This window comes from Magnolia sinica, chromosome 7, assembly GCF_029962835.1.
Source record: "Magnolia sinica isolate HGM2019 chromosome 7, MsV1, whole genome shotgun sequence".
Taxonomy (NCBI): domain Eukaryota; kingdom Viridiplantae; phylum Streptophyta; class Magnoliopsida; order Magnoliales; family Magnoliaceae; genus Magnolia; species Magnolia sinica.
This window is the reverse complement of record NC_080579.1, coordinates 19,558,729-19,630,817: the sequence shown is the minus strand read 5'-3', so window position 1 is coordinate 19,630,817 and position 72,089 is coordinate 19,558,729. Positions and strand designations below refer to the sequence as shown.

General features: G+C 40.3%; 2 protein-coding genes across 4 annotated transcripts; one reads left to right on the top strand and one right to left on the bottom strand.

The window, feature by feature from the left end:
• Positions 1-23,441: 23,441 nt before the first annotated feature.
• LOC131251177 (transcription factor Pur-alpha 1-like) lies at positions 23,442-66,031 on the bottom strand. Of its 2 annotated transcripts, none has more exons than XM_058251744.1 (5): positions 65,561-66,031; positions 65,344-65,391; positions 26,777-26,917; positions 26,444-26,686; positions 23,442-23,874 (listed from the first exon to the last, which is right to left on the bottom strand). In XM_058251744.1, exons 1-5 carry the CDS (start codon positions 65,831-65,833, stop codon positions 23,722-23,724), a joined length of 858 nt encoding a protein of 285 aa, XP_058107727.1. In that variant the 5' UTR covers positions 65,834-66,031; the 3' UTR covers positions 23,442-23,721. The 2 variants fall into 2 exon arrangements, with proteins under 2 accessions (XP_058107727.1, XP_058107728.1); XM_058251745.1 differs by having other exon boundaries at positions 26,444-26,683; positions 65,561-66,026.
• On the top strand, positions 35,669-37,154 carry LOC131251178 (uncharacterized). Of its 2 annotated transcripts, XM_058251747.1 has the most exons (3): positions 35,669-36,066; positions 36,145-36,275; positions 36,359-37,154. In XM_058251747.1, exons 1-3 carry the CDS (start codon positions 35,826-35,828, stop codon positions 36,446-36,448), a joined length of 462 nt encoding a protein of 153 aa, XP_058107730.1. In that variant the 5' UTR covers positions 35,669-35,825; the 3' UTR covers positions 36,449-37,154. The 2 variants fall into 2 exon arrangements, with proteins under 2 accessions (XP_058107730.1, XP_058107729.1); XM_058251746.1 differs by having other exon boundaries at positions 36,145-37,154.
• Positions 66,032-72,089: the final 6,058 nt, after the last annotated feature.

The following is a 72,089-nucleotide window of genomic DNA, read 5'->3' as shown; positions in this document are numbered from 1 at the left end:
CTAGACATTTCCACATAGCTTCAGAACTCTGTACTTTCTTTTAATCTATTATATAGAGTTCCTTGCGTACAAAACCTTCATGAGATTAGCATAAATTTCGTTTAGTCTACAACTTAGGCCCATGGGAACGATCTTATGGGGATTTTTTAGTTTAGTTTTTATGTGCAAAACTATGTATAGTACTCTTGAACAGTTTAGATTTGGTTATGTGCATGCTTCTTGTTTGAGCTTGTCATTGGGATGGTCTTACTTAAACAACTACGAGTGTTTATATCAGAAAAGTCAAAATTTCCAGACCACTTTAAATAGGCCATAACCTTTAAAAATGAAAAAACCACTTGGACGGATGATCAAAATAGAAAGCAACAAGTGACCTGCAATTCAACCACTATATGTCCTTCACTAACTGGCTCAGTTGTCAAATCAATCAGATGTCAACTCTACCCTGAGAGCACTTAGATGGGATTTATATATTTGTCAGTGCATGTTGTAATGATAACTTGGTGCATGCTTGTGTACGTATATATGTATATTATTTGTGAGTGGGTTTTTTTCTAAAAGAGGTTGACGAGTCCACTTAAGTTTTGGAATGAACTGAAATTTAGTATGACCCCTCACCAAGTGGGACACAAACAATAGATGAGCTAAACCACATCTCCGCAAGCCCTATAAATAATCGAGCAGGTTTCATTGGGTGGGCATCCACTCTCATGTTGTTTGAAGTGTAGCCCATGTAAGTCATGAAATGGTCTGATTTCATCTTATTGATGTTGTGGATGTCCGACACACATCATGGTGGGGCCCCGGCCCACAGAGCTGGACCTCATGAGAAGTCCAATTACTAGGAGAAAATTTAGGGGGGAGGTGTGTGTAGAGGAGAGGAGATGCTCACAAATAACTAGTTCCCATGAGGGGGTGGGGGGGGGGGGGGGGGATGATATTTGTATGACATCTCATCCATCCAACATGTTTGCCTCCACCATGAAAATGGGATGCCTCAAAAATCAGGTCTATACAACAACGAAAATAGGATGGCCCATGTTAATGTAGAGTTTTTTGGATAGTTGTTCATGACTTTTTATGGTGTGCCCTACCTGATAGTCGGATCAACCTGACTTTTGGGGGCACTGGCACTCCATTTTCATGGCACAACCTTGCCAGATGGGTGAGATGTCATGGAAATTCCATGGTGGTCCCACATTCCAACTAGTTGGATGCACCTACTAGTTGTATGAGCATTTCTCGTCGATCTCTTGGGGCCCCACCGTGTCAGACATTCACATCGAGCATTTGGTTGGTCCCCTCTAGATTACGAGATGTCTTAAAAATATGTTGTATTCAACACTTAGGTGGGCTACACTATCTAAAACCATGTGAAATCATGTCTAATGCATCTACAAGCACTTGGTGTGGCCCAACTTAGATTGGCCTGAAATTCAGTGTGATCTGCCATCCATGTGGAACACACAATGGATAGATCTGGATGTTTGAACCTCTTCTTAGTGGCCCTGTAAATAATAAGGAAAGTTTCAATGGGTGGGCATCCACTCTCAATTGTTTTCCATGATGCGGCTCTCCCAAGTCATGAATTAGCCTCAATTTTAGGCCCATGGCCTACCATGGAAGGTTACATCTAATTAATGGGTTGGATGTATGATGCACATCTTGGTGGGGCTCACAGAACTTAACTTCATAGGAAAGTATTTATTTATTTAGGGAAAAGATCCTACAAGGCCCACCTGATGGGAGCTCTCATGCCCCAAAAAATCAACCCAATCAGTGATTTAGGTGAGCCACACCATAGAGTGGATGCCCACTAATTAAAACCGTCCCAATTGTTTATAGGGTTTATTGAGAGGTGGTTTAGACATCCAGTCCATCCATTGTGTGTCCCACTTAAACGAGGGCTCCGACCAAATTTTAAGTCATACCAAACGTTAGGTGGGCCTCACTAAGTGCTTTTAGATGTTTTAGGCATGATTTCACATGGTTTCAAATGGTATGGCCAAATTGAGTTTTGGATACAGCTATTTTTTATGATATCCTATAACCTAGCGGGATCCCACTAAAGGCATGGTGTTGATGTCTGACCTACTCATAACTGTCACACAAACCTTGATGAAAAGAAAACACAAATTTTAGCTTGATCCAAAACTTTAGTGCCCAAAGGAAGTTTTTAGTGCCCACAGGAAGTTTTCATCGGTAAGTGCTCAATACTCATTGTGGAGTCTACTCGAGCCCTGTTTGGCACCATAGATTTGGGGGGATTTGAGGGGATTTCAAATCCCCTAGTTGTTTGGCACGATATGAGACTTGGAATTTCATCATTTTCAGGCAAAACATATATTTCAGTGGGCCTATTTCAACCATTGTGTTAAACATTACATACATTCACTAATTAGATATATTAAAGTTGATTTAGTAATTAAATTCAAGCCCCCTAAATATACCACGCATAGCTACTTTTGGATTAAAGTTGATTCTCAATCAGGGTGCCAAACACAATAATAAGAGGGTTCTAAATCCACGCTCACAAACGGGCCCTTAGATATGCCTTATTTTTAGACTCACTTACAAAATTATATGTAAAAATAGATATCATATAAATGAATTAGATAAACCACGCTCACAAACAGGCCCTTAGATATGCCTTATTTTTAGACTCACTTACAAAATTATATGTAAAAATGGATATCATATAAATGAATTAGATAAACTCTCTCTCTCTCTCTCTCTCTCTCTCTCTCTCTCTCTCTCTCTCTCTCTCTCTCTCTCTCTCTATATATATATATATATATATATATATATATATATATATTAGTATTTTTATAATATTTTTTTTCTTTTATTATTATCTTTATAATATTATTTTTCCTTTCCTTTATTTATTATTAATAATAACATTAATTAATCACCGTTAGCTGAAATGGTCTCTGTGTTAGGAATTTTTACGGAGGTAATTCTAGAATGATGAAATGTCTAGTGGCCGTTTCGAAGAGGCATCAAAATCACGATTTAAGAGCCGAAACCCTCGTTATCATTTGAAACCTCGGTTTTGTATTCGAATTCCATCCGCAATCGTCGGTGTGGGACCACATCACATGACAATTTAGATCACGATTTGACGAGATTTCACGAACCGACGTCACAGTACCTTCTATGGTCCGTTCAAACCGCCGCTTATAAATTAAAATTAATGTATGCCACGTGTACAACTTTAAAAGGACGCGGATGTTCCGCCGAAAACTTTCACCGAAAGTTTCTGCCTGTAAAGCTAGTTGGGACCACCGTAACGTTTGGGAGAAATCTAATCCGCCCATCCGCTTTTTGGGTTCATTTCAGGGCTTGATACCAAAAATGAGCAGAAGACTTGAGTGGAAATTCTCACTGTTGAAACCTCCTGCGGTCGACAGTGATGTTTACATTCCATCCATACCGTTCGTAACGTCATTTTTACTGAGATGAATTGGAAACAGAAATATTAGCCTGATTCAAAACTTTTGTAGCCCGGTGAATATTTCAACTGTGTACGTTCAATTCTCACGTTTTAGGCCTACTTGAGTATCGGATGCTTCTCATTTTCTATCTCAAGTCTTAAAATGAGCTCACAAAAACAGATGAACGAGATAGATTTCTCACAAACATCAAGGTGGACCCTAGTTTGAACCAGGTTTATCATGGCAGATTCGTACCCAACATGAATTAAAAAAAAAAAAAAAAAAAAGGGTCCAAGCTAGAGCTGGGCATAATTCGACGCAATCCGACGAATCCGACCCGATCCGATCTGAACCGAAGGCCATGATCGGGTCGGATCAAGTAGGCTCAGTCAGATCCGACCGTATACGAGTCGAGTTCGGATCAGTGGTCAATCCGGACCGATCCGATCCAGGATCCGATTCGTTTGGATCCGATCCGGTCGGGTACCTACATAATATATTTTTACAATTTTATTTTCACTTTTTTACCTGCCCTCACTCGAACGAAGCCTTAATCTCCTCTCTTTCTCTACTCAAACGAGCAGCGCCGCACGACCTATACCCACCCATCTCAATCCGGCCACTCAGCAGCCCGGGACCCATCATCACTGTTCATCTTCTCCATTGATCAAGTAGGTACCGTAGGTTCTATTTTATTTTATTATTATTATTTATTTATTTTTTTGTATTTTGCAGCAGTAGCCCGCCTTGGCTCGCTGGTAGTCCGCCGACCATGGCTCGTTGTTGGATTGGTCCACCGGCCATGGCTCGCTAGTGGTCCGCCTGCCCTGGCTTGCTGGTGGACCGCATTGGCTCGCTAGTGGACCGCACTGGCGCACTAGCTTGCTGGTGGTCCACCCCCCTGGCTCGCTGGTGGACCGCACAAAAATCCTATCCATCCTTTTATCTTCCACTTTCCATACAGACCGTTAACCATTTTCATTTTGTTCCATCTAGTTGAGAGCCAGCGCTTGGATGGTTAAGATCATCCGATCAACGTTTATTTTTAACCATCTATCATCCATGGTAGGGATAACTAAATGGACGGTCCCAAATGGTAGATCGTCTTATCACTTGTACTGTGGAGCAGTTCTACCATATCATCTAAGCAAGATGGAATTTAAGTGCACGGATTGGAGTAGAAACAGTCTAGATTACAAATCCATGGGCCCCAATAGTACAAATTCATTGTACAAATCCAATGGGAGTAGATGCAGAAATTACTTCATCTTCGATATGCTACATACCTAACCTGAGTCGTGGGTGTGTATGTGACATGTGAACGGTCCATCATGTCTGTCCAATCATTTTTTGGCCCCCAAAGTTCCAAGTCATCTAATCATCGGGTAAGCCACACCATGGTGAACAATAGAGGGAACCCACCATGGAAAAGCCCTAGATTCAGTTTGGAAGAACCTAATGAAATGTGTGAATGTTGTCCAACCCATGCATCATGTGTGCCCCACTATGACGATGTGACTCATGAGAAATGAGCCCAATCTAACAATCAGGTAGTTGGAGACTGCTATGGTAGTTTAACCATGGATGAATGTTTGGATGTCAGTAATACCATGTAAATCAATGAAAACGAAAATGGAAAAGGTTTTCCAATTCCTAATCCTAAACCCTAAACCCACTAACCCTAAACCTAAACCTTGAATTACCATTTACATTGCTTTTTGGTATTATCATTTACATTACTTATTTCTTATTTCTTACTGCATAACATGTTTGTATAATTGTATATGTATTACATTGCTTATCGCTTATTGGCTATTGCTTACTGCTTGATATGTTTGTATAATTTGCAATTAGTAATTAATTTGTTGGAATTACCATTTACATTACTTTTTGGTATTACCATTTATATTGCTTAATGCAATTAGCAAATTATTGTGACTTGTGATTATGATTTGTGAATTAGATAATTAGTTGTCCATTTGATGATTTCTATGTGGTCATACATAGATATAATGTGTTTTTTATGGCATAGAAACCGCTCAAATTGTCCGATTTTAAATAGTTCATGGTTAGATGAATAGTATGCTTTCATATAACCTATTTAAATGTTCATGTCTGATCTGCGGTTCATCTCCTTATTTCTCTCTAGATATGTTTCTTCTGTTTCATTTCAAATGACAAATATCTTCATATTACTTAGATATTGGGCATCAAAATGTAACGGAAGATCAACTTATCTGGAAAGGTATAAGAGATGCTGTCGGATTTTTGGCGTGGATGTTTAAATGAGAATTTAAAAGTATTATAATCTATTCAACCTTAGATGAGTAACTATTTTGGGATTTAGTATAACTCTTTTAATATTAGATTACTAATGCTAATATGATTTAGTATCTTTCAACTATTAGATGGAAAGTAAGGGTTTTTCCAATACCCCAGGTGGTTTGTCAGTTACATCACCGATGATCTTTTAAGATGAAAGATTAGGTCTAGAAGATGAAGAGGTGTTCATTGATACTAGTACCTCACAGTCACATATTGGGGGAAAAATGAAAAAAAAAAAAAAAAAAAAAAGATCGGTAGTGTGGGACAATTTTGAAGAAGTAACCCTAAAGAACGGCACCGTCAAATACAATGTAAGTAATGCAAGACTCAATATACTAAGAAAGCAGATGAGTTATAACACCTCGGTTCACGGAACCCAAGTACACTACTCATTTTCCAAAAACCCGAGTGTTAACCTTTAAAATATCCTGAATTTCACGTACATTTTTTTCTTTTATCAAAGTTAACAATTTTAGCAAAATAAAAACAAATCAAATATAAGAGAGAGTCTAAATTTACATAACCAAGATTTCAAGTGGTTACCCAAAAACTTATACAAACCAATGTTTCATAACTAAAGTTTAAGTAACAAAATAATAAAAGTAGTCTAGAAATTTGAGCCGCTTAGCCATCGATCTCTCCACCCGATACACCAGAGTTAACTCATACAACATCCACGTATCATGCACACTGAGTATAGTTTGATAGTGTCAATGGCTATCCCAGTGAGGTATAACTCCCAAGATTTATCACATTATCAAGATAATTAAGCATACTTATTAGAGACAGTGTATAACAAATATCACACAATGATTATCATGGAAATCAGTTAAGGTTCATAGATACACGTTCATCAAATAAAGCATTTTAGATAATCTTGTTTAAATGCATGGATGCATGCACATCCTCACAGACATAGGGATGCACATCCAGCTGGTAAAAAGTCGCCCAAGGAGAAGTAGTCGCCCGAAAAAGTACTCAAAGGTACGCCTAAGAAGAACTAGCCACCGGAAAAAACTATACAACGAGGTCGCCCAAGGAGAACTAGCCACCCCAAAAAGACCATGCAACGAGGTCACCCAAGGAGAACTAGTTACTCAGAAAAGACCATGCAATAAGGTCGCCTAAGGAGAAGTAGCCGCACGGAAAAGTACTCAAAGGTACGCCCAAGGAGAACTAGCCACTCGAAAAAGACCATACAACGAGGTCGCCTAAGGAGAACTAGTCACCCGGAAAAGTACTTAAAGATATGCCCAAGGATAAGTAACCACCCGGAAAAGACCATATGCCATGAAAATACATGATTAGCCCAACTATTTTTATTCCAATTTCAAATAATATTTTAAGAAAGTTTAAATGTCACTACGGGGGGTTTGTCACCCAACATAGGCCGACAACTCAGGCATACTGTCTTATTCCACCATCCCTCGCTCATGAGACTAATAAATAGGACGTTTAAAGGTAACCTACACAACCAGTGGCCAGTACTAATTAAACAAGTGGAATTTAACATCATGAGGTTGTAAGAAAATCATTCATAAAATCCACTCAAGGAAATTATTCCATCAAACCGCCAGGAGCAAATATACAATTAAAGCCACAAGGGTAACTAAACAATCGAAGCCACATAGGGCAAATAGTCCATCCAGGATGCGATGAAAGGGATTAACTCTAAAAGCCATAAAGGCACAACAATTCCTTAGATGGTAGGTCCACAATAAACTTTGATTTAATTTATTAGATAGAATGGCCACTAGTTCGAGGACCTCCAAATGACCCATAAAGTAATCACAAGTGGTCAAACAAGCCACAAACAATATCAATGACACTTACACATATAAGATATTCATTATAAGACAAGATAGGGATATTTAAAATTCATAGCATGTTCAGATATATGAATTTAAATCAAATTCATCAATTGATTATAAGTAATCAAAATCTACAAGAGTAATGAACTGCATTAAGCAATAAAAAGATTAATGAATAAATTATAAACTAACTATCGTGATGTAGAAAAAGCTTGAAGGTAATCCTCACCTTTAAATTAGATGATCGCAACATGAACACTCCAATGCATGAATCCAACTCGAACAGGTTGGATCTAAGTTTCACACACCATCTATGATTAAGATTTTAATCTCCAATCTAGATTTAAGGTTAGCCATTTTGGAAATTCTCAAATCTTAGTTGCGCAATGGATAAAATTTTATAGTAGAGGTTATAATTAATAATGATAATAATAACACTAGATCATATAACAATAATATCAGTTTATACCATCAATTATAATCTTAGCCAATAATAATAAAACGATGTTATCCACTAACATTAAACAAAGCAGTAACGATATTAATAGTAATAAAGGTACTTAATGACGAATCTGATTTGTAAAAAGAATTAAATACAACTCACCTACGTTGACTTCGTTGAGTCAACTCGAATCACCGTCACATCTTCTCCCTAGCATCTCCCTTCTTCTTTCCTTTTCTTTTTCTCCTTTCTCCTTTTGTTATTTTCTTCTTTTAGATTGTCCAAATCTAGACATCAAGAAAAATTGGTCAAACTCGGGTAGAACAACCGAATTGACTCACCAGCATTCTAAAGTTGGTTTTAGCTCAGCCAAGTTAACTCGACGAGTCAAAGCTCCACAGTTTCTTCTCCTTCTTCTTCTTCTTCCTCTGCTTCTCTTTTCTTCTCTTTCTTTCTTTCTATTAGGATGACTTAGATACGAGACTTAGCCCTGACTCAGTGTGACCTGAATCGATTTAAATGGCCTAGTACAGCAATCAGATGGACGTCTCTCTCCTTCACCTTCTATCTTCTTTCTCTTTTTCTTCTTCTTCTCCTTACTGCTTCACTCCCTCTCATAGTTCTAACCTAGTTAGACAGACCTGGTGAAAACCCGGGACTCGGCCTGACCTAACAGCGGCTCGGTTCGGTTCGAGCTGGTGCGACCACGCATCCACCCTCTCACTCTCTTTCTTCTTTCTTTCTTTCTTCTCTTATCTTTCTCCTTCTGCTTCCCTCCTCCTCCTTTTTCACTCTCCTCACAACTAGAGGAGTTTGGACTCAGACTTCACCGTGCAGCTCGAAATGCTTAAACCGATGAAGAAGATTGGCGAGGAAGAAGGCAGCCATTAATGACGTCTTCACTATCACCGTCTCACTCGTCAATCTGACTCTTTCAGTCAATCCGTAGGGACTCTAGAAGCTTAGAGGACTGAAGGAATAAAGCTTGGATGCCATTTGAATGGTGGGTTCGAGCTTGGAGGAAGACGGCTCAATTTTGGAAAAATGGGAAGAAATATTGTAAATGCAGTTTCTCTCTTGAGAACTAGGGTTTTTGGAATTTTTGCATATAAAATATCTCCTCTCGGACGATCTAGATTGATTTAAATGGGCTTTTAAAAATTCTTAAACGGTTCTGATCGTGCTAATGAATCTATGATCTCGCACGCACGCACATGCATAGAAACGTGCAAAATGGGTATGGTTTTGGTCAGTCTCACGTGCTCTTCAAGATGAATGATTCAGATCATCCATCTGATCTTAACAGGGTCCACCTGATCAAACGGACGCACAACGCCTGATTAAACTAAGCGCACCTCTGTGTTCTCGCACACATGCTCTCACATGTGAAATTTACAGGGTTTTGATTTGCCACATGTCTGGAGCACGATGGATGGTTTGGATTTGGCCAAGAGTCCATGATGGTGGGCCACAATGATCTCAAATAGACGTTGTCTGTTTAAATAGTGGGCGGCGGAAAAATCAGGAGGAAACTTCCTCTTGCGATAACACACACACACACACACACACACACACACACACACACACACACAATACTTATTTTAATTCGAATTGACACTTTTATTTTTTTTTTTTTTTTTTATTTTAAAAAAAATAAGTGGTAAGTCGGGACTTCTTCTTCTGAAGGTTAATAACGTAGGTTATTTATATCGTCACACACAGATGTTAATCGAGTGTGTAATAGTAACATTCAAGTATGCAAAAGTACGAGGTGTTACATGGGTCGACCACAACACTAAAGAAATATAGTTTGAAGTGTCATAAGAAAGTGAGAACTCAAACCTCAGGACAACAGACACTTTCATTTACCCAATCTTTAGTGCGTCTGTCACTGGATACATTGTCCATCTACAAGTATAATAAAGAGCTGGTGAATGAATTGACAGTCAAATTAATTATTACCGATGAAAGACCATTTCAAATGGTAGAGAGTCTTGCTTTTGTGAAATTAGCCAGAAGCCTTAACCCAAAATACAAGAAGGTCTCTCGCACAACAATAAAGAGAGTGTGTATGAAGATATATAAAAGCGATAAGCTTAAGTTGAAAGGACAGTTGGAATCAATTTCTCGAATTATCCTGACATCATATTTGTGGACAACATCCAATTAATGAAAGAGATATTATCACTAACTGCTCACTACGTTGATGCCGAATAGAGGCTCTGCAAGAGAATTATAAACTTTCGTTATCTTGCATCTTATCACAATGGATTGATGATTTCAGACTGCATGTACAAATGTCTTGTGGAGTGGAGAATTGAGAAAAAAACCTCCTCAATAATTCTAGACAATACATCTGTAAATGATAGCGTGATAACCAAGTTGCGGAACTAGTTTAGGACCACCGGTGACTTGTATTTTGGTGGAAAGATATTTCATGGTAGGTGTTATGCCCACATCCTAAACTTGATTATACAAGTTGACCTTAAAACAATTGAGTCAACGATCGAGAATATAAGAAAGAGTGTAAAGTACATACGGGGGTCACCTTCACGATTACATATATGGAATGATATCGTGAAGCGGTTAAATTTGTCAACTCAAAGAACGATGAAGCTGGACGTCATGACATGTTGGAATTCAAATTTGAAATGTTAGATTCAGTGATAGCCTTCAGACATGTATTCTCTCACTATGCGGAGCATGATAGTACGTATCTTTGGTTGCCTTCTGAAGATGATTGGTCAAGAAATGAATTAGTTCACAAGTTCCTTTCGATTTTTTACAACAGTGCAAAAAAAATTTCAAGAAGCAAATATTCAACAACAAATATATTTCTGTCAAAACTTTAGAAGGTAAAAGATGCCTTGCGCAAAAGTAGTAGTGAACTAGACTTTTTACAATTAATGACCATGGGTATGCAGGTAAAGTTTGATAAGTATTGGTCAGAGAGTATTCTTGTAATAGCTGTTGTAGTCATTCTTGATCCTCGATATAAGATGCTCATTGTTAAATTCATGTGTAGTAAGTTGCATGGTGCGATGAGTGCCCTTGAGGTCGATAAGATTCGTGATGTAGTCAATGAATTGTAAAATTTCTATGTGTGCGCCGCAAAAGATAAATCTCCTTGGGTGGGTTCTAGTTCTACTGTTGATGAACCATTAGAAAAAACGGTAAATGATTTCATGTCTTTCGTGACACAACGGTATGAGACTCAAATGCAAACACTTGTATCAGAACTTGAAAACTATTTCAAGAAGACACTTGTAAAATTCAAAGGTGATGAATTTAATGTTTTGGACTAGTGGAAGACGAAATCTCATGATTCACAATACCTTATGATCTTGTTAATGGCATGAGACATATTATTAATTCCAATTTCAACTGTGGCTTCAGAATCTTCTTTTAGTATGGGGAGTAGAATCGAGAACAAGTATCAAAGCTCACTTACACCTAAATCGGTTGAAGTGCTCATTTGTACACAGAATTGGTTGCGTCTGATATGGAGGAAGGGGAACTCTGTTAATGTAGAGTTCGTGGAAGAGGAGAGTGACAAGCCAGATGAGACAGTACCTGCAGCTAAAGGATAAGACACTGTATTCTATTTCTCTTGTGTTTTCTTATAAGTTATATCAGAATATTTGTAATTATTTTTTTATGGCTTAAATTGTAATATTTTATGGGTGAATGGATATTTATCTCTTTTCATTTGTACTATTCAATTAGTTAATGTTGCTTAAATCTCATATTATATTGTTAGGTAATTGCGTTCATTCATTATTATAACTTTTTTATTGCCTTAACCTAACCAGATATACACCTGTAGACATGTCATCAGAAGATGATGTATCGACAGATATTTAGGATTATGGAGTCCAAGTCTACTCTCAAGATGGAAAGATAAAGTTACAATATAAGTTGTGTGGAAAGCAATTTATAAACAAAACAAATCGGCTGAAATTATATTTGGCTTGTTGAGGAGGAGACGCCACACCATGTAGCAAAGCTCCTCAGGAAGTCCGGGATTTATTTCAAGTCATTCTTGACTCAAATACTAAGACTTTTTACACCCCCCATAAAACTACAACTAATATAATCAGTCACATAATATATAGAAGTAGGCTTATTATTAATGAAGAAGGGTTAAGCAAAGGAACTGCCTCCGGTTTCAAGCCTTCCACAGTTAGTAGAGAAGAAGAACAAGAGAAAATTTTAAAGGAACAAGAAAAACACGATTATAAAGATGTCATAAAAGAAAGCTTGAAAATGGCATTCAGATCAAAGAGTACCAGACAACAACATCCACATCCAAGACAACATGATGCTGAAGCAGGCACGAGTAAACGATCAAAGTTTCTTAAAAGTCTCACAGCATTTTATAGGCAATTGGGAATCCCGTACAAATCGGATCATAAAAAGCGACTGAAAAACTTGTTGCATCTATGAATGAGGATGATAGGAAGACATCTCTACTATCCGATTCAGCAGAGGTGAACGACCATCTATTGGACACCTCCAGCTCGGAGTCGGCCCAGAGTTCTCCTACAGTTGAAGCTGTAAAAAGAGAAGCAAATGATGATTTTGATGACGAAGGTAGAGGTAGAGGAGGGGGTTACTATTACAATTATGGATAAGGTTCATCTGGTTTCATGTCACAAAGGCCTTCATCATACAGAGGTTATTGAATGTATAAAAGTTTTACCTAATCTGTATGTTAGTATGTACATGTTAGGTTTATTGACTTTTGATTTTGGACAGGGTTTATTTACTTTGTTCGTTTTATGGAGGTAGTTTATTTACTTCGGAAGTTGGATGTGTGATATTTTAAGTTTTTAACAGTTGAATCAGAATGACCTAGCTAAATGGTCTAACGTAATAATATAAACAAATATGTGATCATGGCATATGCGATCTGGTACAAATGTGATTGCATATGCGATGTATGGACTCTCTCTCTCTCTCTCTCTCTCTCTCTCTCTCTCTCTTATATTTCCACTCCAAGTGGTCTTAATCTCTCTTTTAATTGATTTTATTTCTCTCAAATATATTTTAAATATATGTAAAATTAGTTATTTAATCACTAGTTACCCTTAATTTCTTATTTTTTTACAATTTTTTAGATTTTTTTAATTAAAAAAAAAAAAGAAGGACCGATCCGAACCGTACCCAATCCGATCCAAACCAAGTTGGACACGGTTCGGATCAAGCCAGCAGTGCACCGGATTGGATCGAGTCAGATGACCCAGACTCGGTCCCAGATCGGCTCGAGTTCGGGTCAGTCCATGGAAATTTCAAACCAAGTCGAGTTGGACCCAGTCTAATTTGACTCGACTCGATGCCTAGCTCTAGTTGGACCCAATCCGGTTCGACTCAATTCGATGCCCAGCTCTAGTCAAAGCTAGACCTCAACCTGTTTAAGTTGGGTTGGGACTCAGGTCATGACCACCAAGTACTTGCGGGTCTGGGTATCCATAGTACACGGAAGCGGTGTACCACATAACACCAATTTAGCTGGTGTAGGTACGTGTTGTTAGAAGATGAGCGCTAACACGAGCGCAGATTTTCTTCGAAAGCCTTTCACGGGGAGTTCCTGCGCTGGGAACTCAGGTGGGGCTCATCCTGATGTTTTTCACAAATCTACTTCATCCATTCGTTTTTTGAGCTCATTTTAGGATATTAGCCAAAAGTGAGTAATATCCAAGACTTAAGTGCGCCGTATTAAAGGAAAAGGTGGTTAGAGAATTTCCTATTATTGAAACCTCCCTGGGCTCGATAGTGATGCGTACATGTCATCCATACCGTTAATAACGTCATTCCTACTTGGATGAACTAAAGACTCAAATATTGGCATGATTCAAAACTTCTGTGGCTCACTAATATCTCAACTGTGGACATTCAATTATCACGTTTTCAGCCCACTTGAGCATTGGATACGGTTTATTTTTGGCCTAATGTCCTAAAATCAACTCACAAAATGGATGGACGACGAGGATTTCTCACAAACATCACAGTGAGCCCCACGTGGGCATTTCCTACAAAAGGCTCACTGTGATGTTTGTGAGAAATCCTCCCCATCCATCCGAAGGAGATTAAAGTTACATGGGCCCATCATATATGCACACTGTTCATCCATTTAGTGAGATCATTTTACATCTTGATCCCAAAAACGAGTCATATACAAAGCTCAAGTGGACCACATCACAAATATTAGTGGGATAATGATTCTCAACTTTAAAACATTTATAAGCCCACCATAACATTTATTTTCCATCCAATCTGTTCATAAGGTCACACAGACCTGGATGAAGAGGAAAAACAAATATCATATTGATCCAAAACTTCTGTGACCCCAAAAGGATTTCAATGGTAGACATTCAATCCCCCTTATCTTTTTGAAGTGTGGTCCACTTGATCTTTGGATCTGTCTAATTTTTCGTCTCAGGCCTTCAGACAAGCTCGTCAAGTGGATGGACGGTTTGGATTTAACTCATACCTCAATATGGGACCCACGGAACTTGGTGACATCAACACATCAGCCCTGTCGTTGGTGTGTGGTACACCAGCCAATCCGTTTTCGCGGTGCACACTGGTGAAAGCAGGTGTGGATAACATCTAGTGACTGTGAGTGGTGGGCCACTATCGTCATCATCCGGTGTTAAAATCAGGTCAATTTAGTCAACATGTGAACAGCAAGGCACATGTACACGTTGTATCAGTAGGCAAGCAGGCCCCACTTAGGTGGCGGATTAGGTGGTATTGCCACTAGGGCTGAAAGTCGGGCCGGTTGGGTCGAGTTAGTGCTCAAACCTAGCCCAACCTAAGGTTACCATACTTCAACCTCAACTCTAACCCAACCTCGGGTTGGGAATATTCTCAACCCAAGCGGGCTTAGTCAATTGGTTGGGTAGATATATGCTAATATTTTCGTTATTACATTAGTCTATTATATTTACAATAAACATCTTACTTTTTGTACCGACAATTTTATTAATTATATATGTAATTATTTATTGTAAAGAAGTTCATTTTTTCTAAACAAACAAGCTAAAATATAGGACAACTACTCCTTTTAAAGTTGTATTGTGTACCACACAATCTATTTGGGAGAGATAAATCTGCCGTATCTTGTTAGCTTGAGTCATCAAAAATGATGTGGACCAATGAAACCCCATGGCATTAGAATTTCTTGTGCCTTCAACACGGACGATCCGTACCCAATTATAATTAATTTATAAGAAACTTATATATCGACCAGGTACACCCTAATCCATATCTCAATTGGTAGACTGAGTGGAGATACCTTGTTTCAACACTTGAGGTCTTGGTATTGATGGGGGTGGCTAACAGTGGGGGGTGTGTACTGACATGGGTGTGTACTAACAAGCTAACCCTATATATATATAGGGAAAAGGTTCTATATGGTCAAGCTCATGGGAACTCCCCATGAGGTCGAGCTGTGTGGGCCCCACCATGATGTGGTTCACAAATCCAGTCCATCCATTATGTGTGTCCCACTTGGATGAGAGGTCAAACCAAGTTTCAGATGCATCCAAATTTCAAGTGAGCCCCACTAAGTGCTTTTATATGTTTTACGCATGTCTTTCCATGAATTTAGATGGTATATATCGATTGGGTTCGAGTTGGGTTGGGCAACCCAAGACTTCAACCCAAGCCCAACCCAAGTTTTATCGGGTTGGTGTCTGTATGGCCCATGCCCGAAATCAAACCCGATACATTCTGCCCAAGCCCAACCCAATGTCAGGTCGGTCAGGTTTAGAACTGTACACGAGCAGAGTTAGCTCGGTTACTCGCTCAACTCGACTCGAAATTACTCGACTCGACTCGACTCAAAATGAGTTTGAGCCGAGCACGAGCTGATTTTTGGTACTCGAATTGATTTTGAGCAGAGTATGAGCTGGGCAATACTCGACTCGTACTCGACCAGGGGTATATATATACCCCAAAAAAAAAATACCCTAACTCCTCAGTCGCTTTCAACCCGCCCGTTCAAAAAAACTCTATACCCCTTCCTTCCCTCTCAGTCCTAGCGCCCGTTCAAAACCAAAAAACCCATCCCTCCCATCGGCGTCCAGCAGACTAGAGCTCTCACCCATTGGTCGTCCCCTCTCTGGTTCTCTCCCATTGGTCATCCGGCCCGTCTCTCTCTCTCTCTCTCTCTCTCTCTCTCTCTCTCTCTCTCTCTCTCGCCTGTCTGGTGCTAGTCCCTGTCCGGTACCGCAGCTTGCCCCTGTCCGGTACCGCAGCTCGTCCCTACAGCTCATCCCTGCCCTGCATGCACGGTGTCGGTCGTTCAACTCATTCCTGCCGCAGCTCGCCCGGTAATGTGGTGTTGATTTATTATTTTTTGGTATAAATTGTTAATATATGTCAGAAATTGATTTATTATTTATTTTTATATTGTGTAGTGTTGATTTATTTTTTTTTTGTATAAATTGTTAATATATGTTAGAAATTGTTAATATAGGTTGACCTGTGGTGTTGATTTATTATTATTTTTTTGTATAAATTGTTAATATATGTCAAAAATTGATATCATATATTGCTAATATATGTCAGAAATTGTTAATATAGGTTGACCTGTGGTGTTGATTTATTATTATTTTTTTGTATAAATTATTAATATATGTCAGAAATTGTTAATATAGGTTGACCTGTGGTGTTGATTTATTATTATTTTTTTGTATAAATTGTTAATATATGTCAGAAATTAATATCATATATTGCTAATATATGTTAGAAATTGATATCATATATTACTAATATATGTCAGAAATTGTTAATATAGGTTAACCTATAGTGTTGAACTCGAACTCGACTTGAAAACTCGGACTCAACTCGGCTCAATATCTGCTCGAACTCGACTCGGACGAGTGGAGCACGAGCTGGGCATCTGAGCTCGAAGCCTAAGCCGAGTTGAGTACGAGCTGAGAATCGGGCAGTGCGAACCGAGCACGAGCTGGGCAATACTCGGCTCGGCTCGACTTGTGTACAACTCTAGTTAGGTTGAACCCGCCCAACTTTCAACCCTAATTGCCACCACCCCCGTGGCAATATGTTGATGTGGTGGGCATTGTGGGGCCCAACGTGATGTATGTGTGTTATATCCACGCCGTTCATTTATTTTTTTAGATTATTTTAAGACATAAACCCAAAAATGAAGCAGATCCAAATCTCAAATAGATAACACTGTACAAAATAGTATGGATAATGACACCCACGGTTGAAACCTTTCCAAGGCTAACCGTAATGTAGATTGATAAGCTCGCTCAAACCAAGAAGGAATAACACAAATATCAGGGGCACTAAATCATTACTATTTCCTGGTGTGGTCTACTTAAGCTTTGGCTTCGATTTACTTCATTTTTAATTTCATGCCTTAAAATGAGAGGGAAAATTGGGTGTACGCGAGAAAATAAAATACATACATCACATTGCCCCACAATGCCAAACACATTCATGTCCCCTACCTAAACCATTCTTTTGTCGGTGTGCGTGTGAAGGAAATTTTCTAAATCGGGACCATTGAATATCTCCAAAGTCATCTCCAAAGTCAAGAGAGTATCATTGGACTAAGAATCACTTGGACTTTTGCTCTACATGATTCTAGAAATTTCTTGAATAATTTTTCTCACGTTTTTGCTATCTTCTCTTACAATGGAGTTGCTAATCTCTTTTGTAGACTCAAATCCACCATTCCAACGGTCAGATCTTGAGTACCCAAAGATAAAACTCTCCCTCATGGTTTGAAAACATGAATTGAAATTAGCCCTTTTATTTAAAGAATTATACCAAATAGTGCCTCAATAAAGGAATGTTCGGAGAACAGAGGAGAAATTCCATTAAAAGCCTCTTTTATCCCTTCTTTACAACAAAGTCAAAATTTTAGAATTGTGAAGCCCACATGATATGTGTTGAACATCCAATCCGTCCAAAAGATGCATACCAATATTATTATCAGACAAACCAAAAATATAGCCGATCCAAACCATAAAAAGTACCTCACATCCAATCCATCCATCCAATGATTTGATTGGCCTTATGTTTTATTTATGTTATTGCCATGGAAGCATGCGTATGTTGAACAGATTGAATGTTATAGACCCAAGAACTTTGATAACCAAATGAAGGTATTTTTTGTAATTTCATCCTCCAAAAAGCACCTCCAATCGTCTATGTAGTACTTCGTAAAATATAAATTCATCAGGGATTGTTCAGTAAAATTCATTTATTTAAAGCCTTAAAAATAATTTTACAAATAGATATTATATATAACATTGATAGTGTTAAAGCAGTTACAAACATATTGATTAGGAAATTGTGGTGGGGATTATGACAATTCATCCAATAATGTTCAGGTTGGCCCACCTGATGGGATGGCAGGACTTTTGTACTTCGATATCTGCTTATCAAGGCCCACCTACTGAAAGGTACAGTAGGACGGCTGTAGCTTAAGGTAACCTCAGAAGAGGCAGTGGACCACCTGACTGAAGTCTGGACCACTGGTCTAACAAAGGGGTGGGTGGATAGTGGATGAGGTTTCCATGTTCCAAAAAGCGTGAACGTGGCTAAAGTGCATCAAAAGGAGGGTGAGGCTTAAAAATGAAGCAGATCCAAATGTAAGGTGGACTATATCATAGGAAATAATTATCATTGAATGCTCACCATTAAAAACTTTGTAAGATCCACCGTAATGTTATTTTCCATCCAACCTATTCATAAGGTGATGGACACCTGGATGAAGGGAAAACATAAATATCAACTTGATCTAAAAATTTTGTGGCTCATGAAAGGTTTTTTTTAATGGTCAATCACCAATGTTTCCCGTGGTGTGGTCTATCGGTGATTTGGATCTGCTTCATTTTTTGCCTCATTCCCTAAAATGAGATGGCAAAACGGTTGGACCACATAAATATACAACAAATACATCGAGGTGGGCTCCTTTGTAAGGTCCCGATCTACCTGAATCACACCCCTCTCTGAGCCAGTGTGCTTAATGGTCCTCTGACTTGAACAATTTTGGGTATTACCAAACCTAGCCTAGCCTTCGTCAATCACACTAAAGCAGGGTACCCAGCAATGGTAAGGCCTCCTTAGTGGTTAGGTTAGTCAATCTGGCCCAAGACGTTCATTGACAAAACTGCCAGAAACTTTTCAATAGAGTCGAGGCGAACAGATCAATGATAAACAGCCCTACTTGCTACAAACAAATACACCACGACGAACTGCACTCATGCCTCTCCCGCATCAAGGTGACCGCTGCCACCTTCCTATCAATCATGTATGTAGGTATAGGACCCTCTATTCTAATTGGTAGATCATGAATAACAAAAAAAAAAAAAAAAAAATTGCAGCAGGCCGACTGCGCTTTCCCTTGCCCAAATGTTCGCCTTTATATTATTTTTTACTTTTATAAATAAGCTTGATCGACTATCTTAACCTTTAATTGTTCAAAGTTCAATGTGAGCCATTGAAAATTTTCTTGCTGTTTTGTATTCAGCCTAATTTCTTATATGACCTATTAGAGCATGGATTCTAAGATACGGATGGCTCAATCATCAAATCACATAGAACGACTCGTTTGGCTCTGCTGTGGGCCAGAGGATGTGTGAAGTTTGTGCAGTTGGAAATGTATACATAGAAGATCCAACACCCATGCCGAGAAGCTAATGGCTCAGCCCGCATTTTGGCTAATGAATAATGGATGGACCGTCCATCTTTCCTTTTGCTTCCTGTAGTAAAGATGGACAACTGATGTTGTGTACATATAATTGGGATTTTACCAAATAATGCCTTTGCCAACTCAAGTGCTAAAGAAGTGCTCCTTTGAGCTGTGGAATTATCATATTGTCATTTAATACTTCTTTTTTTTTCTTTTAATAAGTGGTAAAATAAAGAATTGTAATAACCACGTGATATTTATATGATATCCAATCTGACAATTAAATATAATTCACCCTGATGTTGAGAAGAAAAACAATATATAAGGTGGGTCACACCATAAAAACCAATATACACCACTAAAACAATCAAAATGCTTGCGTAGCTAATATGATGATTTGATCAAGAAGGTTTTTAGTCAATGTGATTATCATGATTAGATGCATAAGTTTGACAGGTTTGAAGTCATACACATATCAAATGGGCTGTAAAAATTTCTAACTTTATTATATTTTACAGAAAAACAAAATATAAGGTAGCTATTTGGTAAATATAGAATTTATGAGGATTTTTCAGTAAAAATCCTTATATAAATGGATCACTTCCTTTTGCTAGTTAAGTGTAAATGGATTTTTGGCCTCGATTTCCTGAAAATTTCAGATCTTACTAAATAGTGCCTAGACGAAGCAATGCACACAAGTAATGTTTTCCCAAAGAGAAATTACATTACTAGTCTCTTCTAGTGTTTTCTTTACAACAAAGTGGGGAATAAAAAGTTGTGGGGCTCGGGTGGTATATATCTCACATCCAACCCGGCCAATAGATGCACAACAACATTAATATTAGATAAACCAGAAATATGGTAGATAAGGTGCATGGATTTGTAGAAAAATAATATACACCATTCAAAATAACTTAATTCAAGTGTAGCCCATCTGATGATTTGATAGGCCTGATGTTTTGTTTGTATTATCGCCGTGGTGAGGTACATACATTGGACGGGTTGGATGTTATACACGTACCATGTGAACCTCATAAGTCTTGACTTTCACTACTTTTTAAAGAAAAATAAGGCATTTTTATAATTTCATCTTTCAAAAAGCAGCCATATGTAATTTCCAACAGGCATCAATTGGTAAAACATAGATTCCTAGAGAATTTTGCTGTAAAAGACCCTAATAAAAATGATAGTATTAGCTAAAAAGATGCAGGATCCCGCCTACCCACTTAACAAGGCAGGCCATACGTACACTGTCCATGTGGACCCATTCTGGCATAGGAGTGGCTCACTCAATAAGTAAATATTCTGCAGGTCCTGATCCAATATATTCGACTCTATGTAAGTTGTGGCAAAGAAGACCTTTGTGGGCCCCATTCTGAGATTTGGACGACATCTATCCCACCTACAATGTCTGCCACCTCAAAAATGAGCCCAATCAGTGAGACAGTTGGGTGGGCCACACCAAAAGGAAAAATATGAAAAATCATGACTAAAACCTTTGTATTCATTTGGTGTGGCCCACCTGAATTTTGTGATGGTTTGATTTTTGTGTTCATTCATCATGGGGAGGGGTGCACCTAATGGCATATACACATCAACATGGTGGACCCCACAAAATAGTTTGGGAGCTTTTTATTGTTTAGTAATTTTCTTCAAAAGTTACAGATGAGGCTGATTTTTGGGCCTATGGACTATCCAACTAATTTGTGGCCATCATATAGAAGAATAATAAAAGGAGTACAAATATTTGTGTCTTCAGCCTTCCAATATGGGAGAGTTTTGGGGCTCTCTCCATCCACGGTGTGACCCAACAGATGGATGGTCTGGATTACCGGATTACGGGCCCCACTTTTCACAATTGCCAGGATGATGGAACCCAGAAGCCATTATACCTATCGCTAGCATTTCTTTTTAACAATATAAAGAGGGGGGGAATTATTTGATAATCAGGCTGTGCATGACACTTGATACGCAGGCAATTAGAAATGGTTAAGTGTGCTGAATATCCACAATCCCAGCCTCTGATTCATGGACCATGGTGTTGCTTTAGTTGAAGGATAGAAATAGATCGGTTGAACAATCCCAGCCTTTGATTGGTGGACACTTGTATATGAATACAACCATCGGATGGCATTCATTTTCAACCGTTAAAAAATGTCCAGCGATCTGATAGTTCGACAACCAAATAAATGATTTTTTATTCATGAGACATGGTAACCAAATTTTGGACGGTCTATTTTGAAATTCTTATATGTCACGGGAGATTTCTTGGTAATTTCTATCTGCCTGCGTGTCATCCATACACTCCACCAGATTATTAAAAGTATTTCTCAGAGAGAAATTCTGGCCCATCTTTTTCTAATGAGGTTGTCCATCTTCCACGTTTCAATACCACGTCATGCATGGCGACAAAAGGTCAGGCGGCTAGAAGGTGTTTCAGGGTTACGTGTATGGTACAAAGAACGTCAGGAGAAATCATTGAGTGACACGCGTCGCAAAGCCAGTGGTTAGGAGGCACGTGTATGGTCCAATGACCATCAAGAGAATCTAGCACTTTGTTTATAGACCAGGGGCCCATTGAACCACTCCCCATATTTAAATGTTGTAAGAACTACGACAAGACATGAAAATGTGGACCACGTTTGAAGAAATAATTAGTTGGGCCCACCATGCAGTGATCTGACTTTGATTGGTGGACCTGATGAGTTTGGACCACTACCCATTGGAAGGCTAGAAGCGTCCCATCTTTGTGTGATCTTTGAGCTATGATCTCTCAGCAAGAAGACATATCAGATGAAGGGCCACCATCCTATCCACTCCTACCACGCTATACAACCATGGATCATTTAAAAACAAAAAGCAGAATACTAGAACCATACACGTGGCGAGCCTCATCATTGATGGCCCACCATAAGGAGTCCAATCTCTACAGATATCAGGTAGAGCTGTATGCGGGGCCATCGATCACATCAGGATGCAGACATTCCCTCTTCTCGAGCCTCTGTGGATGGGCCCCCATCAGCCCTCCAAGCATGTGGATATCAATCGTACCAGCTGCTGGGCTACCATCAACATTCCAAACCACATATATAAGTGGCCATTCCTTGTAGGGCATTTAATTAGTAAAAATCCATGGATGGCACCTTCAGGTTCTACGTCAGCAGTTTTATTTTTTTGGGTGTTTCCTACCTACCTTGTGATTTAAAAGCATTGTTGTTTGGCCAATCCAATCTGATTGGATTTCCAAAAAATCAGATCAAATCATTATGTTGGCCACACCATAGAAAAAACAAAAAAATGGACCTCAACATAAAAACATCCAAAATTGGATTAGTGTTACTTTTGGGGTGTCCCACTATTATGGTGGTGGGACCCTTTTAAATGGATTGGATTTCATGAAAAAACCCACTGGGCCCCACAAGCAACATTGTAGAATAAGCTTGCCCTACAAACATTGTAGAAGATCATTCCTCAAAGTGGAAATAGTCAAAATTGTGTTCTGATTGGCATTCATATTGGGAGAATGGGCTCCAAATCCCACTTATGTTTACTCCCAAGTCAGGACTCAAAAGAAACACAATGGCAATTTGGAGGGTGCTTTTGGCTTCTGTAATTCCCTCTTTATTTTTTCAAAATTAAAATCTTCACTATCCATTTCACTCGTTCATCCAAACACGACCTTTCATCCAGAAATTTGGGGGGGGGGGGGGTGGGGGCGGTGGTGTGGAATGAGCTTCGTCTACAGATCACAGGTAATTTGGGTGCCAATCTTTTTTATACCAACGGATGCAAGAATTACAGGATTTCTCTGTTCTTCGTTATTACTCAATCAGAAGAAAGCTTGGCAAACTTTCCCCCGACTTATCCGGTTATCGAATAGAGAGAAGAGATTATTTCTATCAGACGAGAAGAAAAATAACAGGATGACAACATGCTCTGCACAAAAGCACCCTCTACTCAAACGGGATACCTACAAATCTAGCAAATGCAAACGCTTGTTACTTACTAAAACACAATCCACTAAGTTCATCTCTGTGAGGGCTCCACTGTCCGGACGCTCACACCCGTCATTCCTTCAATTCGATCTTTCGTGATCTCCACGAAATGACCTACCATTTCATGGAACTGCTTCAGCCCAGACAGGGGAAGAATGATAGATGAGCGATCTGCCCCGGCCACCTGCAAAGCAATTCGCAAGAAATCAAATGAAAATTAGTGATGGTGGTGGTAACCATAGTTTAAAAACTAGACTCGACTTGATGTCTAGCTGGGGTGGGTTGACTCGAAGACTCGCCAGTGTCTTTGCACAATATTTAATAAATTAAATATATATTTTTTTACAAATATTTCTAAAAAGTTATGTATAGATAGGATATAAGAAGTAATGGAATGCAGACTCATGGGGTATGGCTTGTTGGTCAGTTGATGCTGCTCTTGCAGCTGTGGGACTTGGTTTCAAAACCCCCCTTCTTAGTTTCTTTTTAAATTAAAAAACGCAGCTCAAGCAAGTGACTTGCTTCAAGTTGTGTTGAGCTGAGTTGGCTCAATGAGTAGGGCTGAGTCAAGGCCGAATCAGGCTTATAGCTGAGTTTCCCAATGACTTGGCTCAAAATCTTGCCAAGTCGAGTCAATGTGGCTGAGTTTCGAGTTACCGAGTTTTAGAACTATGGTGGTGACTAATGGCAATGGCCTCTGCCTGTTTTGAATGATGAGGGCACAAGCCTAAGATGAATCCATGAAAACTCAAGGACTCCCACGAGTTAATTTTTCAAGCCTGAAAAGCTAGGCAGCACTAGTGCTTGTACCACCAAATCATGCTTCATGGTGCTTCCTAAGTGCAATTTGGAGGTTGGTGTTTGGAAGGGTGTCAAAAATGCAATTGACACTAAGAGGGCTAGCAATTGATAAAGAATAGATGGGTAAGATGGGTTTGGAATCAAAGCAAGTCAGGGGTATTCACAGTGAAATCATTCTATTCAGTTCTTCATGATTCCACTCTCCCATAGTACAAGGACACCATTCCACTCACTCATTTGGAGGTATCCTAGGCTGCCTCAGGTGGTGGCTTTACTTGATGTGTAGGAACAAGGTCCTCACCCAAGGAAAGGAAATATGATTCTTCCAACTAGATGCATTATGTGCTTGCAAAGCACAGAGACTAGACCAAGGGGTTCCATATCCATTACGATATGGCCATAACGGCCGCATATTGATAGCGGCCATGACCGTTATGCAATACAAGGGTGAAATGAGGCAGTTGGTTTTTTGGGACTTTATCAGCCGTTATGGGGACGGGGCGTAACGGCCGTTATCCCCATAACGGTTGAAAATGGCCACTTTTTTTTTATTTAAATTCATTTTTTTTTCTCATTTTTTCACTTTTCTCATTTCGAATACTTTCCTATATCATTCTATAACAGATTTTGACCACTCTTACAATAGTTTTTAGGATTAAACCCGTAGATTGAAGTGATTTGGGCAAAATAGAAGCTTAGATTCAAAACATCGAAAAAAGTAATTATTTATGCCCTTTTTTTCTAGTTCTAATGTTTGATTGTGATGTGTAAAATAAAATAAAACATTCAACCGTTATGGGGGTCATAACAGTTGTTACACCCCCGTATCAGTAACGGTGGTGACCGTTACAGCCACTATTACCGATATGGAATACCTTGGACTGGACCATTTATTCTTTCATATCAACTCTCAAGGAAATTTTCGGAGAGGTTCTTTATGCTTTGCAAATTGATTGGATTATGGCTCATCGGATTGGGGCTTCTCCATATGGAACTTAATTCGGTCTGGTTGAAAGAAAAGAACTTTATGTAGTTGGTGCTCCTAGCAACTTTATGGGTGGGGGTGGGGAGAATTATTGTCTTTGTATTAATCCGATGATCTCTCATCATCTTCTTTTGTAATCTTGGGGGGTAACCCAATAGAGGCTTTCCAGGATAGCTAGGAGAATTATTGTCCTTGTATTAATCCAATCATCTCTCATCATTTGCTTTTGTAATCTTTCTTTTTACTCTTAATAAAGTTTCAGTTAACCTTAAAAAACAAAAGAAAAGGAAAAGAAAAAGACAAAAAGAATTGGAAATTCCATTCAACATGATTTGTCATTAACACATACTGCCAACCTTGGGCACCATAAAACCCCAAAGCCTAATGGTGTAGTTTGATTTCTTTATTTCAAGGACTCAAATCTCTGGTTTTTTCAGGTTTATCTAATCAAGTTACACATTTGGGTGTGTTTGGATACAAGGGAATCCATGGAATAGTATGGAAAGGGACGGGGCTTCCTGTGATGTGAAGTGTAGACATGTTTGAATAGCAAGGAAAAGTGTGAATTCCACAAAGCAATCATAGACTTCCCACGGTTGGAATTCTCTTGCACAATAAACTAAGTTACTACTGTCTAATGAAAAAATGAATTCAACTTGCTATCCAAACAAGAATACTAAATTGCAATCCAATTTTCAATAGTGTTCATGGAAATAATCAATCAGTAATGATTAACTCTTTTCAGCTTCCTATCCATGGAAACATGCAATTCGAACATGGCCTTAAATTTATCAAGTCTATCTTATCGAAAAAGGAACCTGTCCTGACTCTTGATTGGGTGAATGGCTTGGGAGTTTACACCAAATCGAGTTATGGAGCTCTGATAAAAGATGGTAGTGACCAATGAAAATGAAATAGAATAAAAAGATGTGATAGTCAGAACTAAAAAATAGCAGCTGCGGCATACCTCAGAGATCCTCAAGAAATGGCCCCTGCTGTTGCTACCCAGATCAAAGAAGAACCTCTTTTGATCAGCTCTGATTACTTTGGAAACCCCCAAGCTTCCAATTTCATCCTGTTGGGGTAAATCGGCTGATCTGTCGACATTCAACTCGGATGCCGAGGCAGGCTGAGTACTATGGCCTGATATGAACCCAGCACCCACATCATCAGAAAGCCCTGCAAGTCGTTCGGAAGATTCTGAATTCTGCTGTTTGGGAAAAACAGAACATCCTACGTAAGAACGGATGAGGCACTAAACCAGAAACAACCCGAGAGGAACAATTCACAAAATTAACACCTGATTTGGTAGGATGAGGAGCTGCGAAGCTTCATTCATCTCCGCCAAAATGTTCCTGAATGCTGCCCACCCTTCATCACGGGAGCTTCCTGCAGGAACAATGATTGTACTGCGATTTCTGCTAACGGATGCTTCCGACACCTGCAGAATATTGTACTTCATTAGCATTCATAGCAACACTAGGCTTATCCCGGGTTAGAAGTTGATATACGTTTTTGAGGTCTGGTTTTTACCCATGGTGAGCTTTGGTCCATGTGGCATCAGTAACATGATAAATCGAGGAAGAGATGGCTGGGGCCCATGGGAACCTCGTTAGGTCCCCCATCATTTTACGAGAGGCCTCACGCAAAACATGATAAATGTAGAAGACAACTAGCTTATGAGGCATCCATGGGCTACACCTTATGTTGGGCTCTTATCATTCAGTATCAGAGTAACAGCGATCCATTGTCACATGCGGTTACATTATGGCAATAGAATCAACAATGGAAGAGCTCATACGAGTTGCAAAAGATTGATGGAAATTCTGATAAACAATTGCATATGATGGAGGAAACTACATACGAGTTGCAAAAGATTGATGGAAATTCTGATAAACAATTGCATATGATGAAGGAAACTAAAACCATTCTTACTGCCTTGAATCAGAAGTTTGTACAGATTATATGTACTACCAAAAAAAATCAGAAGCATCAGCTATGAAATCGTCCAAGGAATATTCTTCCTCATCCTAGTTTTTACAAATTTTGTCACTAGTGTGGTGAAGATGATCGAATCATCAGCTTCAAATGTTGGGCCAACAGAATAGGAGAATATCCTAGAAAAGAAGCAAAATCAAATACAAGCAGGAGTGAATTGTCTTTGTTTTCCCGATGATGTTTTTCTATTCGGTCTTAAGGTAGCCTAGACAACCCGATTCACCTGAAAAGTAAAACTACAGAGGATGCTACAGTGAGAAACAAAGTCTGGCCGAAGGAAGCTGCAAAAAGTTTGAAGAAGTTCATGAGGCTTATTCCAAGTCACCAATCATTGAAAGAATCATTTTGGCCTTTAGAAAGGTTTATCCAAAGAATGTTGCAGATTTTGAAAATTCATATCCATTAAGCAAACCATAAAATTTGAAGAATAAAAAAAAACACAAAGATGAAAATATTGCATGGGACATGAGAGGGCGTTTGAACTTTGAAGCAACCTTGAGGACAGGATTGTTTTTACATAGGGAGTGCAGATATGATCCCGAATTACCTATTTTTTATGTCAGGTTATTTTGAATTTTAACATTTTTAGGATTTATTTATATGGGAGAGATAAGGCATGGGACATGTTGGATATCTTGCAAATAGGAACATCTTGATGATTTGGAAGGGTTTTTTTTCTTGAGAAGTCACATGATTTTATTAAAAGGGAGGAAAAGAAATCACAAAAATTACAAACAAGATCATAAGGAATTAAAAGGGCAACGGGAACAAACAAAAAGGATCTAAAAGATTTAGCCCAAGAAATTACATCCCGCATGGCAATCATGATGAGGACTTCCAAGCTCCCTTTAGAGTTTATCAGAGATGGAGGAGAGATACCCCAGTTTCGTTATGACTAGATGATCATTACATGGGGCCCAGTGGGCCCAATTTAAGCTCCTAACCCTATTGAAGACCCCACATGCATGGTTGTGTATCTTTGAAGACCCTATACTAGGAAGATACATGTGGGTTGCTTAGTTGGGAGTCGTGGACCGTTGGATCATGACCGTGGATCATCTTGATCGTAGATCCATTGGACACAATGGAGCCATTGAGATGGTGTAGTTTAGTTATTTTGTTTATTTATTTTAGGTATTTTGGTTTATTCCACATTGAATATAGATCTAATGCCCATATCAGGTGGAAGATCTACAACATACACATTGGAGTCCAATCTTTTCAATATCTTATAAGGTCCAACACTACGGGCATGTAAGCAGTCCACCTATAAGAAGTGGTTAAACAATGGAAGCTATGCACCTCATGAATGTTTTGTGGTTCAAGCTAACTTACTATAGCCTTGATTTTCTTGAAATCCGCAGACATGCCCTCAGATGAAACAATGAAGCCTAAGAAGATAACTTTATCAGACATGAAAGAACACTTCTTTAGGTTAGCATATAACTTCTCCATTCTAAGGATCCCGCAAACTTGCCTCAAATGGTGGAGGTGGTATTCCTTGGAGGTACTATAAATAAGAATGTCGTCGAAATATACCACCAAGAACTCACCCATTAATGGCCTCAACACCTAGGTCATTACTCTCATGAACGTACTCGGAGTGTTGGTCAAGCGAAAATGCATAACTAGCCACTCATATAGCACATCCTTCGTTTTGAAGGTTGTCTTCCATTCATCTCCTGGGTGAATATGTATCTGATGATACCCACTTTTGATGTCAATCTTGGAAAAGATTATAGCAGTGGGCATCATATCCAACATGTCATCAAGACGCGGTATAGGAAACCGATACTTAACCATGATCTTGTTAATGGCCCAACTGTCCACACATATGCATCAAGTGCCATCTTTCTTAAGCATGAAGAGGGTTGGAATAGCACATGGACTCCAACTCTTGAATGAACCCTTTTCTAAGAAGCTCACCAACTTGCTTCTTAAACTCTGAATGTTCCGCAGGGTTCATTCGGTAGTGAGGAAGGTCTAGTAGAGTCGACCCAGGAACAAGATCTATGGCATGCTGAATGTCCCACATGGGGGAAAGCTTATTTGGTAAGTCCTCAGGGAAAATATCGCTAAAATCCTCCAACACGGCAATCACTTCAGATGGCAAATCTACGCTAACCTCAGGTGTGACCTCTCTCCCCACAAGGACATATACCATCGAATTAGCCTTAGTCTCGATTTGAAGCTCTTTGGCATTTATTATGTAGAGAGACTTAAGTTGGGACTTCCTCACATCTTTTAGATCACCCTTCTTGATGTCCTCCTTCGGGGTGTTTTTGGATTACACCACAACGTGTCTTTGTTGGAAGCAACTTGAATGGGAATGGGGCACCGCTGAGAAACCGGTATCGAGGATGCATCAACCCATGCAACTTGATAAGGTTGAGGGTGAGGAACAAGTTTCAAAACCCGAACAAGATATGGTGCTCACAAAGACCATGTTGGTGCAACTACCACTATCAATTATCACCTTATAGTTTTTGTCACCACACTTAATGTTAGTGTGAAAAATTGAATTCCTACGCCAATCGTCACTCTCTTTGGCTTGGGCTAAGGTGAATCTGACAACTGCAAGTGGCACGATCTCAACTCCTCCACCTTCCTCATCACTAGCACCAGTTTCGCACTGATATTCTTCTTCTTCACAATCGCCATGATCATTCGCATCCTCATCAACCTCACCGATTACGAAGGTTTTATTTCACTCTTTCGTAGGGCACTGGTATGCGAAATGACCATATCATTAGTAGTTGTAACATCGCGTTTGCTCACCTCCCCTCAAGCCAGTACTAGTTAGACCTTTATCCTCCACATCCCTATTGTTGAATTGAGTACCAGTATGGGCTCTAGATTAAACCCCAATACTAGGCTTAGCTCTTTGGGGAGTGGTCTTGAAATTGGATTCATGTGAGTCGAATCGCCTTACGAATTGCGGTTTTAGATACCGATCAAGTTCTTGCACCACTTGATAGGCATGCTCTAAGGTATTGATATCGATAGGAATGAGCTCACATTGAAGCTCGGATTGAAGACCCATTCTAAAACAAGAAAGGGTCACTAATGGGTCATCCTCGATGTTACAACGCATCATATATTCATTAAACTTGGCGATATAATCAGCCACGGGCATTAATCTATGCCGAAGGGATTGCCACTAATCCAAAAGCTTCTGGCGGTAGAAGAGTGGAAGGTATTTTTCTTTAAAGATCTCTTTCAACCCAATCCAAAGTGAGACTGGGTCATCTCTAGACCTCTCCACCTTCCGCTCGACATTCGTCCAAAACTTGCCTTGGCCCACCAACTTCATCTTGGCAAACCTCACCCAACAACAATCAGACATAATGTACTGCTCGAAATAATGATCAATGTTCGAAAGCCAATCTAGGAAGGTCATGGTGGGGTCCAAGCGACCATCATAACTCGGGGCCTCAATCTTCACACTCTTCATTACACGCTCATCAGGATCATGGTGGACTTGATACTCCCAAAGGGTTGGCTGCGTACGCACCCCACCACTGCCATTACCTCAGCGATGACCTCTCCCACGTCCTCCAACTTCACCTCCCGCTTAAGATTGGTCATCTCCCCCATTGTCGAGGTTTGCCTGAAGGGAAACTTCCAACTAGGTTATGAGCAGTGATCGAAATATCGATACTATCGGTCGATAATCTTGGTATCGGGCCCCAACGAGACGAAACTCCTCCGATAAGCCCCGGAAGATACTGAAAATCCAAAAATTCATATATCCCATGATATTATCGTCGATATCGCACGATATATCGTCGATATAGCCGATACAACCCACACCATGCGATATCGCGGTATTTCCGCCTCCATTATTATCGAAAATCGACAAACAGAGTCACGGACACTCACGGGTGCGTTTGCAGGGGACTCACGAGTCCCACTGTAGCCAACAACCCACAACGATAAAAAGTCGATGCCGTGGTTGTGGAAAATCAAAAAAAAAAAAATTGAATTAGGAAAAAAAAAGAGAAAAAAAAAATCGGAGACTACCTGTAGCCGTAGGCTGTAGTGGTGATCGGAGGTGGGTCATTCGACAGGTAAGTATCTGTATCCCTCTTTCTTCGAATTTTTCTGGCTATTTTCTTCATTTTTTTCTCTTTCTTCGCTAATTGGAGCATGCCTGTGCGGATTTCTCGGAGATTTGGCGCGAGAGCTGGTTTACTAAGCATGCTCTTATCGTACTCAGTAAACTCAGTTGGGCCCACCTTTAATGTATGTGGTCTATCCACGCCGTCCATCTGTTTTCCCATCTAAATTAAGGAGTTGATCCCAAAACTTAGAACGGGCAGTAGATCATACCACGGGAAACAGTGGTGATACTGATTTCCACCGTTGAAACCTTTCTGGGCCCTGCAGTGATGTTTATCAGTCATTCAAACCGTTAATAAGATCACGTAGACGTGGATGAAGGGAAAATACGAATTTAAGATTGATCCAATCATCCAAGACTTCTGTGGCTAAAAAGGGTATTTTAACAGTGGATGTTCAATTCAACTGTTTTGTAAGGTGTGGCCCATTTAAACATTGTATATGGTTTATTTTTGGGCTAAAGCCCTGAAATTATCTGGTAAAATGGATGGACGGAGCGGATAAAATACATAAATCATGGTGGACCTCACATGAGTTTACACTTAGCGTAGTGAGTTACTCACTGTACAATCGCATAAAGTGGCGTCCGTGTCTATGGGTCGCACGGCAATGTGTGTCGTATCCACACCGTCCATTAATTTGGAAATAATTTTTTAGGGCATGACACAAATAATGATGTAGATATAAATCTTTAGTGGACCCCGCCACAGAAAAAAGTGGAGAGAGCGACGCCCACCATTGAAACTCGTAACATTCTTGAGGGCCCATCATAATGTTTATTTGTGATCTAATCTATTCATAAGTCCAGAAAGATATGGAATAATGGAAGACACCAATATCATCTTGACCATCCATCTCTTGTGGCCCTCAAGAAATTTTGAATGGTGAACGTCACTCTCTCCACTGTTTTCTGTGGTGGGGTCCACTCGAGCTCTGGATCCGACTCATTTTTTGGCTCACGCCCTAAAATGATCTATTCAAATGGATGGACGGTGTGGATGGAAAAAATATATCATGGTGGGACCCACGTAACTTGGTGATGTCACTTCAGTAATCCGCGCCAGGATTTATGGCGGAAACGGATTGGCTACTCCACGCAATACCAACCTTTCGCTGGTGGTCAGTGCTCTGTGGGCCGCACCATGATGTGTGTGTTTCATCCATGCCTTCCATCTATTTTTTATAGATCATTTTACGGTGTGAAACTAAAAATGAGGTATATCCAAATCTCAAGTGGACCACATTACAAGAAACAGTGTTGAATGAGCATCGACCATTAAAAACATTTTGGGGGCCATTAAAGTTTTGGATCAAGCTGATTTTTGTTTGTTCCCTTCATCTAAGCCGTCCATCCCTTTTTCTCAGATTATTTTAAGCATGAAAACAAAAATGAGGCAGATTCAATGCTAAAATGGACCACACACATGGTTATTAAATGCAACCAAGCTTATTATTTGGTATTTGGTGTGGTCCACTTGATCGTTGGATCTACCTCATTTTTGTGTTCAAGCCTTAAAATGATATGAGCAAAAGGGATTGACGGCCTGGATGTACAGATACTGTAGGTGGGCCCACCCACAGAACTGCCCGTTCGGGGCTAGAGACGGGCAGGGATAGGACGCAATCCGCGTGTCGTGCGGACGCCCATTTCCTCGCAGGATGATGACGCTAGAAACATGGGTGGGGCCCAACGTGATGTTTTTGAGAAATCTGCCCCGGCTATCCGTTTTCTGAGATATTTTTAACATTATAGGCCTAAAATGAGCCGTATCCAATACTCAAGTGGACCTAAAATGTGAGTATTGAACATACACAGTTGAAATATTCGTGGGCCACAGAAGTTTTGAATCAGGCTAATATTTCTGTTTTCAGTTCATCCAAGTAGGAATGACGTTATTAACGGTATGGATGTCATGTAAACATCACTTTCTACCCCCAGAAAGTTTTCAACGGTAGGAATTTTCCTACCCACCTTTTACTTTAGTGCGCCCCACTTGAGTCTTGGATCCTTCTCACTTTTGGTCTCAAGTCCTAAGATGAGCTCAAAAAACGGATGTACGAGGTGGATTTCTCAAAAACATCACGTTGGGCCCCACCCAGGTTTCCAGCGCAGGAAGAAAGGCTTTCGCAGGAAATCCGCATCCATGTCGTGCAAAGACGAGCACTGATGCTCCTCGAGCTCCAGTTGTACAAACAGTTCAAAGGAGATCAAAGTTACATGGGCCCCAAAGTGATGTATTTATTGTATCTACACCGTTCATCTATTTTTAGAGATCATATTAGAGCATTATCCAACAAATGAATCATATCCAAAGATCAGCTGGACCACACCATAAATGGCAGCGAAGAATATGATTTTCACTGTTAAACAATTCGTGAGGCCACCGTTAAAGATCAGTTGGACCCACTACAGATGGCAACGGAGAATCTGTGACCCCAATAAGGGTTTCATGGTAAACATTCAATTCACACCGTTTACCTTGGTGTGGTCCACTTGATTTTTTAATAAGCTTCATTTTTTGGCTAAAGATTTAAAATTATATGGTGAAATGGATGAACGGGTTGGATAAAATGCATGAATGAAGGTGATCCCACAGAATTTACTCAGTATGCGTAGGGTATCTAGCATCTTTACATGTGGTACTGTTGCATGCATGAACAACTATACGTGTGGATGGTGCTCTATGGACCATTCCTTAAAATAATCTGACAAAATGGATGAGTGTCATGGATATATAGCACATGCCCCAAGGTGGGCCCTAACAAGTACTAATATAATATTATTTTACAGATAAAATATGTCGGGAAGAAGAGAAGGTAGGTAACCTGATATAGGGTGGAGGTACGGTCGGCCCATTCCCGATAATCAATTCGGGAGTATTTGTAATTTATGTGGCCATGTATCGAGGAGTGGTGGGGTAACCCGCTTAAAGGAGTATTTAGCGGGAGGGTATCGCAATGTTGTGGATTGCCCGAAGTGCCCACAGGATGTGCGAGAACAGATGAGGACCATATTGAAAAAAAAAAATGTGAAGACAAGATGAACAACATGCACGGGAGAGGGAGATTAGGGAGGAGTTGGGGCGACCACCATATGCAGGTGAGGATGATGTAGTGGATCTCGATAATGATGATGATCCCGAATACAGACACGCAATTCAAAAGTCCATACGGGATCAGTGGGAGAGAGATCAGGATAGGAGGTGGGACACAAGTAGGCCTAGATTTGAGGGGTCTATCCATGAGTGTGGTGGGGGGAGTGGAGCAGGGGAGAGTTTTAGGGGTGGATCAGGGGAGGGTAGTAGGCAGAGAGGAATATGGGGCATGGGCAGGAGTAGTAGCATGCGGGTGCCAGATCTACCTTTAGATCCGAGGATATACAAAGAGGCAGGAGGGATACAAAAGAAAATAAAGGAGATGTTTAGTGGAGGTGATGTGAGGAAAAAAGTTAAAAAATTTATAGCAAAATTTTTTATATACGATCAAATCCCCACAAATGCCGCAGCAAGCCCGCATTTCAAAAATATGATAAGTGATGTGCAGCGTGGGGGTTAAGGGTGTCCAGCCGCCCACACCCGCACAGATCATGGGGAAATACTTGGATGATGAACATTCAGAAATGAAGACATACGTTGATTCGTATCGGCAATCATGAGAGATGTACGGCTGCACCGTCATGTGTGACGGTTGGACCGGATCGACAAAGATGTCGATTATAAATTTTATGGTCTATTCCAGGGGATGGGCGGTGTTCCTAAAGAGTATAGATGCGAGTAGTAAGATCAAGGATTCTAACTATATTTACAAACTAATGCAAAACATCATGCAAGATGTAGGGAGGAAAAATATTGTGCAGTTTGTTACGGATAATGGGAGTGCATTTGTTAAGGCGGGGAAGGATATTCAGAGCAAGTATCATATTTATTGGACCCCCTGCGTAGCCCATTGCATTGATCTCATGCTGGAGAGGATCGAGGATAGGCCGTCGGTGAAGACTGTAATTACTAATGCATGGCTCATCACAAGTATACAACCACACATGGTTATTAGCTGCAATGCACGAGAGGTGTGGTGGGGATATAGTCCGCCCCGGAGCGACGCAGTTCGCCACAAATTATATCGCCTTAAGTAGCCTTCTCAAACACAAACAGGGGTTACGAGAGCTTTTCGTCTCTCATGATTACGTAGAATGGAAAAAGAGGTTGACGAAAGTAACCTATATAATCGAGATGCTGGTGCTGGGAAATTCATTTTGGGATAAAGTGCATGGTGTTGTGGGTATTCTAGAGCCCATTTATGTGGTGTTGAGGATGGTGGACAATGAGACAAATCTATTGATGGGGTCGTATCCGTCCATACAGCTGATGAAAGAGGCCATCATGGTTAAAGCTCCCAATGCATATAAGTGGGTGGATGCAATAATAGACGACCGTTGGGAAAGGACGCTTTCTCACCCACTACATCAGGCTGGTAAGTACCTATATGGATTTTTTTTCCATATGCAATAATAAATGAGGGTTGTACTGATGTGTATATGTTGGTTTTCAGCGTATTTCCTGAATCCCAAATACCATTACAGCCAGAACCACTTCGAAGATAATTCATTAAAGACGGCTGTACATGAGGTGTACGATCACTTATTCCCCAGCTGTCCGGGGAAAGGCACCTTTGGTAGTGAGGTAAATATGTTCCGCAATTACATTCTCCTTATCTTCATCTCAATCATTAAATACTTATTCTGGTTGGTATACGCCATCAACAGATTGTTAAATTCCGCGACGCGGTTGGAATGTTTGAGTGTCACCCTGCGGTGAAGTCAAGGAACGCCATGATGGCATGTGAGTCACTGTAGTAAACTTAACTTTTATATTATTTTGGAAAATCTAGGATAATTAAAGAATCTTATGATATGCAGGCGAATAGTGGTCCATGTATGGGACTGACTGCGAGGTTTTACAATGACTGGTTGTCCGTGTGCTTGCACAAACGGTGTCCTCATCACCCTGTGAAAGGAATTGGAGTACATTCTCCCTCATACATACAAATAAACGTAATAGAATAGGGTATGAGAGGCTTCAGAAGCTAGTGTATTGTCACAATAATATGAAGTTACGAGAGAGGCTGCTCCGCTCGCAAGGAAGAAGAAAAGCGCAGGAAGACCCACTAGACCTGATGACAGTCGAACAGCATGCATATGCTGAGAATGCGGAGGATGACCCAGTTTACCAGTGGATTAGGTCGGATGACTTAGATACCTCGGATGGGCGACCAGAGCCACATATTGCGGCAGAAGCAGAGACAAGGGATTAATGTTGACGCACATGTGGAGTAGCAGAGGTCTCCTGATGAGGCATTCGACCCATTGACGAGGAGTTCGGAGGGCAGCCCGCGGTAGTCACTATCACGCGGGACACGTGGCGGGGAAACATTGTCTAACACCGAAACTGAGTCAGAGAGTGATGCGGAAAATAAGTCCAGTGATGATGATGGCGGCGATAAGGGTGACGATGACTCTGATGACAGTAAGGAGGATGATGATGGTGGTGGTGGTGGTGGTGGTGGCGGCGGCGGCGACGGGGATGGTGACAACGCAGGTAGGAGTCAGGATAAGAGGCCTCTTAGCCCTTTTACCGAGGAGGAGAATTCCGATCATTCCACACAGGACCCTGACCATGGTTCACGTCCAGGAGAACCACGACCCCATCTTGTTTACCATAAGACATACACACGTCAAAAGCTACTGTAAGAAAAGCAGACTCATAAACTTTCAAATTTTGAGGAGCTGCTGGCAAAATGCATGAGGAACACAAGCGTTCGTGGCAGGTAGAGGTGGGCATCAGTCTGGATCGGAGCGGATTGGGTTTAACCCGATCAGATCCGAAATGGCAATGGTTTGACCCGAACTCGATCAGATCCGAAATCAAATCCAGGTCACCTGACCCGAACAGATCCGATACATGATTAGCCTGACCCGAACCGAGTCGGATCGAGTTGGGTACGAGTCGGATTGAGTTGGGTACGAATCGGATCTGTATGAATTTAATTTAATTTTTCATATAATGTGGTCCACTTCAACCTTTAATATATACTATTTTTTTGCTCAAGGCCTAAATTGATATGTCAAAATGGATGAACGGCTTAGATAAAACATATACATCAAGGTGGGCCCCACATGGCTCTGAAAAACTATCCGTTACTGCACGAAAGTTTTTTTTATATATACAGTGAGTGGGGACTTGCTGTAACGACCTTAGCAAGTTATGTGGGTCTTATCATGAGGTATGTGTTATATCTAAACCGTCCATCCATTTGGCGAGCTAGTCATAAGGCTTACGATGAAAAATAAGATAGATCTAACTATCAAGTGGACCACACGAAATATTTAATGGTGAAAATCATTCGCTGCTGCTACTTGTGGTGTGGTCCAGATGATCTTTGGATATTAATAATTTTTTAGATAATACTCTACGATGATCTCTAAAAATATATGAACGGTGTAGATATAATAAATACATCACTGTGGGGCCCATGTAACTTGGATATCCTTTGAACCGTTTGTACAACTCGGAGCTCGAGCGCCCATGTTTTTACTTAAAACCGCTTTCCAGCCCATTGTTTTGCTCGAAACTGCTATAGAGCTTGAATTGGAAACGGAACTGAGTAACTCAGTAGGCTCAGCGTACTAAGTAAACTCTTCGAGGTTCACCATGATTTATATATTTAATCCACTCCGTCCATCCATTTTACCTGATAATTTTAGTGCTAGAGACAAAATATGAATTATATCCGAAGCTTGAATTGACCACACCACAAGAAACAGTGTGAACTGAGCGTCCACCGTTGAAAATATTCTTGTGGGCCACAGAAGTTTTTTATCAAGCTTATATTTGTGTTTTCCTTTCATCCATGTCTGTAAGATCTTATGAACAGGTTGGATGGCAAGTAAACATCACTGTGGGGCACATAAAGGTTTCAACGGTGAAAATCATTACTAACACTGTTTCCTATGGTATGATACATTTGAGGTTTGGATATTCTTAAATTTTGGGTTCATCCCCTTAAATGAGCTTAAAAATCGTATGGACAGTGTGGATTAAACACATACATTCACGGTGGGCCCAACTAAGTTTACTGAGTACGATAAGGTTACTCAGTATGCAATCTGATTTTGCCTGAATTGCAGTTACGAGAAAATTTAATACTCCAGTGGAGTGTGATGGATCATACACAGGCACTTAGAAATTGCAGATGTGTCATATGAGTAGTCCAATTAAACCTACCAAATTATTATATATATGGAAGATTTATTATGAACCAAAGATTAAGCTTATTTGATTATCTTACGAGGAATGGTGGAGACATTTGTGGGACGGTTATAAAATCCAACGGTCTTATTTCCACAAACAAGTTTTTACGGATCAGATGATAGGATTGTCCAACCAATCTGATCTCGGGTTTTCTCATGGAGGCAGTACGATGCATGATCGACTCAAATTTTTTAGTCAATATAAATCGAGTGAATAATTCTGAGTCCACGCGTATCAAGTGTCATACGTAGCCGAGTATCATATATGTAGAAAAGGTGGACCCCACACGTCTGAGATACCTTCTTATTCGTGGAGGATTGAAACTGTGCATGGCATGTGGCCCATCCGAGCGACGAATAGCTTTGATTTGGAGAGGGATTGGATACTGACACTATCGGAGGGGACCGGCTGCTGGACAGTGCTCTATGGGCCCCACCATGATGAAAGAAAGAAAAGAAATAAGTTAGAAATGGCGTCGGGCAGTGGAGAGGAAGAAGAGAGCGTTGAACAAGAAGAAGATGAGAAATAGGGTAAGAGATTTAGGGGTATAAAAAAATGTATTTATACTAACCGACTACCCGCTTCAGGTCGGGTCATGTCGGGTCGGGTCGGGTCGGTCCGGGTCATTTCGGTTCGGGTTATCGGATCGGATCTGTCCGGATACACCATTATCCAACCCCGACCCGAAAAACGATCGGATCTGGACGGATAGACTCGATTAGACCCGATTTTGGCCATCGGTTCTATTCGGAACAGGTCGAATCGAGTCAGATCCATCGGATCGGGTCCAATATGCCCACCTCTAGTGGCAGGCGAGTTGATTCTAGATTTGGATCACGGACAAGGGAGGAGAGCTCGAGTTACAGGCCACAACATGAATCTAGATCACAAACACAGGAGAGTAGTTCAAGTTCTGTGCCGCACTATGAACATGGATATGGACCTAGTGGATATGTGACGAGTGACTCCAATAATTACGGCACATCATTTTTCAACCATGGTCAGGAGTTCATTTCTGCATATGGGCAGGGATATGAGCAGCAGTATGGATATGGCCAACAATATGGATACGAAGGAGCTTCATATGTGTCATTCCCAGATCTATATCAGTTACAGACTATGACGATTACTCAGTACCCATGGATGGGCGTATTGATTCAGTTCGGATAGGATGAGTACCAGCATTATGTCAAGGAGTATCTTAACTGGTACCACTCTACTATGAACTGGGCACAATATTGTCGATTTGTGGAGCAACAGTACTATGCCCAGCCCCGTTGAGATGGAGATGATGATTACGAGCCACCGTGCAACTCTATGTGGGTCTAGACCACAACTAGTCCCCATCATTGATATGTATATTTCTAAAATTTTACTTATTCAGTTCTTCTTTTCCTTTTCAATGAATTGGTTGCGTTTTCATACATGACTATGATATATTTATAAATATCGTGCATTCAATTTAAATATAGTTGCATTAGTTCAGTTAAACATCGCATAGCTTAGGACCCTATACAAAGGAAATTTATTATGTGCATCTTTTTTCTGAGATATTAGGATTTAAAAGTGTGTATTAAGGGCCTTTTTAACAATCCCCAAAGTTTCATTAAAAAATTCAACCATTTTCCCAATGTTTCCCCATGTTTCCCAAAAAGTGCAATAAACTATGCGATACAAACGACATATCCCGTGCGATAACTGATACGTATCTGTATCCCAAGGGCGCAATACATTGTGCGATACCGATATTTCGAACACTGGTTATGAGAGTGCTAGTCATTGTCAGTTGGTTCCAACTATCTTCTCTTCAAGGTATTCCTTTCACTTCTTCACTCTCTCTATTTTTGTCTTTTTCCTCGCCCCCCCCCCCTGGCTACAGTTGGCCAGTCCCATTCCCCCTTCCTTTCCCTCTTTTTGGTTATCGATGATTCCCCTTTAAACCCCATAACCCTTAACCTAAAACCCTAAAACTTAGAATTCCAAATCCTAACAAATCACAAGTGAATCCTCATATTTAGATCGAATCCTATGCTAGATGAAAGTTCTATATTCCATTAGGCCATTTTTGATCGATAATCTTAAGATCCATCTACGGGATTGTGATGTGGCCTTGAATTTGAGCATAGTTGACTACTTGACTTCTTTAGATTTGAGATAAATTGGCAATATTTTATACTTTGATTTACTCTAATAGTCCGTTTATTAATTCATTCGCATAATTATAGTTTAAGCTATCCGTCCTGCATCAAATCCTGAAGGCCTCATCATGAGATCTCTGGCGACTCCTTAAGCGCATCTCGTTGCACTCACTCTAGATCGACCATAATGCAACAAAAAACAATAATATCCCAAGGATTCTCCCTTCAGACACCCCCTTGTCACGATGAGAAGAGAGCTTCTATGTATATCCTGGCATCACCCAACAACGCTAGAACAACTCAAGGAACCGACCCTTGATGGTTCTCAAGAAGGTCTAACGAATGAACAGGTCATCCACAGATTCTGCATCATATTTGTGTTAATTAGGTTTAGATACATATCAGATATTTGATTAGCTTTAACTTCTATATTAATCATCACAACTTCATATAATGAAGAGAGTAGGGAAATGACTAGGGAAGAAAATTTTACCAAAGTATCCTGTTCGTAGAGGTTTGCCCCTCGAAGTGGGTAATCTGTCAATAATATTTATTTTTCTTCTTTTTTTTAAGATCATCTTTTTTACGTAGTTCTTATCTATTTGCACACAATCTGAAAGCACATGCCAATTCTCGGGCTCTAATTCCACCTCAAGACACCATACACGTTTAGGAGTAAAGATCAAACAAAGGACTGCTGGTATGTACCAACAAGTAGACCAATAATTGAAACAAGTAATTGCACACACACATATGCCAAGAAGCAACGAATGCTCAAGGGGGATTAATTGACTAATGCTAAAAATGGTGTGACGTAACGGCCGTTACAGAGCCGTAAAGGCCGTTACGTAAAAGTAATGGTTGCAACCATTACATGTTATGGGGTTGTAACAGCTGTAACAACCATTACGGAAAAAATGACCTCAAAGGAACTATTCCATGATAAAAAGGATTTCCATATACAGGGGCTATTTGCCTTTATACAGGCTACAATCAGTTCTAAAACGTTCTAAATATGGCCCACTAACCGGATTTCTATTATAAGCATAATCCTATGTTGCTGTAAAAGAAACATCCTAAAGAAAGTCTACTTGCTATAAAAGAAATAATCTGAACAGGAAACTGAATACTGAGATATAATAGTTAAAAGACTTGCAACCTTCCAATTATAGGTCTCTATACATAGCCAATTGAGTTTATTTCCATAAACAACTGCGTATGACTACTATTTTTCTTTTAATGAAAGGTGAAGTAAACTTATTAAGCCACCACGGAGACAAAAGGAAAAACAACTACCACCTGGCCATTACAACCCACCCCATGGCCGGGGGAGGAAATACCGCCAGCATATGACTTTATTTATTGCTGAAAATAGCAATAGTTGATCCTGTGGGTCCTACAGTCCAATCAGATTGTTAGTGTGGACCTAAACATCCATAAGGTGCCTTGATACGGTCCAGATGTTTGATCCAATCAATACAGACCCTTAATGTGGTCCAGATAATCAATTTGGATGTCAGATGATCCAGATATTCAATCTGGATGGTTGGATGAGTAACCAGGACACTTGGGCCCGATCTACAATCTGATGGCCTGATCATCAATTGACTAGCTTTTTGGTCTCTCACTGGATGAGTCTTCCATCATTGCCCCAAGAAATTTTGTTTTGTTTACTTCTTTTATTTCCAAGAAGTCTGTTAAAAGGAAGAAACATTTCCTCCAAGCAAGTTCCCTTTCAGTTTCCTATTTAAGCAAGAACTATTTGTTTTTCTTTCAGAAATCAACGGAGATGTCCTATTAAAACATAAAGCAATTGCATAATGAGAAGCAAGTACTTGATACAAAGAGCTCAATGAGCCACATCCTCTTTTGCAAGCACAAACTCTTGTTATGCAGCCTAGAATATGAATGAGTTACGAATAGGGTTGAAATAAGAAAGCTCCATTTTGTTCCTACGACTGGAGTGCATGAGATTCTTCCAGCCAGGGGAGGGATTCTTCTAGCCAGGGAGGCTCTTTTAGCTTCCTCTAGAAGCAGGGGCTGCAACTTGGTTTTGGGTCAACCCAAACCCAATTGACCCAACCTGAGTTCAGGTCGGGTTGTCAATGTCCTCATCCTGGGTTCGAGTTGGAACACACCAACCTGATTTGAATTTGCGTTAGGTTTCGTAGACATGTATATTTCTGGACCACGGGCCCTCTCTCTTTGAGCCATGGGATTTTCCTCTTATGTCTCATATTATTTTTCTTTCTTCTGTATTTCCCCTATTGCCCTTGGTTCTAAAGGTTTTATGTAATTTGGGACATCACTTAATATAAATAAGAAGAGGGCTGGACTTCCAACTAAGTATAAGTTTCTCTCTGAGATGGTATCAAAGCCAAAAAGCTGCATGGGTTTTTTCCCCTTCCTTGCTTGCTTCATAATCTCCCTTTCTCTTTTCTCTCCTCTTCGCCTTTTTTCTCTTCTTTTCTTTCTTCTTCTCAGATTTTTCTTTTGGTTTAAGAGTCATTGCAGCCTAATCAGTGATTAAATGCAATTACGAGGTGTGATCTTGCGACGGTTTTTTATTATTTTCTTTAAGGATTGTAGGACATTCAGTTTTGATCAGATTTTGGGGGCCTTTTCTTCCAATTTTTTTTCTTAAACCGGTCAATGGCAACTAGGGTTTGCGAGATATTTTCATTTGGACAGTATGTTGGGTTCTTTTTGTCCTGATTTACAGCGATTCTTTTGCGGCCAGCAATTAGTATTTAATATTGATTTTTCTTTTTAAAGATTATCAAGATTTGTTGATATTTGGCAACTTTAGCCATAAGACCCCTTCACTTTGGTGGTTAATTTGGAACTACGAAAATTGGTGCCTTTTTGAATTTTTTGTCTTGTTTTAGACTGCAAAATGCAATTGGTTGCAGAAGCTTTTGGTAAGTCTCGATATTTAATATTGTATTAATTGTTTGGAATTAAATATAACTTCATCATCAACATCTGATATAGTCGATCCCATTACTTCTAAAATGGAGAAGTCGATTGTTTTTTTTTTTTTTTTTTGAAAGATAACTTGTATTAAAGAGGAAAAAAGGAACAGAGGGGAAATGGGATCTGCTGAGGAGGCAGAAACCATTAAACCAAAAAGGAAAGAAAATCTACATTAATCCCATCCATATGGGAAGCCCACTCCGCTATCAAGCACTTAACCAGGGAAGTCACAAAGTGGGCAGGCCAAGCTTTGTTCTGAAAACACCTATTATTCCTCTCAACCCAGACAGCCCACCAAGTAGCCATAATTGCCATGCGCCAAACCCCGGTAGATTGTTTTCCTATTGCTACTCCATGCCATGCCTTGAGGAGAATGTCCACGTCTTTAGGAAAGCACCAAAATATCTTGAAGCATAGGAGAATGTCTGCCCAGATGGAATAGATGTACGGACAATGGATGAGGAGATGATTCACCGTTTCTTCTGCAGCAAGGCAACAAACGCAGACATTGGGGAGGATCATTCCTCTTTTCTGGAGATTATCAACTGTGAGGATCCTATTGTTTCCGGCCAGCCACCCAAACACCTGGACCTTAGGAGGAACGTCATATTTCCAGAAGGAATAAGGACGGAGAGGTGGAAACAACATTAGTGGAGGAGAGAATGTTGAAGAGAGATTTCACGGAAAAGAAAGATGATTTATCTGCTTTCCAGACAATGTTATCTTCCTGAGACTGGTTAGGGTGAATGTGCTGAATGTGTTCCATGAGAGCCGCAAAATCCTTAATTTCCCAGTCCTCAAGGTTTCTTCTACTTTGAATATTCCAGACCATGATGTTCGCTTCCATAGAGTAGTTGTTGGATATGAAACTACTTTTCTTCGCTGTGATCTGGAAGATAGAGGGGAATCTGTCTTTCAGGGGTAAATCGCCTACCCAAAAGTCTGTCTAGAAACGGATACAGTCTCCCCTTCCCACTTCAAAACCCGTACCCTTCACCACCACATCTTTCATATGACAGATTCCTTTCCAAATTGAAGAGGCCCATATGCAAAGAAGAGTCGCTCGTCCACCATCCTCCAGGAGATGTCCCGTATTTACCCTTGATAATTTTGTTCCTTAGGCAATCCTTCTCATTGCCAAGCCTCCAGATCCACTTACCTAATAGAGCCTGATCCATCAGTGTTAAATCTTTTATGCCAGCCCCACCATCCTCTATCTGCGCGCATACCTGCTTCCATTTCATCAGAGGGAATTTCTCCTTTTCTACCCTAACCTGCCATAGGAATTTGCGTCTAAGATCATCAATGGATTTGAGAACAGCAGCTAGGCAATGAAAAACCGACATAAAATACGTGGGTAGGTTAGATAGAGCTGCTTTAATCAGCGTGAGGCAGCCCCCGCTGGATAGGAATCGAGTTTTCCAGCCTGTTAGAAGATGATGGAATCTCTTGATAACACTTTCCCATTGATGGTTCTTAGGTCTACCAAGACATAGAGGGAGGCCAAGAAAGGAAGCCGAGAACGAGCCTGAGGAACACCCCAGCAGCTCAGCTAGGCTATTGACTTCAAGGGGTTCCAGATTGATCCCGAAAATTCTGGATTTGAACATATTCACCCTCGGACCAGTGACTGCTTCAAAGCATCTGATCGTAGTCCGCAGATTGGAGACATAATCCGTGGATGCTTCTGAGAGAATCAGAATATCATCCGCAAACTGAATGTGGGAAAGAGGAGTTTGGATGCCTTTCATTTGGATTCCGCCGAGAATTCCTTCCTTTTGTCCTTTGTGCAACATCGCGGATAGAGCCTCAGCAATGATGAGGAAAAGAAAAGGGGATAATGGGTCGCCTTGTCTGAGTCCACGCGTACTCTTGAAAAAGCCTTTCGGGGCTCCATTTAAAAGAACCTAAAAATGGGCCGAACTAATGCATTCTTGGATCCATCGTCTCCATGTCATACCAAAGCCCATGCGAGTCATCAGATACAGAAGGACATCCCAATCGACATGATCATATGCCTTTTCCATGTCCAAGTTACAGAAAATAAATTTCTTCTTTGATCGGTGGCAAGAATCGAGACATTCGTTTGAAATGAGGGCTTCGTCAATGATTTGTCTGCCTGGGATGAAGGCAAATTGGTTGGGGGCTATAACAGTACCTATAACTTTCTACAGGCGATTGGCTAGCACCTTGGCCAAGATCTTGTACAGGCTTCCTATGAGACTAATGGGTCTGAATTCCCTGAATTCAAATGCTCCTGGGAATTTTGGGATGAGGGCGAAGAAGGTCACCCCGATGCTTCTCGATAGTCTTCCTCTGGCGTGAAATTCATTGAAAAACTCCATGACTTCATCCTTAAGCAAGTCCCAAAAAACTTGAAAGAAAAGAATAGGATAACCATCGGGTCCGGGTGCCTTGCCTTCACAAAGATCCATGACCGCTTTCGTGACTTCTTCCATAGTAAAGCTTACTTCCAGGGAGTAAGCATCCTCAATACTCAGACCTTGAAAAGGAAGATTATCCAGCCGAGGTCGCACCCATTCTTCTTTCAGCAACAGGCGGTGGAAGTAAGATATAGCTTCATTTGTGATCGTATCTATATCCTCTATTCGATCTCCATTGATAACCATATTGCTGATGCGGTTGAACCTGGCATGCGTACTAGCAATGCTGTGAAAGTACCTCGTATTTCTGTCTCCTTCTTTAATCCACTTCGCCCTAGCCTTTTGCTTCCACGACGTTTCTTGTTGTAGGACTATCGCTGAAAGGGCTTGAATGAGTTGAATCCTTCTTGCTAGCATATCTTTCGACATAGGGTAGGATTTTGCATGAGCATCAATCTTCTATATCTCCAGCAGGATTGAGTTGGGCTCATCTTCCGATCGTCGCCTCTCCTCCTTAACCCATTGCTTGATTTTTTTCTTTCAACAGTTTTAATTTGGAGTGGATTCTAGTACCCGCAAAGTCGTTGCTATTCAACTCTTTCCACCATTCAGGAATCTTCGGTTTAAAATCTGCAATATGAAGCCAGGAAATATCAAAGCGGAATGGCTTAGGACCCCAATCTTCCTCCTCAGCAGATAATATGAGAGGCCAGTGGTCAGAGGTAGTCCTAGGGAGGACAGACTGAGAGGTGGAAGGAAGGAGATCCAGCCATTTGGGAGAAACAATAAATCGGTCCAGCCTGGATAGGATTGGGGCGTGTCTACAGTTCGTCCAGGTGAAACGAGAGCCAAGAAGAGGAAGATCAACCAGCCGGTTGCTGTTGATCCAGTCGAAGAAAGCTGTCATTTGGGATTTGGATTTGGAACCAGATGATTTTTCCGCCAAAAATCTGATGCAGTTGAAGTCTCCAGCAAAACAAATAGGCCCGTTGAGGCTTTGAGTCACGGAGGATAATTCCTTCCAGAAGTCTTCCCTGCAGTCGTTGTTGGTTGGGCCATAGACTGAACAGATGAGGAAGTCTACCCCCATCACACTGCTTCTCAAAGTAGCAGTGACGGAGTAGTTCCCAGCAGAGGTGTTCCGAAGAGACCAGAAGGCAGACCTCCACACAATCTGGATGCCCCCAAAGCTGCCTGAAGCACCCTTTTCCACCCAATTGACATCCGAAGCCTTCCATAGCGTTTTCATGAGACGATCATTTATCTTCTCCACTTTGGTTTCCTAAAGGCAGATAATCTGCGGGTTCCGTCTGCTGCAGGACTCCATAATAAGCCTTCTTTTTTGTTTGGAGCCCACCCCCCGAACGTTCCAAGAAACAATTTTCACGATGTAACTGTGCTTCCCCGCGAGCCCTCAGCACCAGCGTCAGTCGATGCTATAAATTTGGTTCCCGGTTTGTTAATTTTCCTCTTTGGTTCCCTGTTTCTGCCTACCCTTGAGAGTCGTTTCTAGGGGGGTTCTGTTGGGATCCAACGGTCTACCTCTGTTCTCAACGCATTAGAAGAGGGCAAGGAAGTCCTCCGGACAGTTGCCGAACGATAGCCCAAGCAGCCTTCCAATGTGATTCATCGTATCCCGGATCCATTTTTTCCTTTGAATTTTCTTGCTCAAAATCTCCCTTTGTTCGTCCTCTAAATGGGTAATTTGGGGGTTGCCATTTCTGATCTGTAGAGGTTCCGCAATAATAATATTATCTCCTGCTGTGTCTTGGAACAAAGAGAGAAGGTTGATATCGAAGTAGGATCGGGAGGGGCACTTTGATTTGATAGTCGTTGATGATGATGGAGTTTGCGAGAAGGAGGAAGAGTCTTCGTCGAATGTTGGCTGGTCGTATGGGATGTCGAAGGGGATTAGTTGCAGCTGAAGATTCATGTCTTCCTGGGAAGGGAGCGCTTGTAACGTGGGGTTGCAAAAAATAGAGCGAGCTCTTCCACGATCTGAACGTGCTGAGGTCGAAGAGGTGGAATGCTTTTGAGCTACATGGCCCAGGCGAGGTGTATGGTTCAGATCAAATGGTGCAGGCTCGGTTTGAGGCTCTTCCGTTGGAATGGGTTCCGAAGCTGTGGGCTGTAGATCAGGATGAGGGACCGCACATGTTCCGTTCGTCGAGCCAGGACGAAACGGAGCATCGGAGGCGTTAGGAGCTTTGATGGGTATAGGTGGCTGGCACGTGTCCATTAGATGTGTGGCACATGGATCACTAGTGACGTCAACCCCGGTCTCTCTCTCGATATTTATAGCTGCACCCACATGTGTGCCGTCTTCGAGCCGTGAACCGTCTGCACCGATGAGATGCAGAGAGCCACGTGTCGAACTGGAGCCATACGCTCTGAGCAGGTGTGCGTCTCGAGACTGGGAGAGAGACGGGCAATCGACACGTATACCCTCTTAAGCTGGACAATTTCAAATTCCACCTACCTCGCTGATAACGTTTGGTGATCCGCGGGCACACTAAAAGGACGTGCCGTCGTCTTCCCTGTAGGCTGCGCGGAAACTTTCCGGGGGGGTGGGAGGGACTTTACACCGCCAGAGGTCTCCGCACCGCGGAAGGGGGTGGTTTGGCTCTTCCCGTTGAATTGGAAGGTTAATGGATGTTGCACCGACGGTGATGGAGATATGGGTGGGCAGAGGCGTGCCTTTCCTTCGATTAATGCAAACTCTGATCACTCCCATTTCCACTCCCCGTTTTGTCTTGAGGTCTAGTTCCACAAAGGAGCCGAGCTTGGACGCTACCGCGTAGAAGAATTCTTCATTCCATAGTTCAATCGGAACTCCCCAAACCAGGATCCAGACGTCCTCCATTACGAACGGACTGAAAGAGTTCCAGGGTATCGCCTCTTTCACCAGTCCGTCCCTATGGATCGCTCCTGCCATGAGTAAGGCGTCCAGATTCACTCCGGGGTCGCCTTTAATCCATACCTCGCTATATCCTATGGGGCGCAGGCTGAAAGATCCAGCGCGGATGTTAGTGCATTCGTCAAACCAGTCATTTATATGGTTTATGGTCACCCCCTCATGCGCCACAATCACGAACATTTCCGATAGGGCTACCTTAGCGTTGAGAACCTCCTCCTCATTGATCCGGATGAAGTTGGGGTTAATCTTGCCTCCATCGAGATGAGTATTTACCTGCTCCAGAGACGGTTCGGTTGGGGTAGGTGTCTATCAAGATTTCTGAGACGAACAAAGGAGGGCGTCCCGGTAGGGTTGAGGATTCTGGATTTCAGTAGCTGGTATCTTCTTAAAAGATGGAATGTGGGTCTTCTGCGTGCGAGTCTGATTTCTCTCGGGTCCATACCTTGCTCACTGCACGAGGAGTTTCACTCCCTCGAAGCTCTCTCCATGCAGCATGTCTACAGCACGAGCCTGCAGCATGTCTACAGCTCAATTTCAGAACTCATTCTGATGAGAGCAAAGCCTCTATATGCTCCTGACTTTTTGTCCCTGGGCATAATGACGTCCATGACTGCCCCTGCTCTACCAAAGACTCTTTCCAGGTTGAGAGGATACCAGCCAGAAGGGTATCCTTTTACGAATAGGGTAGGCAGAGAGTCGTAGTTGTTCTTCTGTCGTCGGTCTCGGATTCTCCACTTAACCTGAATCCAATCTTCCGTTTTATTTCCTCGCTCGATCCCTCCTATTTCCATCGCCTTCATCATCGTTTTCGTCACCGTTGTCATCGTCGCCGTTTCATCATCGTCGTTCCTCTGCTAAGGTGGTCTTTTTTTTTTTTCAAAAATAGTGTGGAGAAGTTGATTGTTTATTCTAAGAATCATGGGTGATTACAACTCATAAAGCCCCCTTCTTAAGTCCAACTCCAAAATATATGGTGAGGATTATTCTGAGAATTTTGCTCTTGTTGTTGTTGCTAAGATGAATTCGATACAAATAATATTTTCTCTTTCCGCTAATTTGAATTGATCAATGTACCAATTAGATGTTAAGAATGCCTTCATGGTGATCTGACTAAGGAGATTTATATGCTTTCCCTTCTTGATTTTGCTAGAAAGGCGGATGAAAGAAAGGTATGTCATTTGAAGAAAGGCTATATATCATTTGAAGCAAGCTCCTCGAGCTTGGTTTGAAAAGTTAAGGCATAAGTCACAAGTCATATTGGATTTAGTTGCATTCACTCTAATCATTATGTGTTTCGTTAAGCGGCGCGTACAAGGTATCATCACATCAATGTGTATGTTGATGGTATCATTATTACAGGTGATGATGCTTAGTGCAATTTTCGAGTTAAAAGTTAAAACTCTTTAAGGTTTTTTTTTTTTTACGAAGAAATTTTTATAAAGGCCGACAGGCTAAAAAGAAGAGAACAAAACATGAAAAAGAAAAAGAAAAGCAAAAGCTATACAAACTGTAAACCATACCCTGGAAACACACTAAACCCGAATCGAAAAAAAAAAAAAAAAAAAAAACACTCAGAGAGCCCACTCCCTTGTATACATGACTACCCTGCTAAAAACACCCTCAGAAGATAATTGAAAAGTACAGAACCACCTAATATTCCTTTCAAGCCAAACAACCCACATTGAAGCCAGCAAAGCCACCTTCCATCTTGAATTTCTCATGCAACCATCCCCACTAGGGAGCCATGATCGATAAAGAGATTATATCAAAGGGGGCATCACCCAAGACAGATTGGCTAATCAAAAGATGCTAGACCAAATAAAATGGGGAAAAGGACAATTAAATAATAGGTGGTCCATTGTCTCCTTCGCATTCAAACAAAGGGGGCAGGCATTAAGAAGACAAAGCCCCCGTTTTTGCAGATTGTTAATGGTCAAGATCTTGTTTCTCCCTGCAAGCTACGCAAAGGCAGCCACTTTCATAGGAGCTCCAAAGGACCAAACCATTGTTGTATGGCACACCTCTCTTCCTTCACCTTCTCCTATGAGGACGGAATAACAGGACTTGACTAAGAAGGTTCCAAATTTGTTGTCTCCAAACCAACGAATCTTGAGAACCTAGAATTGGTTGAAAACCCTGCAACTGGGAAATGAGGAAAAGGCATAAAGGGGTGTCCCCACACCAAGCATCATCCCAAAATCTAATTCTGGACACCTCTCCAAAGGAAATTTTGAAGTCGCAAGACATAAAAGGCCACCACGGCCACCAACTTCCAAAGAAAGGAGGCCCTATAGAGAGAAGAATTTGAATCCACCACCCTTCCCAGGAGCGTCGTGTTTAGCTTCAGCCATCTTTCTCCATAAGCTTGAATCCTCAACTCCGAAATGCCAAAAACAAATTTTTGACATTTAAACAAAGAAGGGAAATAGACAAGGAGATTGGAGAGAGAGTGTTTGATAAGCATTATTTTCTCACCTAGGGAAAGGGTCTTGTTTTTCTAGGGGGAGGGCTTACTCTTTGTTTGTACTCAATCCGACCGAGTCTTGTTTTCAGCCAATCAAGGTCATTTACGTGTGATTTGTACGGACACGCATGCTATAGCTATAGGATCTTTTGTAGATATGTACGGTCGTGTCTAGGAAAGCAGAGCCACAACATATCAATCACGACCGAACATCACCCAAGCGATCAACAAGGGTGTGACTGAATTCAGATGACCTGATGACAGGTGTCCAACGGTTGAATTTGCACGATCACTAAACAGGTGGCTAAAAGAGAGGTCAAAGAAGAACTCGGTCGTACTCTGTATCTGCCTACTTTGGCGCTTAGGGTCATTGTTGTTAGGCTTGAATTGGAGCCGCAATCCCAATTTTGGCACACCTGCAACCACCCATGCTGGGAAAGAAATAGACAAACAATTTTTCTGACACGCCTGGTGGGACCCTATTTTATTAACTACTGGTTTGATTTGTGCCGAAAATGAGAAGAATGACCCGTGCTTCTGCTGTCGAACCCACAACCACCCGTGCTAGGAAAGAAACGGACGAACACTCTCCATTCTCTATATCACTTTGTCCCACAAGTGTAAAAGAGGTTTACCTAAACAAAGAGGGAGGTCTAAATAAGTAGAGAGGAAGGAACCCAAATTACACCCAAACAAATATGCATATCTGGAATTTTCCTCTTGCGATAAATTAACTCCAAGAAGTTCACTTTTTGTAAGATTTATATTTAGACCAAAGACTACTTGGAACCATCTCATAGCAATCCTCAGATTCAACACGTTGGAATCAGAAGCTTCACAGAAGAGAATTGTATCATCTACAAACAGAAGATGGCTAATGCACAATGGAAAGTTAGGAATCAGAAATCCTTGAAAGAGTCCTTCATCCTGACCCTGACTCAGCATTTTGCTAAGAGCTTCTACCACTATTACAAAGAGGAAAGAGGACAAATGGTCTCCTTGTCTAAGACCTCTCGAGGATTTAAAGAAACCAAAAGGAGATCCATTTATAAGAATTGAGAATTTAGGGGAAGAAACCAAGGTGCTCTGTATCCGTTGCGATACGCCCGTAAAGGCCAATACGTCTAGGTAACGGCCATGACTATTACGCGATACGGGGTGAAACAGAACAATTGATTTTTTGGGACCGTATCGGCAATTACGGTGGCTATAAAGGCCGTTACGGGGCATAACGACCGTTACCCTCGTAACGGTCAAAAAACAATCACTTGTTTTTTTTCTATTTAAATCCATTTTTCTCTTCATTTTTTCACTTTTCTCACTCCAAAAACTTTCCTATATCATTCTACAATAGATTTCAACCACTCTTACTACTGTTTTTAAAATTAAAAATGTAGATTGAAGTGACTTAACAAATAGAAGCTCCAATGGCCTTTTTTTTTCAAAAAATGAAAAAAGTACTATTTATGCCTTTTTTAATGATTTCTAATTTTAAGGTTGATTGTGATGTGTAAACATTAGAGACATATAATCATGTTCACAAATTCACTAGACAGCCCGATACAACACTCCCGCCAAAGAGTGGACCATTACACTATTATAAACATGTTCAAAATAAAAAATGAACACATTTGGAAAATTTATATTATTCTGAATTTTCTACATATTTTTTTCAAAATTTTTCGGGCAAAAGAAAATTTTCAACCATTACGGGGGTCATAAGGGTTATTACACCCCCATATCGACCGTTACGACCGATACCTGTATCAATAATGGTGGTGACCGTTACGACGTCACCACCATTACCAATACAAAATACCTTAAAAGAAACACATGTACGAATCCAACACCTCCATTTCAATCTAAAACCCAATCTTTAAATCATATAATCAAGTAAATACCAATTAACGCAGTCATAGGCTTTTTTAAGATTTAATTTATAGACAATCCCCTGATAACCCTGTTTAACATATGCATCCAAGGTTTTGTAGGTTAGGAGGGCACAAAGGAACGCATTCGTCAACATCCAGCTGATACATAGGCAATGTTCTAGTGGTAGCAACTGCCATACAAGATCTGTCTGCCTACTACGAAAGCACTCTGCAAAGGGGAGAATTTTATGGAGGATTCCCCCAATCCTCTGGGAGAGGATCTTTGCCAAAATTTTATAAGGACTACCAATTAGATTGATTGGTCTATAGCTTTTCAGGTAGTCAGCACCTTCCACCTTAAGAATAAGAGCAATGAAGGTGCTTCCCAATTCAAGAGATAGAGCACCAAACATGAAAAATTCTTGTAGAAAAGCAAATAAATCTATAGAAACCAAGACCCAAAAATCCTGAAAAAATGCTAGAGGGAAACCATCTGGACCCAGGGCCTTGTCTCTGCCCGGATCCCAAATGGCTTCCTTGACTTCCTCCAAAGGAATCGAGGATTCCAGAGATTTCACGTCCTCCGAAGAGAGGGATTGAAAGGCAAGATTATCTAGAGAGGGTCTCTAGAATCCCTCATCTATGAGCAAGGAATGAACGAACTCGACCACGGCCACTGTTATGAGTATCGACGATATCAGCCAATATATCCCACTATATATCTTGTATCCCACCTGTGCGATACGAAACACACAAGTAGTGAGATATATCCCACATGTTCGATTCGGTGAGTATTTTTAATTTTCGATCCTTTTTTTTTCTTCTGTAAATCATGTTAAATCAGTGTCATATTGTTACAAATCCATGATTTTTCATGTTTTGCATGAAAAATTATAGATTCGGAGCTTCTATTTCGAGATTTGGAAGAGATGAGTTGAGTTGCAGAAAATTGAACAAAATCAAAATTTCCCAATTTCTCACAATTTTATTTTATTTTTTTTTGTGAAGACGCAGGGTGTCCCCACCTCTTTTTTGAAGTGAGACTAATCCATGCGGATACACGCAATCACCCACAATCACGTGTATCGGGTAAAGCCAAGGAGGGGAATCAAACCCTCACCTATAGGGAGCAAACCTATGGTGAAGACCAATTTCTCACAAATTGGTTGCAATTTGTGTCCGAACATAAAATTAAACACGTAACTTGATCTAGTGATTCTTCTTTTGCTTTTGAATGCATTGCTTGTGTTTCCACACGTCTTCTTACATTTATAAATTATATGAATAGACTTTGATATATTTGCATTAATTTAGTTAGACAACGCATAGATTAGGACACCATACAAAGAAAACCTATTGTATGCACTTGTTTTTGTAATGTTTTGATTTATAAGTGTGTATTAATGTCTTTTTTAACAATCACTAAAGTTTTATTGAAAAATTCGACCAATTTTCCAATGTTTCCTCATGTTTCCAACAACAGTGATACATTACGCGATACAATCGATATATCCCATGCGATAACCAATACGTATCTGTATCCTAAGGGTGCGATACGTAACGCGGTACCAATATTTTGAACATTAACCGCAGCCTTGGAGGTAGGGCCCTTATCAGTCAACCTTTTACCTTCAACCATTAAGGAGGAAATGGAATTGGATCTAGCTCTAGCACTGGCAATACCATGAAAAAATCTAGTATTTTTGTCACCTTCTTTAAGCCAAATAGCCCTCGAGCGTTGACACCATTTTATTTCCTCTTCTTTAACCCTAGTTTGGTATCAAGATTCAACTTATCTCTTGTGGAGCGTTCTTCCTCAGAGAGACATCAAAGATTTGGGACCGCTAAAATACTTGCTAAGAACTAAAATCTTTTGTTCTAAGAAGGGAATCATTTTGTCTCAACGAAAATACATACTTGATTTATTGACTTCAACTGGTAATCTTAGTTTTGAACATATTGATTCTCCATTAGAGGTTGATGACAAGCTTCAGGTTAATGATCCTCACATGTACCAACATTTGGTTGGTCAATTGATATATTTGATTGTTACTCACCCAAATCTATCTAATGCAGTGAGTTTGGTTAGCCAATTCATGCATGCCCTCGATTCAAATCACCTTGAGGCAATTTGTTGCATCTTACACTACATTAAGTCTTCTCAAGGATTTTGGATCTTGTTTAGTTGTCACAATAATATTGACACTAGAGGCTATTTTAGTGCAAATTGGGCAAGTTCGCCAGATGACCAATGTTCTACAATAGTATACTGTACTTTTTTAGGAGGTAATATCGATATCTAGAATATTAAAAAGTAGACAATTGTTACATAATCCAGTATTGAAGCTGAGTACCATATTATAGTGAATGTTGCATATGAAATTGTGGTTAAAAAAGTTTTATTGCTAAATTGGGATTTTCGATAAAGACTCATGTGTCATGTATTGTGATAATCAAGCTGCAAATTATATAGCTTCTAAATACTATTTTTCATGAGGAGACAACACATTAAAGATGGTTGTTACTTTATGCATGAGAAGGTTGTTGTTGGCATTATTTTTACTCTTGTAACATATACTACTCAACTTGTGGATATCCTCACAAATAATTTACCGTTGAAGTGGGACAACGTATTCTTGGCAAGCAGAGCATGATTAATATCTATGCCTCGGCTTGAAAGGGGATGTAGACACGCATATTTCTGGATTGCGAGCCCTTTCTCCTATGACAATGGGTCATCTCTTATTTTACTCTTATTTCTATTATTATGTTTCTTTCTTTTATTTTTCCTCTTTTGGCCTTAGTTCCAGGGGTATTTTTATGTAATTTGGGACATCACTTATTATAAATAAATTATAAATAAGGGGGCTAGACTTTCAGCTATAGTTAGAGTTTCTTCTCTCTCTTAAAGGCTCTTCTCTCTGACAGGTTAAGCAAATTCGGGTCAGTTTAGGCCAGGTTGGGAATAATCACATGTATTAAGGTCGGGTTGGGTCAAGTATAGAGGACTTTGGGTTGGGTTCAAGTTGGGCACCTCGAGTTGGAATTTGGGTTAAATCGTGTTGTCAGTTATATCCTATTGAGATCAGGATGGACTTGGGTTATCACTCAACCCAACCCAACTTGCCCGAGTTGTAACCCTATCAAGAAGTTGGTGATGAAACTCTGCGATTTTGTCTTCTATCTCTTCTTTCCATTGTGTCCCTAATTGTTCTTTTCTTTTTCTATATGTTTGGGGACAGATCTACTGCCTTTGAAATTTGTTGGTCAATGAATCTGGGTTGCAATATCCATAGGTAGCTTGCTGACATTGCAATTAAAGGTGCATAGGTTTTACTAATATTTCCTCAGATTGAAAACTAAAAGCAGCGTGTATGTTTCCCGCTTATTTTTAGCCAGAATTAAATCTCTAATATTTTGCCAATCAATCATGAGAAAAGCCAGCCCTAAATAGCTGGCACAAGGTGACGATGATGGTGATATCATACGGCAAGTCTGGATCAAGTTCCAACTAGAAATGGACCATGAAAAAGGTCATCTCATGCTTGCTACATCTTTCTTCAGTGATGCCATTTTTATTTACAAATCAAAGGAAATGAAACCTTCACTATTTATAGTAGAGTATGCAAAATACAACGCTTCCCTGACAGCAGTTCTGTTTCTTTATGATAGTTAGGCATGAAACTAAAAAAGAAAAGCATCACAAAAGAGGGAGGCAATTCCCAATCCAAGAAATGGATCTCAATAGATCCTCTTTGGCCAACCAGCATTAGCTACAACGATGCTCTTAAATGTGATTTCAGATGGTATGAAAAGTCTTCTCTGAAATAAATCAATACTTTCTCTATTTCCAAGCAATCAAGATACTTGTTGAAAGCTGCCCTAGAAGGAGAATCTTATTTATTAAAAAAGAAGAAGAAAAAGAACAATAAATAAATAAATTTCTACATTATCAAGGCATAACCCAAGATTTTTTTTTCCTTTTTTTCCTTCATCAACAATAAAGAAATTTGTGAATTGGGTAAGAAAATAATATGCTTTGAGAAAATGCTACAAAGAAAGCCAAACAAGGCATACTCCTTTGGTAAACAACTATTGCCACCTAATTGCAGCTCAAGATCCACTTTCATATACAAATGGAGAGCTTTTAACCCAAGATTTTTTTTTTCTTTTTTTCCTTCATCCACAATAAAGAAACGTGTTTAGTGGATATCTTTTCAAAAAAAAAAAAAACTCGTCAAGTGGGTAAGAAGAGAGAGAGATTGGGGAAAATGTTGTGTGTATGGAACATGTCCACACACAATGTTTTATTAGAATAGAATATACAGTACACTGCAGGAGAAGAAGAAAGTGGGCACATGCACTTATATTAAAAGAGCCACTTAACACACACTTTACACTAACACTCTCTAGACTCCCCCTCAAGTTGGAGCATAGATGTTGATCATGCCCAACTTGTCACAAACACAATGAAGAACATCTTGACTTAAAGACTTTATAAAAACATCAGCAAGCAGATCCTCGGATCGAACAAAATGGGTGAAGATTTCCTTAGAGGAAACTTTCTCCCGAATAAAGTGACAATTAACCTCAATATGCTTGGTACGCTCATGGAAAACCGAGTTACAAGCAATATTTATGGCCGCTTGGTTTTCGCAATGACGAGAAATAGGAGCCGAAGGAGAATAGCCAAATTCTTCAAGAATGGTGCGAAGCCATATGAGCTCACACGTCACATGAGCCATAGCACGATATTCTACTTCCGCCGAGGACCGAGCAGTAACCGGTTGCTTCTAACTCTTCATTGTGACAAGATTGCCACCTAAGAAGGTACAGAAGTCGGACGTAGAGCGGCGATCATAGGTACTACTGGCAAAATCGGCATCGAAATAGCCAGAAAGATGAAGATGACTATGAGACTAAAAATGAAGGCCACGACCCGAGGCTGATTTAAGATACCGAAGTATGCGGTATACAGCCGTGAAAAATTTTGAGACTCGAAGAACATATCATGAAGTGTTGTGTATCCCAAATGCCTTTAGCTGAGGATAAAAACATAATTGGGTGGCTAACCGAAAAATCCATACTATTCAACAACCATACAATAACTTGATAGTTCTCCTTTGTCTAGGACTTGTAGGTGACATCTGCAAAAATTGGAGGAACATCCAAAATATACGACAACTTCTCACGAGCTCTCAAGAACACTTTTACATATTGCACCCATTGAAGATAGTTGTCACCATTCAATTTAATGGAGGTGATCTGTAGGGGGTTGGATTCGAAAGAGCCCATGCCAAGAGATGAGGGCCCTTTGTTGTCTATAAGAGAGGTCCAAGTTATAAAAAAAATAATAATAATAATAATATTCCAACCAACTCTCTCTCACAAAGAAATGAGAGATAAACCCCAAACAAATAGCAATCCTCCAAAACAACAACAAATACAGTTAGATCTTACTCAAAATGGCCAAAAATGGCATGGTTGCACGTCTGTTTGAGGGTAAAATCCACTCAAACATGAATCCTAACTAAAAACTCCTACATAATTAGCTTAGGAGGAAGATTTCGATCCATCTTGAGAAAAGAAACTAGAGAAAAACTTACCGATTTAAGATAAATCGAAGAAAATTTGATTGGGAGCTCGGTTTTCGAATCTCTACTTCGGCCAAAACAGCATAAAAGGTCTCAAAAATTCCAATATATATGTATATATATATATATATATATATCATGACAAATCCTCTAAAATCAAGATCTATCAAACCCCTAAACTTTCAGCTCAAATGAGATCCATGCGTCCGTACAACGCTGACGGTCGACCATACAGCTGCTGACATGTCGCCTCTCAACTGGTAGAAGATGATTTGATAACTAGGGTGTGGAGAAGAGAGGAGAAGAGTAAGAGAGAGGAAGAGAGTTTGGGGAAAATGTTGTGTGTATGTAACATGCCCACACACAATGTTTTATTAGAATGAAACATATAGTACACTACAGGAGAAGAAGAAAGTGTGCTTATATTAAAAGAGTCACTTAACACACACACTTTACACTAACACTCTCTAGACAAAGAAAGCCAAACAAGGCATACTCCATTGGTAAACAACTATTGCCACCTAATTGCAACTCAAGATTCAATTTCATATACAGATGGAGAGCTCTTACACATGTCAAACTGTAAGTTGCATTTAATGGGCCTAATTCAATTTTATGGATTCTAAATATTGCCTAAGGGCGTGTTTGATTTTCGAATTCACTAGGAAATACCCCCGTAAATGGTAATAATTATTTCCCTCCATAATTGCCGCACTCTTCCCCATGATTGATTTGACGGCCTACTTTTTTGGTGTAAAAACGGCAAATACTGTGAAATATTTGTGGGTCCCACCATGATAAATATCATATATCCACACCGTTCATCCATTATGTCAAATAAATTTACGATATAAGCCAAAAAATGAGGCATATCCAATGCTCAAGCGGACCACGCCATAGAAAAATGTGAATCAAATACTTACCGTTAAAAACTTCCTGGGGCCACTGTTTCTTTTGGTATGGGCCAGTTGAGTGTTGGATCTACCTTATTTTTTATGTCATATCTCAAAATGTTGTGATAAAATGGATGAACGGAACAGATATATCATATACATCAAGAAGGGGTCCAAAAATTAAAAGTACTTCTTTTAAACCGGTTTCCAAGACCGAAATTCCCACGGAATTCCCCCTAATATTAAATAGGTGAAACGGTAATAATCATCCATTTCCAGGGTATTTACCGTTTCCCGGTGAAATGGTAAAAATCAAACAGGCCCTAAATTACTTCCATATGTGGTCTAAAGGACAAACCCATAAAAGTTCCATTATAATTTAAGCATTAAGCTCCGATCATGGGTTCATGGTCTATCATGGAAGGAGGGAAACAATTTATCATTTTGCAACAAATCAAAGTCGTAAGATAGTTTCCTTTAGAAAAGCAAGGAGTAGTCAGTTTGGGAAAAGGACTATTCTTTTTTTTTTTTCCGAGTTTTCATCGTTCAAAGGAAGGATTGTTGCAAGTAGGCCCAGGATTTGCATTTCAGGTCATTTCTCATCATCTTTTCCTGTAGATTTGGTCCTTTTTTTTCAGGTCATTTCATCTTTTCCTGATGAAATCTTAACACTGAACATAACAAGCCTAAAGGGCCCATTGAAAGCCCATCCTTCAAGCTTTCTGGTCCTAGGTTATAAAAGAAGCAATTTCAATTGAGCATCGAATACATAGAGAATAGAGCTTTTTTGTTCTCTTCTTTTCTTTTTCTTTTTTTAGTTACATAGAGAATGGATCTTTGACAGAAAAATATACATAAAGCCCATTAGTCATACACCGTGGTGATGAAATGGAAATCGGGCTAAATCTTGAACCTTTCCATGGTAGACATGAAGCTAAGAGTTCTTCACGAATGCACACATAGATACAGGAAAATTAAAAATAATGGATAAGTACAATCACTAAACCAATCCAATGGCATCTCACAAACGGTTCTAATGGAATCTTACCAACAGTTCTAATGGCATCTCAACAAAAGATTAACAATTCCCATCATAAGAGAAAATAAAAATTTCCATTCAGTTTCCAAAATTCATCAACTCCCTCCCTACATATGCCTTAGAGGTCTTTAGATAGTGAAATACCAAAGATAGCGATACAAGAGACATTGCTAATCTAGAATTTACTATTTTTAGACTACTTATGCTATGATAAGAACATAAACAGATTGATACAATTTCTACTAAAATAGGAAACTAACCGAACAACCAATTAATAGATTCTAAATCTAAAATGGAAATAAAAAATAACAAAAATGAAGACTCAAATCAGGAAATTCTGAAATCTATAACACAGGCTGTTTACACAGTCAAGCCATGGGTAGATGTATTTTTTGTAATTTTCTGACAACTCTGGAATTTTCTCAATATGAACAGAAATCATCAAGTACAAGCCAAATGTGTGTTCCATCAAGGCCACCTGGTTTGATCAGTAGATCATGCAAGACTCAATCTATTGAATCGTGTCGATATAAATTATCGGACCGTTGATCTGGTCCAGTCCTCAATCTGGCCAATCAGGACACTTGAAATGATCCAGATCAGCAATCCCAATGGTTGAATGATCCAAATATTTAATATGGACAGATGGATCCATCTAATGTGTGATCAGGACTGATGAATGGGTCTGGTATGTGTTTTAACTTCTGCAGGCATGATCTTTAATCAACCAGCTCGTGTGGCCTGGATGCATCCTCTGATTACTCAGATAAGGTCATGGATGCATCAAAAGGCTAGTGGCTCTAAATCTCAGGGTCATTAAATGCAAATCCTAGTGATTAACAAGCTCCTATTAACAATGGATATCATAGTAATTAGCAAGAGCATAAGCAAAAGAGACGACTAAAAACTAAGGCTACTTTAGGTCTGGAAATGCCAGGAATCCTGTGATTCCAAGGTGATAAAGATACCCTCAACACAAGATTCCTGTGATCATTATTTCTCTCTCTTTCTTTCTTTCTTTCTTTCTTTTTTATTTTTTATTTTTTTGATAAGTAAGCTGGGTTGGAACCCAAGACCTCAATGTTTAAACATTAAAATTGGTCATTCTTCTTATCGTAATTATGTAAAATGTGGAGTCAAATATTCATTTGTGTCTAATTACTCTACTTCGCAAATGGAAGAACAATCTCATACCACTCAAATAGGATTCATTGCAAGGATTATATCAGTGTTTCAAATAGCGTCTGTAGCGTAGCAGTAGCGTACGCTATGTAGCGTAGCGTGGCCGTAGCGCTACGTAGCGTCCCTAATAGCGTAAATCCCTTGTAGCGTACGCTACGGGGGTCATAACGTAAGCTACATCTACGTAGTGCGTAGCGCAAGGTGTCCCGTATCGGTATCGGTTGGCGTAATGGTGCCCTCCGAAACCAATACGGATACAGGGGCGTAACGGTGCATAACGGCGCAATTTTTTTTTGCCAAAAAAATATGAAAAAATATGGATTAAATCCGAAATATTTTAAGCATTCCAAATATGCATTCATTTATAAATTGGAACATGTTTATGGTGGTGTAACGGTCCACTCTTTGGTGAGAAGTTGTATCGGACTGTCTGATTAATTTTTTAACCAGGTAACTTGAATTTAACTACAAAATTCATATATTTAATTTTTTAAATATATAATTTATATGCTTAACAACTTGATATCATTTCTCCCAATAGTTCTTTAAAAAAATGAAATTAAATTCAGGTAGATGGCGTTGCCAATTTGGGGCTGACTTGGAGGACCAATCTATTCTCCAAATCAGCCTCAAATTCATGCCATTTATTGTCATTATCCCACTTATAAATTGGTGGACATTTATTGGATAGTGAATCATAAAAAAAAAAAAAAAAAAAAAAAATCAAAAGGCCCTATTTTAAAAAATAAAAGTTCACAAATTAACAATTAAAACTATTCAAATAATTTGATTTTGGCATTGTGAGTTAGCAATTGTAGTCCATAATTTAATTGTCAAATTTTAAGTTAATATATGTCTCGTGTACAATTTTTTAAGGCTTGAATTAGTAGGGACTTGGATGTAAAGTGCAGCACACGTGTCAAAGTTTTTTGGGCCCCATCCGTGATGAATGTGTTATATCCACACCGTCCATCCATTTTGCCAAATAATTTTAGGGCATGAGCCCAAAAATGAGGCACATCCAAAGCTCAGATGGATTGCACCATAAAAAACAACAATAATTAAACGTTCACCGTTAAAAATTTATTGGGGGCTAGAAAAGTTTTAGATCAAGCTGACATGTGTGTTTTCCCTTCATCCACGTCAATGTGACCCAGTTAACAGGTTAGATTGAAAATAAACATTACAGTGGACTTTAAGAAATTTTTAATGGTGAGCATTCTATAACCACTATTTCCTATGGTGTGGTCCACCTGAGATTTGGATATTACTAATTTTCTGAATCCTGACCTAAAATGACGTGGCAAAATGGATGGACGATATGGATAAAATATATACATCATAGTGGGGCCCACTCGGGTCTGATCAGATTGGATGGAAAATAAACGTTACCGTGTGCCCTACGAATTATTTAACAGTGAAAATCATTATCTCTGTTGCTATTTTTGGTGTGGTCCAGATGATCTCTGGATATAATTCATTTTTTGGGTGGTCCTCTAAAATGATCTTTGAAAATAGATGAACGGTGTAGATGTAATAAATACATCACTGTGGAGCCCATATAACTTTGATCTCCTTTGAACCGTTCGTACAACTCGGAGCTCAAGGAGTGTCAGCGCTCGTCTTTGCGTGACACGTACCTACAGCAGTCAGCAGCTAGCTGCTGCAAATTTTTAAAAAAAATGGAGAGAGAGGGAAACGAAAAGAAATAAAGAGGGAAAGAAGAGAGAAAAGAAAAAAAGAGGGAAAGGGGGAAAGAAGAGATTGAGAGAGAGAGAGAGAGAGAGAGAGAGAGGAAGAAGAAGAAGAACAGGAAGAAGCGGCAGCAGGGCGCAGCCGCAGCTGCTCGAGAAGAAGAAGAAGAAGAAGAAAAGAAAGGAAAAAAAGGTAAGTTTTTTTTTTTTTTTTTTTTCAGGGCTCGTAACGGCCGTTACAGTCACAGAATTCCATACCGGCCGTTTCGACCCCGTATCGCGTAACGGGTCCCACCGTTACCGTTACGTATCGGCCGTTACGTAAATGATTTGGAATACCATGGCATAGCGTCCATAACGTAAGCTATAATGTAATTTTTTACTATTTTATTTTTTATTATTTTTTTCACGTTTTCTTTGTTTCTAATGTTGAGGAATGTGACACTTATATTATACTTGATACTTTTAACCTATGGCATTTTTATTTCTTTTCATAATTGTGACTTGTGGTTTCAATTAGACATTATTAATTAAAGTGGTTTGCTTAGAAAGTTGTTGATGTGATAATTATTTGATTTGGCTTATATATGTAGATTGGCTTTTGATAAATGATAACTAATAACTTTTTTGTACATGCTTATAATTGATCAAATGAATCATCTTTTAGCCATTTTTATATATTTTTTCTTTCTTTTTTCACTATTTATTATATGTGTCCTATTTTTAAATTAAAAAAAATATTAGTATTGTGTAGCTTACGCTACATGCTACGTATTTACGCTACACGCTATAGAGGGCTGAGCGCTACGCATCACGCTACCGCTATTTAAAACACTAGATTATATATAAAGGTTCCAATCAATCTACAATATGAAAACTCAGGAAGGTAAACGAAAATTTGGTCATTTCCAACTTCACGTAAGTAATAATCGCGATTCAGTTCAATAGCACATCCGAACATAACCTTAGGTTTCATTCACAATATTTGCGCCAACAAAACCGTGCCTCTACAAGGATAGAAATCATTTGAGTCTGACTTCAGTGGACTACTATTATAAGAAAATGAAGGAAATACACCACCCCACCCACAAATGACAGTACAGCCAAACACAGCCCAAGAACCTAAAACAAAATAAGGAAGAGCCACATTCACGTATTTAACTCAATTATGCATATATGTATATGTACATGTACATGTACATATACACACACGTGTGTATGTGCATATGTACATATGCATGTACGTACGTATGTATGTATGTTAATAGAATGCAATTGAACCAATTACCTTTAAAAACCGCCCCCTCTTATTCTCCCCGATGTCAAAGTAAAATACCTGTAAATTAAAATCACATAAGCAATAATTCCCATCAAATTCTCAGATCGAATTCAGTAAAAAGATAGAATCTTTCATCTTGAAACAAACCCAGATGCGAAAATTTGAAAAGATGGAGAAAGATTGAATCTTGGGGAGCAGCAATCGCAACGGCATTGCGACGAATTACCTTAGTGTCGAGCTGCAGCTCCTTGCTGAAGAGATCGTGATCGTCAGTGTTGACGTAGTAATTGAAGAGGTCGAGGAACCAAACGATGCCACTGACAGGGACGATGATGGTGGACCGCGTCGCCGACGTCTTCTCCGAGATCTTCAGATACCGTCCACGTGGATTCTCCTTCAGATCAAAGTAGAAGAGCTTGTGTTCCACCTGCAGCGTCTTGCAAACCAGTTCCACGTCAGTCCCACCCCCACCACCACCACCACCACCGCCACCTTCCATCCCCAAACCCTGGAAACCCTAATTCTAGGGTTTTGAAATCCCGATTTCAACGTTTGCTTTGTCTCCTTTCCTCTTCTTCGTGCTGGCGTGGGATTTGGGAATTAGGGTTAGGGTTTGACTCGGTGGGCCCGGCATGGGGGTCGTTTTTAAGTCTTTCGGTTTGTTTCCTAACAAATCGCGTTTTTACGAACATGCGCGCCCCGTCGATGGACTTAAAAGTAAAAGCATTCTATATAGAAAGATTTCAAACTTGTGATCTCTGGCCCACAGATATACGGTTAAGATGAAATAGTCCATATTTAACTGAAATTTGTTCTGATATTAGTCGCTTGCATGCTCCAATCTACAGTCATTTAGTACATTGACGTTGTGAAAGAACATTCCAATGGTTTGGATTATCGAAAAGTGGGCCACACTTCCAGAATTGAGGACACGTGCGTTCTGTGCGAAGGTGCTGGCGACATATAATTCCTCTGGTAAATTTGGGGAGGGTAGTCTATATAACGTGCGCCGTGGGGAGGTCGAGTGCGCGCATGAGGTGGGAGTGGATTAGGTGGGACCCCGGACCCACCGAAGACAGTGCGGTCCTTAACGTGGGGCCCACCTTGATGTATAATTTATGTATCCACACCGTCCATATGTTTTTTAAGATCATTTTAGGGCATTATGCTAAAAATGAAGCAGATTCAATTATTATGGAAATCATAACATGGGAAACATCGTCCTACCATTAAAAACTTCTCAGGCCGCACATTAATGTTTCCGTAGTTTTTATTTTCAATCCAATCCGTTGATAAGGTCACATAAGCCCGGATGAAGGTAAAAAAACAAATATAATCTTGATCCAAAACTTTAGTGGCCCATTAATGGTCAATCATCACTGTTTGGAATGGTATGGTCTACTCGATAATCGGATCCAATTCAGTTTTAGAATGATGCCCTAAAATAATCTGGAAAAACGGATGGACAGCGTGGATATAGAATAAATGCATCAATGTGGGCCCCACGGTAAGGTCGCACCGTCTTGGGTGAGTCCGGGTTCTCACCTAACCCGTTCCATGGTTCGCCCCTAGATATTGGTCGGTTCTCTGCGGGCCCAAAACGATGCATGTGTTTTATCCACCCCGTCCATCTATCTTGGAAGCTTATTTTTTGGAACGAACCAAAATAGAAGAGGTAGATCAAAATCTCTGGTGGACCACACCACAGGAAACAGTGGTGATTGAACACATACCATTAAAATTTTCCTAAGGGTTATTGTAATTTTTATTTACCATCCAACCAGTTGATCAGGTCATACAGACGTGGATGAAAGGAAAACACAAATATCAGCTAAATTCAAAACTTTTGCAGCCCACGAAAAAGTTTTTAACGGTGGAAGCTCAATCACCATTGTTTCTTATTATATGGTCCACCGGAGATTTGGATCTACCTCAAATTTAGGCTCTGCCTTATAACGGGGGCAAAATAGATATATAATGTGGATAAAACACATACATCATGGTGCAACCCACGGAGAACCAATCTCGTGAAATCCTTGGCTTTGTTGTGGATGGATTTTAGAGTTGATCAGCGGTGGTCCCAGAAGATGAAGGGTGCAGATCTCCCTTGCCTCAATTCGCCAAACTGTGATAACCCCTGTACTGTACACGTGTAATAAATGCACAGCAGCCGTCCAAAATTTGGGTCCAGGTGGATGGTCGTGGACCATAATTAAAATTAATTGGACAATCAAAAGGGATGTTTGGTTGATGGGTTTTCCTATCTATCAGCTTAGATGCGATTGGGTAGCAGGAAAATTGTGGTTTAACCTGCACTTTTCCGAACCTATGCTTCTTCCACTTGGGTTCAAATGTCGCAATTGCAGGTGCATCTGACATGTATTTTACTAGTTTTATACCAAATCTAAAGTAGGTGGTTGTGTTCAAAACTCAACAATAGATACTTTTAGAGAAATGTAAAATTATTTATAATTATGATTTTTACAGGATCTTAATCCACCGCCGTGCACTTGATCAGAGTAATCTTTTTCCACGATCGAAATCAATGATCGAGCCTTTTCTATTTAATCAAATTTTCACCGTCCATTTCCATTGTTTACATTTATTTTTGGCACCCAGACTGGTCCAATAGAAAACTACGGCGTAGTGATAGTGTGTTTGCCACACATGGAAGTCATACTCGCACTTGAAGAGATATTCAGTTTATCTTCTTTTAGAGTTACATGATCCGTTATTAATGTGATGGCACAGACCTTTATACGTGTCATCAAGGGAATGCATTGTTGCATAATATATAGTTATGTTTATTGTGCCAATTAATGAGACAGTGTATCAAGCACGACTATAAAAGACCCACTAAAAGAACGGATCTTATCAAGTATTTAACTATGATACCCTTAGCAAAGTTGTCTCCCACGTTCCTTCCAAAATGAGAGATCCTCCTAGAGATGTTTGAAGTACCAGCAGTACTCAAGAAGGTTCTGAATATCAGAAGATCGGACCAATGTCCAAGCCAATCAAGCTTTGGTCTAGACCCAAGTCAGGAGAGATAGATACATCGTCCCAATCAGATTTCCCTCTCCAAACATTAATTAGAATGAAAGAATGAGAGAGATCGAAGATCACATTGAGAAGTCGTGATCCAATCAAGATCAAGATGTGATGAGTCATGCCCATCTCTCTTCTCCAGTACTCCAAACCATCTAGCAGTGAATGTTAAAAATGCAAAATATAATTTGATGAGATCGTCTGCGAGACCCGTATCCTAAATCGTACCGTTCCGTAGGCTTCCGCAGTCCTCTTGGTTGAATTCTAGCAACCCGCAACCTATAATCGGCATTTGCGCGCGACCCTAAGTTGCATCCTTTCGATCTGAGTTGGCTCGGCCTAAGACTTGTATCATTACGACCACGCCGTCGCTGCGGTTCTGATGTCGCGTCTCATGCGCCAAGACGATACCCGAGCCAGGAGATGTAGGCCCGGGTTCAGTTCAAAGAAAACGTCGCATGTTGCAAATCCACAGAGAATCCATCACATCAATCACTTCACTTGTCAAAGTATACCCATCAAGTCAAGTACCCTATCTCATTCCCCAAGTACACTACACCATCTCCAAAGTCAACATTTCCATCATATCTCTTACACACCCCATCACTTCCCTCCCATCATCTCTCTCTCTCTTTCATTCTCTCTCTCATTTTTCCTCCCAAGCAACCCTCGTCCAAGCTCCCCATGAGAGAGCTAGTGTGGCCCACCTTCCTACCTCCCATCTCCACCATTCAAAGTTCATCTCAACCGTCAGAATCATTTCCTTGGAGCTCTAGAGACTATAGGCGAATGAAGGAAAAGAAAATCGTAGGTGGATACTTCTCTCTCTCTCTCTCTTGTTCATTTGTTTTGCGTGTGAAGATGTGATTGTGTAGCCCACTTAATGAGTTGTGAGATGTCCAAACTGTTCATCAAATGGACCTCACTTTGATTTGTGTATTACCCACATCATCCAACCATTTGGGTGGCCCACCAGGACAGCATGTCCATAGGTGGGGCCCCCCTTAAATGTATGTTTTAGGCAACCGTCCAACATCCAGGGACGCTGGACGTTGCCACTATGAAGTGTGAGCTAACAGTGGGTGTTCTAATGTCCAAAAAAAAAAAAGGGGGTTCTGGGTGGCCCGCTCATGTAGGCCCCACCTTGATGTATGATTCTAATCCACGTCATTTATCCCATTCCCCATTTCATTTTAGGCGTTGAGCTGAAAAATGAAGCCAATCTGATTTTCTGGTGGGCCATAACGTTGAAAACAGTGGTCGTTACCGTTGAAATCCACCTTGATTTTTCTACCCACCAAAACACATCGTATATTAGACTTGTTTGGTCCGTCTTGAGTCCTGGAATCCAATGGCTGGGGTGGATTTTGCCGATGCGGGCCCCACCTAGGAAAAACCAAGAGAAAACTATTTTTTTTATAAAAAAAAACCAACAGCAGTGTCTACTGCTGCTGCTGGCAGAGGACGGCGCTGTGGACGATAGAGGCAGGGACCACGGCCCCAGCCGTGGGCCCCACTGTGATCTGTGTTGGCATCAACACCGTGCATTTGAGGGAGCCCCATTTGGGCAGTGGGCCCTCCAAAATCCAGTCGTACTAGGAGCTCAGGTGGCCCATGTCTCGAGAAACAGCAGGATTGAATGCCTGCCATTGAAACTCTTTTTGGGTCCCAGGAGTTTTGGATCCATATGAAATTTGTTTTTCCTCTTCACCCAGGTCCTTATGACCGTATGGGCAAGATGGATGGAAAACAAACGTTATGGTGGGCCTCACGTGGGACCCACAATGATGTATGGGTTTAATTCACACCGTCCACAGCAGTGGACGGTGGAACCCACCATGTATTTGTTTTATCATTGCCGTCCAACCATTTCCTGGGTTGTTGGACGATCAGTGGACCCCTACTCTTAATGTATGATGTATGGGTTACATCCAAACCGTCCATCCACATGGTGGGCTAGCCTTTAGGCTTGAGACTAATGAGGCAAATCTGCCTATCAAGTGGACCACACAGCAAAAAGCAGTGGAGAATTGAACGTCTGCCATTGGAACCTCCCTGGTTCCACAAGTTTTGGATAAATATAATATTTATTTATTATTTATTTTTGGTCTGTATGACCTTATTAAATAGATTGGATGGGAAATTAAAGTTATGGTGGGCCCTACGTGGGACCCATCTATCTGGGTAATGGATTGGCTGGTTTTCCACACAGCAACTATATATAGTCGTGTACTGACGTCAGTAAGGTCCCTAGGACCCAACTGTTGTGAGGGTCTCATCCACGCCATCCAGTACTCTGGACGGGTGGGACCCACCTTGAAATATTTATTCTATATCCACGCTGTCCATCTATTTCTGTGCGGGCCATACCATGATATACACGTTTAGTCTAACCGTCCAAATGGCTGGACAGTGGAGTAGCTGTGATATATGTGTTTCATACACTCAGTCCATCTATCTTGGACTGCCCCACATGTGTGGGCAGGTGGAATCCACCTTGATGCAAGGGTTTTATATCCACACTGTCTGTAGCCCACCATGATATATGTATTTCATCCTTGTCATCCAGGGGCTCCACATGATGCATAGGCTTCATCCTCACTGTCTATCCACTTGCTAGGACGTGGACCCCATCCATATGGGGGCTCCCTGATGTATGTGTCTTTCCCATGCTGTGGCTAGGACGTGGGGCCCATATGATGTATATTTGTACCATCCATCCCCAATAAATGAGGCCAACCTTAGTGTATGTCACACCCCAAACTCGGAAATCGAATTCACAGGAATCCCGATTGCCGAATCCAGTGCTGACAGCCTCCGTAGTACCCCATTCTCGGCTCCTAGCGTCCATACGCCAGATTCCGATCCTGGGGTCTTACAAGGAGGTTTTATATATATATATATATACATTTAACTCGTAATAAGCATAACCACAAGATTACCCAATTTACAAAGGCAACATCATCATCACATATCCACTAATATAATCATTTGAGTACAATGCTGAATGAGAATACATAAATAAAAACCAAGCTCCAGAAGACCGCCGCACGTTCCAAGCTCAACACTGTTGCAACCTAACATTACCTGCACACAGCTATCGTGCATAAGCTTATATAAAGCTTAGAAGGTGGTGTAAGTGTGTGTACAGGGTAAGTGTCAAGTATTCAACATAATGACATCATCATATAAGACCAGAAATACCGGTAATCCATAAATCATACAATATTGGAATGAGCAGAAATATTGATAAGATCATGAATTATCAGAGTAAGCAGGAATATTAACAAGATCATACGATAACAGAGTAAGTGAAAATACGGACAAGTCCATGAATCAATCAATGTCAGAATACGCAATATAGAACTACTAGGAATCATAGATAGCCAAATATCAGATGCAGAGGATGCAATACAATATACATTCCTGATGAGTAACACAAATAGCATCAGTCGTACCTAAACCATATAAATGCAGAGACACAATAGCCCAAAATGCCGTATACCGCGAATGTTATGCAATATGCGGTGCGAATGGAATGACCATACTGGAGTGTGAAGTCGGGATGATAGTACGTAGTATCGCAGGCTATGGGGTCCATCACAAGGGACTTCTATCCCAACCAGTCCCATACCTAAATTTGGATAGTTAGACTCAATGTGGTAAACTCCTATCTTAGGTTAGTCGCGCGCCCCAACCGAAATCCT

Excerpts from the sequence above, each read along its gene's own strand:
- LOC131251178 (XM_058251746.1), top strand. The coding sequence starts at position 35,826 with ATGCTGGTGCTGGGAAATTCATTTTGGGATAAAGTGCATGGTGTTGTG. Across the intron at positions 36,067-36,144 it reads TCACCCACTACATCAGGCTG|CGTATTTCCTGAATCCCAAA; the intron begins GTAAGTACCTAT and ends GTTGGTTTTCAG.
- LOC131251177 (XM_058251744.1), bottom strand. The coding sequence starts at position 65,833 with ATGGAAGGTGGCGGTGGTGGTGGTGGTGGTGGGGGTGGGACTGACGTG. Across the intron at positions 26,918-65,343 it reads AGAGGGGGCGGTTTTTAAAG|GTGTCGGAAGCATCCGTTAG; the intron begins GTAATTGGTTCA and ends AATATTCTGCAG. Across the intron at positions 26,687-26,776 it reads TCCTCATCCTACCAAATCAG|CAGAATTCAGAATCTTCCGA; the intron begins GTGTTAATTTTG and ends TTTCCCAAACAG.